The sequence below is a fragment of the Anopheles ziemanni genome, chromosome 2, assembly GCF_943734765.1.
Source record: "Anopheles ziemanni chromosome 2, idAnoZiCoDA_A2_x.2, whole genome shotgun sequence".
Lineage (NCBI taxonomy): Eukaryota > Metazoa > Arthropoda > Insecta > Diptera > Culicidae > Anopheles > Anopheles ziemanni.
Window position 1 is genome coordinate 46,376,948 of NC_080705.1, and position 72,089 is coordinate 46,449,036.

Genomic DNA, 72,089 nt, shown 5'->3' on the forward strand with positions numbered 1-72,089 from the left:
ACATACATACCGGTGCATCTTAACCCTCCTGAGCATCTTAACCCACCGGAGCATCTTGCCCTACTTTCCTCTACAACGCATATGCGATCGCGTGAGCACTTTTTTCTACGATGTGTGTAACAACTTCTTACAAAAAGGGTGATCATATTTCACAAACACAAACGTACGCAGGCAAATATGATAAAGAACACATATATCGCGGGTGTCATAGCAACGACGCAATTTACCACCAACAAATTACTGTGATCGTTCAGTCGTGTGAGGTTCTTCATCCGGTGTGTAACTTTCGGTTTCGTATGGTAATAATTCTGCTTCAAGTCGAATAAGCATAGAAATATGCTACAAGAATTTGGCATTTCATCGGACTACGAAAATACGAAATTCACGTTAATCATATGTAGTAATCTTGTGAATCATAACGATGCCGTTGTTTACTTCTGTCTCTTTTGCTTTAAATTCTACTGAGCAGACTTAGCTTAGTTACCAACGTCCGCAAAGTAATTACGTCATTTTATATTGGCCGATTTCATAGGTACTTCCTATGCGCGGGGTCTGGTTGCGTTTCTTGAAATGGATGGAGTGAAGTACATTATGGACCCAAGCATTGCCATGTTTAAAGAGAATGGTGCGACGCTGAAGGTCCTACTTGCGACCGTGTTTAGCATAGAACTGTAATGTTTAATGAAATTTCTTTTTCTTCACTTTATGCATTTGTCAATACTGTTTGGCTTGGATAGAAAGAACATTAAAAATTGGTTTTTAAGATAAACTGGTGTTTGTGAGTGTGCTAATGTGTACTTGTGTTTGAAGACAAAATTGTGATTTAACCTTCCTCGTTACGTGTGGTTAACGATTTTTGTAACATCGCAAGGGATCGTGTTCCGGTCTAATACAACATCATGAATGGAGTGACAATGATGGATGAAAATGATGAAGAGATCAAAAGCCCAATTCGAAGACTTGGATCGACGAGAAAATTGAATCTATTCAACAGTGAGTATAACGTTTAGATGAAAATTAATATCTCATATCATTCTTGGATAAAATAAAACATCTTTATTATTATTTATTTTGGGGTTACTTATTATCAACCTTCAAGTGCTAAGATTTACTTTATTGGTTTTCTTCCTAATTTGTTAGTGTTCGTTTTAGTGTCCAACTAATATAAGTGCAACTCGTCTCAACCAAATTTGTCGTTTGCCTGCTGGGAATCTATTCTTGTCATTCTCGTATTATTTAAGTAACTATGAATGGATGCAACTATTTGGTATCAATAATTAGGGGAGAGAATGACAAACTCTACTAGCATATTTTTGTTAATTATCAAATTACGAATGTATTCATGAAAGATTTAATTTATAAGTTTACAATTGCGGGGTTTGGCGACAGCCGAGCGGTAGCGCCGGTTAGAAAATCGGCCCACGAGCGCCGTGGCTCACCACCTCGACGGCGTGGGTTCGAATCCCAACCGAGACCGGACCCTTCCCTGTACGAGAGAACTGACTATCCACGTACACAAAGGGAAGTCTTGTAAGCCCTTAACGGGCAGGCATGACCAACAAGGTCGTTTACGCCAAGAAGAAGAAGACAATTGCATGAAATAGTTTGTTTTGAAGAGATGCAAAATGTGTAAGGTGTGGGTATTTATCGTGCCATAATATGCATAATTACTAATAATGTGGATGAAAGTGGTATGGAAATTTATTTATTTAATTGAAATTGTATTGGTATTTTTCGTTGAACGAAAATCTACTAATAACTACATCTCTGGTAATTATATTATATACAGGACAATCCAAATTGAGACCAAACGCAAAGGGTTAAAATCAAATGGAAACAACAATGATTCCGATTTTTTACAAAATGTATGGTTTACCGAAGCAAGTTAATCATATTGTAACGTTCCATAATCTTCTTACGAAATTAAAATGCTCGTTCCAAAATGCCGTCTCGATTATATGCGAGGTAAAGTAACACAGCCATGCTGAACCAATACTGAAGTCTTATACTGGGTGCAGCATCCAAGGGGTAACGAACACTACATTGAGCCATTTTTAGCAAACGTTTATATGTAGTGAAGCTTGCCGGCTGCTCATGTATAAACAATCTTATATTTACACATTGTCATCAACACAGTAAAAAATATTACAGTTCCAGTTTTATAAAAAAATGTATATCTTTGCAAGGCATATTTCTAAAAACTGTTGTTAACTGACTTTGTATGTTATTCAAGTATAATGAAAACGATTTTCCCTTATGGTTGAGAGAGAAAGACAGGAAGAGAGAAAATGAGCTTTTGCATGTGTTTGTGTATTGGCTATGTGCGATAGAAAAATCTTTCGAAACACAATACACACAAATGAAAATTTCTGCTTCGGGTGTCGAATGCAATCGAATGTGTGCGTATTCCTATGTTGGTCCTTTGGTTGATGGTCCAGTGATGAAGATGTTTCGCTTCGTCTGACCCTTAGTAACTACTTGATGTTTGAAGTGACTAGCTGGTTTAGTTTAAAGTGAGCTTGATTAATGCTTGTGTCTATATAGTCGTATGCAGTTAGTGTATCCAATCAAGGGAAGAAACGAAAAACGTCGTTCGTTTAACTGTGCAAACCAGTGAGATTTACAATAAACTACTCTATATTCTATTTCCATCGCGGAGCACTCGACCGTTTAAACAAACCTAGGAGGGAGTAGAAATCTGAACGCGTTGGTGTTGAATTCCATTCGGTTAACCATAATATAATCAAAATAAACATTCACATCTGTAAACCATCAGGGAACACAAGCAGAATTCACATGATCAAGCCCCATTTCTGAAAATATTTTCGTGAATGTTTCCAGCAGCTTTAACTTTCCCCATTGGCCTGTTATGGCTATGTATTAGTGTGGCTTGGTAAGAAGGTACCCTGCAGACATCATGAGATTTTTCAGAAGAACCTCTTTGTTTTGCGTCTCAAATCTTCCTTGGCGTTTATGAGCACTGGTGTTTTCTCAATTCTCGTGGTTGGTCTTATTTTCATGCCTTCTTGTTACATATGTTTCAGTTTCAATGAAAAGTAACAGCTGTATAGAGTACAATCAATTCATGGTATAATAATGCCGTTTATGCTGCAGCATCAGAAAACTGAACAATTTTTCTACGGTTTTGTACAGTTTGAGAGAGAGGATTCCATACATGGAGTGTTACATTAGGAGGGTATATTTATATTACACGATATATCGTCTCAGGTATAGTCTATTTTAAATGAGCAAATTAGTTTGCATACAATCTGGAACATGAGAAATAAATTTAAGGACAAAGTTTCTACGTCATGAAAATAACACGTCCTGTTTACAATCTGTTTCATGAATATGGAATTTGATTTTGTTCTGCATTGTTCCGAACGTGGAATACAATATAGCATAGCCATTTCACAATGAAATATTCAGGCAAAAGGATCAACGTCGAAAAAGCAAGCAAAAGCAAACTCAAATGCTGTCCTGCTTCATAAAAAAGTGTTCAGTGGGAACAATTTTACGTTCATACTAGGTAACTAAAAGATTTCAAGGAAACTTGATTCGAATTTCGTGGACGTGCTCTGATATATCAACCTTTTTTCTGTTACTTGAAGTTTTTTTCGCTCAGTAAATTGCAGTGATATGAAAAAATAAAAAAATAACTTCATCTTGCATCAGACACAGTTTTTGTTCATCAATCGACAATCTCATAGCCACCATACATAATAATGTCTTTGTTAGCAGTGGTAAAGGACCGACTATTATTTGGTCCCTCCACCCCGTTGTAATGTTTAGTAAGAGCATAGTTTCGCTTTGTTGACAAGTTCACAGATAACAGGCTTATAAGACACTCGCAATTTAAAAATTTATTTTATTTTATATCCATAAAACTTTAACCGTTCTTATAACATTTTTTTTTCTAATAACTAGTAACAGAAGTTGCAGAGAAGGCAAGCTTCAAGTGTGAAGTAGCTAAAGCATTTGTTTTGTCAGGTATGGGAGAGGAAGTGAGCAAAATGTATTTTGTTGTTTTCTGAAAAAAAAAACGGAATAACAGTGATCATATTGAATTTGTATACAAATGTGTAAGCATATTAGTTTTATTTTCTTCGTATAAAAGCATAATTTGCTGCGACGTTAAGTGGTGGGAAATAGGAAGCTATTAAGTGAAAAAGAGTCCAACAAAATTTGTTATTGAACAAAATGTTCCAATGTATAATACAGCAACGAAATGGATGGATTCATCAGCCTAGTCCAGAGTTTCGTGACATATATCCAGGTAATTAATATATTCAGCTGTATCTAAAAAAAAACAAAAAGTTGCTGGTTGAACTATACAATTCGTTTGTTTTATGTTAAGCTTTTATTTTACCATATTTCGCCTCTATAAAAACTCATCCCCTTAATCATCCGTCCGTGTTCCCTGAAATTTAAATGAAAAATGTTCAAAACACTACTGGGTCTATAGAATACTAGTGCGTGTTATCCATTTTCTAGCTCAATTGAAAATACTTTATCTGCTACCTTAACTTTCTCTACTACCCAATGATAGTTTAAAAAATACATTTTCTTACTTTAGTTAGAGTGGCTCTTATAGAAACTAAAAATCTTTTTCTTGGCGTAACGACCGGCTTTGGTAAGCCCATGAGGGTTTTTTTTTCTCTTTATGTACTTGGATAATCAGTTATCTTGTTCCGGGGAGGTTCCGGTCTCGGTTGGGTTTCCAACCCACGGCGCCGAGGTGGTGAAGCCCCGGCGCTCATGGGCCGATTTTCTAACCGACGCTACCGCTCGGTTGTCGCGGACCCCCTGGAGAAACTTGTATAGTGTATTTATTTTGTTCGTATAGTGACATTTCTTAACCTGTTTGTTTTGTTAAATATTGTTGCATTCTTCCTTTTTGCGGGATTGGCCTAGACCAGGGGTCGGCAAAGTGCGGCCCGCGGGCCGAATCCGGCCCGCCAAAGGATTTTATCCGGCCCGTAAATATATTTTAGTGCTTCATACTAAAAACCCAATTTTTATCGGATTTGTTCAGGATGTCAGGTTTATTTTCTTCCCAAAGATGTTAATTGTTTAACGAGGTGTTATTGTTGTTCATCGATAACATTTCAAATATTTTATCTTTTACCACTTTTTATGCAACTTTGCTATTCACAAACCTCCACTCTCCATTACAAAGGGTATTACTTTGAAAACATTGAAGCATCGTTTAAAGTATCCGGCCTGCGCCTTCGGTTTCTCTTTAATCATCTGGCCCTTTTTGGAAAACGTGTACCGATCCCTGGCCTAGACTTTTCTCTCTTTGTACATGGATTCGTCAGTCAGTAGGGATTTGAACCCACGCCGTCGTTGTTATAATGACCGTCTTCACGGCGGAATCATGGACGCAAAATAAAGGAATACGAAGAATAAAGGAATATGCAAAATAAAAAAATAAATTTTGCATGGTAGTGCCCAATACATTACATTGTCCACACTGAAACTCACATATATTTTGCTATCGAGTTAATTAAAACGCGATGTATAAAAAATGGCCGGTGATAAGAATATTTTTTAAAATATCATGCACAAAATGGAGTTAATTAAAGAATGGGATGCCACGTAATATACAATTTATGGAGTTTTTTGAGTATACGATTGAAAAGTAGTTTCAAATGGCAAGTCGAATTTTATTTGTCCTGTAGAAGTCTCACGACACACCGATATTTCAGATAGATTTACATCGATAACTAATTATATTATGGAAAAGTTTCTCAATTCACTAAATTTCGTATTCCTCGTGGGTAAATATCGGTTTTTGCACTTAATATTCCTTAGCGGAATGGTAAGGCTGGTGTCATTGCTTTACCGCACGATGTTTTGTCGGACGACAGGTCCGCCAATTTTTCTGTTATTTTTTAAATTACAAGACGATTAAATGAATTTTATTATTTTTCTTAGATGAAAGGCACAACTCCGAGTTTATAAAGTCCAACTTTGTTGACAGATAAAATCGGATGCGTCCATCCGATAAAATCAAATGATTTTGATTTTGTCGTGCGGAGAAATCGTGCGAACCTTGCAGCTGTCAAATCCCATACATTTTCGCCTGTCAAAAGATCGTGCGGTAAAGCAATGACACCAGCCTAAGTCACATTATAACAAAAACTGTCTAAGCTGAGAATCATTTTGTTTTGCGTTTATTTCGCGTTTCTGTTGATGTAGAGCTATCAAACTCACACGGTGACCATAATTCAGGTTGATCTTGCAGGATGACTACTTTTTACGCGTTGAAAACTCGTTTCTCAATGGAAATGGGAAAGGGTGCGTATTGCCTCAGGGGTGCGTATTACCCCAGCCACCCCTAATTATATCCTGGGTTAACTCGGTCTAGCGGTGGGGCTGGTATGGTGGTCTTATTTGTTGGTGTTCTTTTTTAATGTTCCACGACATTCCGTCCCTCCGAAAATAGGTTTTTTATATCCTGTAGGATGTGGCGCGTGTCTAGTGGCAGCGTTGACAATACATCAAAATGATGTGATCGGTTGAAAACCGATACGACTTTTGGATCCCGTAAGGGGTCTCCGGACGGTGTCGCAACGCTTTACGACCGGCGCGTTTGCACTAGTTCCTCCGTATCTTACCGCCCTGTTTGATCTTTCTTTATCAATCTTTATTCGAATTTACGTACGAATAGCAACGCGCCCTGTGAAATTTGTTTACTGTCCATTTGATATTCGTTTACATCCAGTAGTCTGTGGTGCGTGTCAGGAGACACCATTGACAGCACACCAAAATGATGTGATCGGATGCAAATTGATACGGAGCCATTACATCTATGAGTGTACCCGGACGTCACAATGTACGATACGATGCAATGTCTGAAACTGTTAATTTCCTTACATAACTCCAATTGCATATGTTTTGAATATTTTTTCCATCTCTATGTTGAAAAGCGATGATGTTTCGTTCCAGAAAAGTTGTATGACTTATATTTCAACGAAAACTACAATAATATTAGGTCCGCAAATAAATAACGGCCGTTTTGAAATCTATGGGGCTACTCCCTGGTGGCAAAATCATCATGCTTTCTCGTTCTGGTGGTATCAATTGTCAATTGGACAGAATGAGAAAGCATGCTGATTTTGTCACCGGGGCTGTGGACTGTGGCGCGATTTTGACGCTTTTGAATCGTCATAATTTTAGCTTAGACATTTAGTATGGCCAAACAGCAGGCCTAAACACAGTATTAACTTAATTAGGGTCTAACAGTATTGAACATGAGACGCAGTTTCTTTTTAAATTCAGAAGTGGACGAGTTGAAGTCAAAGAGATGGTACACTTCATTAAACTTGCGCATTAAGACTAGGATCGGGTCGTTATAACTATATTGTTGCCGACGTAGCTGCGGTGCGAAAAACTCACGTTGTCTAAGAACCCTTGATGGTGTATAAATATTAAGTCTTGCCAGTAAATCTGGGGCGTCGATTTCGCCAACTAGAAGCTTTGAAACAAACACACACTGAGCTACTATGCGCCTGTGGTCGAGAGGCTCAAGTCCAAGCAGTAAACATCGAGTGTTGTAGTCAAGATTGAACGAAACATTACGTGAAAAAGAGTACAGTGCAAATCGTGTAAATCGCCGTTGTTAGACATATAGTAAACAAACTGTATCATCAGATTGGTGATTTCTTTGTTGCATAATATAGTTATATTATCTGGGAAATGTCGAATTCTGAGCCGAAATATCACCATTTGCGGGAAGTTCTTTTTTTCTTCTTCAATTCGAAGAAAACAGCTGTTGCAGCATTTCGGGAGCTGCAACAAGTTTACGGAGACGATCTTCTTCTTTTTGGCGTAACGACCTCTTAGTCATGCCGGCCCGTTAAGGGATTACGTCAGTCCTCTCGTACAGGGGAGGGTCCGGTCTCGGTTGGGATTCGAACCAAGATGGTGAGCCCCGGCGCTCATGGGCCGATTTTCTAACCGGCGCTCCCGCTCGACTGTCGCGGGCCCCCGAACGGAGACTATAGTCTCAGTAAAACTACGTGCCGTGGTTGGTTTGGGTGCTTTAAAAACGGCGATTTCGATGTCAACGACCGTGCGCGTCAAGGAAGATCTCCAAGCTTCAGCGACAATCAATTGGTGGCATTGATCGACGAGGACGCAAGCCAAACACAAGAAGAGCTTAGTTCAGAATTAACAGCTACCCGCCAAGCTATTTCTAAGCGTCTGCATGCGTTTAGATGACCACAATACGCGAAGAGGCATGACAAGGCCATTCTACTGCACGACAACGCTGAAATGGGATGTTTTACAAGGGAAAAAAATAACAACGAAAAATGTATACCGTAGATGTACCATATTTGGCGCAGTTAAGGAAATTCTGCATAAACAGTTTAATAACAAAACCAATGTTCGGTCAAATCATACCATTTTTTGCACAGTGCCACAGCCTAACTACCATAGAATATAAAAATAATGAGCGAGAAACTCTTAAATTAATATTTCTTCAAGTTTCAGCAACGCTTTGTGTGGCACATTATGTTCCTAAGTTGGCGCATGGTTTTTGCAGTGTTTCTTACTTGGCGCACTTAAAAAAAATTGGATGTAGTTCATGAAATTCAACAGTTTTATTCAAAAGTCAACCTAAAACAATAGAACACTTTTCAACAGCAATTAAAAAAACAATTTAGCTTTTTTTGCAGCGGGATTTTGGCTTCTCTCGTGGAAATAAAACTATCTCATCGCAAACTTTTATAATCTCATTCATCAAAACCTTCTATGATTCAAAAATATCTAGCAGCTCAAACATTCATTGTCTCCACGGTGAATAATTAGGAACACTGTGAGCCAAACTTGGCGCAAAATATTTTCGCTTCAAATTAGCATAAATATCTCAAAAAGCGCCGAATCTAACCACGATTCATTGGAAATACTTACATTCTAACAGTTTCGGTTAAAAAACATTAATAATATTTGTTTGCCTTTAAATTATTGGAAAAAGCTGAACCCACTCCTTAGCAGCGTTGCTAATGCGGGTAAAAAATGGCGCACTTGTGGGATCGATTTTTTCATTTAATTATATGTACCGTAGATGTACCATATTTGGCGCAGTTAAGGAAATTCTGCATAAAAAGTTGAATAACAAAATCAATGTTCAGTCAAATCATACCAGTTTTTGCACAGTGCTGGCCTAACTACCATAGAATATAAGAAAAATAAGTGAGAAATTCTTAAATTGATATTTCTTCAAGTTTCCTAAACTCTTTGTGTGGGACATTATGCTCCTAACTTGACGCATGGTTTTTGCAATGTTCCTTACTTGGCGCGATGTGTTTCTAACTTGGCGCACTTAAAACAAAGTTGGTGTAGTTCATTGAATTCAACAGCTTTATTCAAAAGTTAACTCAAAACAATAGAAACACTTTTCAACAGAAATTCAAAAAACAATTTTGCTTTTTTTGCAGCGGACTTTGGCTTCTCTCGTGGAAATAAAACTATCTCATCGCTAACTTTTATAATCTCATTCATCAAAGCCTTCTATGATTCAAAAATATCTAGCAGCGCAAACAGTCATATTTTCCACGGTGAATAATTAGGAACACTGTGAGCCAAATTTGGCGCGAAATATTTTAGCTTAAAAAGTAGCATAAAAAATTCAAAAAACGTCGAATCTAACCACGATTCATTTAAAATACTTACGTTTTAACAGTTTCTGATAAAAAAATCCCTAATAATTTTTACTTTGCGTTTAAATTATTGGAAACAGTTGAACCCACTCCTTAGCAGCGTTGCTAACGCGGGTAAAAAATGGCGCACTTGTGGGATGGAATTTTTCATTTAATTATATATACATTCAATAACTAAAAACCAATAACATGTTTTGATGTGGATGTATTGTACAAACATAAACCAATATTTGATTGCATAGTTTAGGCTGAAATGTTTTGGAAATAGTCTAATATCGAAGAAAATATTAGAAAGTGCGCCAAGTTTGGACCCGCGCCAACTATGGTGCTTCTACGGTATGTGATTAATTTCGAATTTTTTTACACATTACATATAAAACAAACAATTAAAAATTGTGAGTGTCTCACTGTGCAATTTCAACTCTAAGTGTTTTATTCTGCTGTTATTGAACATGTTTTGTGGCTGTTATTAGTCATAATAAAATGTAAACTCAAACCTATGTATTTTTGATTGATTGTAAAGAGAGTATTATTTTCTTCATCGCTGGAGTACAAGAGAACATCCTTCTTTTTCTAGGTCCCATATGACACCATAAGTAACACCAGCATAACAGTATATTCACAGTACATTTTTATAGGAGTCATGGTTACTCGCTCACCTTAGCGTTTTCAATAAAAAAAATAGACAAACTTTATCATTTAAATTGAATCTCCAATCACGCTTTAATCAAAACATTTAATGTTGGAACTTCTAACTTTATCGCGGAACGAACTTGTTTGATGTTGTGAGACATTTCCTGTCAAACAAACTCAACAGATTTGGATTTTCGACTATTTAGTCATTTGTGGAGAAAGGTTAAAGGATCTTTTTTAAGCCTTGGTCCGGCCATGGACCGTGGTCTGAGCTCCTGGCAAATATGTTTTCAGAAAATCGCGACAACTTGACATCCTTATTTACAAATAGACGGCGACGAGTAGTAAAAACAACTTGGTACTTGAAATTTCTAGGTATGTCCCTTTTAAGCATGTTACAGTATATTTTAAATGTTTTGGAATCCCTAAACTCCCATAAAACATCTCGTGGCTGAAAATCAGTGAGAAGGCTTCACCCACAGTCGCTGTTCTTTCTGTCAAGAGTTCCGGCGTGTGGGGACGTGTGAAGTGTGCAATGCCTTCCGGAATTAAGCAACTTTATCAAATAACTTCATAAAGCGTACGATCCAGTTGTTTGGACATACCTGGCCACAATAAATCGTGCCCAAAAATCATTGTAGTTGTTGAACGCGAAAATCGGTACCTTAGACAATTTTTTTTTTCATACTAAATGATTTGACAAAATTGTAATTTTAGTAGCCTAAAATTCCATATTATTCTTCAGCCATGGTTGAGTACCTCAAACATCCTGATTGGAAAATGACGTGTTTTGTGCTCCAAAATTGGCTTTCGTCCATCGTAGAACGTGGTCCTGCAAAATGTTCATATTAACCATGGTATCACATTTTAATCCAGCTTTAAGAAATGCTGGAGGCATTTTCAAGTAATTGGGCGAAAATGTTTCAAAATCTATAACCCCTGCTGAATGTTTGACTGTAAACTTGATTTTCAGGTTCTCTAAAACATTCTCAATCTTCTTCGGTGATACACTGTAGCTCACACAGTGTAGCACAAACACCGGGGGTGACACGACCGTCCTATTCCGCTACATTCCAGTGACACTACACGGGCCCAAAGGGAGTCTAAAGACTTTCGCCTTCTTCGACGAGGGGTCTACGTCGACCTTTGTAGAACACGGACTGATTCAGGAGCTAGGGCTGCAAGGAACGCCGCATCCGCTTCGCCTAAAATGGACGGGAGCGACAACTCGCGAAGAGAAAGGATCAGTACAAGTGGCGCTGCGTATCTCTAGTGGACATGAGTCGGGGACGGTGTACGAGCTGCCTAAAGTCCACTCGATGAAAGAGCTGGCCTTACCGGAACAAACAGTGTCAACGGAGCGACTATTTGCCACGTACGCGCATCTCAGAGGGTTACCAATAGAGCCATACAAAGGCGTAACTCCTCGAGTTTTAATTGGGATCGACAATTGTCGGTTGGGTCAACCATTAAAATCCTACGAAGGAAAGAAGGATGAGCCCACCGCTGCCAAAACGCGCTTAGCCATGGTTTACGGGCCATGCATCAAAACTATTGCCACGCGTCGCGGAGGTATGGCCAGCTTCTATATCCGCACGTGCAATGTAGCTAGCAATGACGCCCTAGATTCTACCCTCAGACAGTCCCACAGGTTCGAGCCGATGGGATTCCCACCGTCCGTGAGAACGCTGTGGTCAAAGGACGAAGTTAGGGCGCCAAACATACTCGCCGAAAAAATGAAGCTGAAGCTGAACGACGGCCCACCGCGGTCGGTTGCGCTTGTCGCGGACAACGAGGCGGCAATGAAGGACTGGTTGCAGCGGAAGCGTCCGTGTTCGAACAGAGCCAGCTGCAGGAGACCAAGCGACTGGCTTTGCTGGAGTGCACGAGTGCACCTCCACACCCAACCAGCCCCAGCACGAGAAAGCATGGCACGCTGAAGGGTCTGGAACAGAGTATGAATTCGCAGTTGAACCCGTGTGATCCGGAGACGGATCCATCGATTGCGCAGGCGTGACGTGATACCCGGGAGCGACCCTTCAGCGGGCAGCAGATGCTCTTTTTACAGTCGGCCGGCGAATGTAGCACAGCGCCGGGAGCGACGGAAGCAATGGTGGCGCAGATAGGCGAATCTGCCGAGGCGGCGATCGAACTTTACCGGGCACGGCTTGGCCAGCGGATGCTGATCAAGTGCGATTCCTCGCGCCTCCGGCTGCTGGGTTCGATCGATGGTGTCAATGGGGCGGCCCCGACAGATTCAGAAGCACCACACGGTCAGATCGAACCGTATCTTGGCAGCGTGACACTGTACGACGCGCGGGCTAGCCGGAAATTGACCGAAAACATCTACTTCGATCTAAACAGGGACCATGGGTCCGCCCTCTTATCCAGCCCGTGCAGATCGGAGCGGTCCCTCTGCATCTCCCAAAATACATCGAACAGGTCTGACCAGATGGGCAACGATACGTTGAGGCCCGGCCGCACAAAGTGCGACACAAAGGATAAGCTGTCGCACACCGATGCAGTCCCCAGGGAGTGGCTGACGCGATCCCGGAAGGCTATCTTTAGCGTAGACGTGCCACAGGCGTGCACTTTCATGGTTCTCCGTATCGACAGGATCCTCCAAGGCGCCATAAGTCCATCGGATGCACCGTGCCTTAAAGCGATCAAGGACCCGAAGGCGTTGAGCAAGTGTCGGACAATGATCGAACAGTGCGCACTGAGGTGTGGCTACTATCGGATGCCGATCACAGGGGCTCCGCGTCCTCTGTTTCAGCTGTACAGCAACGATCTCGATACGTCGTACGAGTTTCCAGCAATTTACCGTCAGAAGGAAGCGAAACTGAGGGACGACGATTTGCTGAAGCTGCTGGCAGAGGATCGCAGACCGGACAGGTTTGGCGAGCTGACTGTAATGCCTGGCACACTGAAGGTTTACACCGCGTCCTTGAACGTATTTTTCAAGAGCTGCCTCTGGAATAGTTTGGTGCTGCTTAACCCATCTCTGATACCACCAGCAACTGAACCGATGCTAGGAGCGACAGAGTTTCCCAGCAACACTGAGCGACGCTTCCACCCGAATGTCCAGTTATTTAGTAACCATGTGTTTGCGTATCCACTTCACTTGAATTGCCTTAGCAAAAAGGTCTTCTCACGAACACGCAACATAGCCGTTACTGTGGAGCTACGTGATTGTGCTACGGCTGAGAAAAAGTCCAGTGACTGTATGTATGGTCGTCTTAGTCAAGAGATGCTAGTCTCGCGAGTGTCCTGTCCGATTCTACATCACGGTGCCAACCCCGCGTGGTGCGAGGAGGTAAAATTCCTTTTGCCACTCAACATTGCACCCCAGCGCTATTCATCCTTTCACGTTTCATGTAGCAGCGCGGGAAGGTGGACCTTCAACTCAACAACTGCACCCCACTTCGGCGGTTGTTGAGAGCGCCTGGTCCGCGTAGTATAGGAACCGCTGGTACCCTTCGATGACTCGCCGGCCGCAATACGATCGTCCCGGAAAGCAACACAAAGGAACGCAAGCATGTTCTGGGAAAAGTGGGTGGCAGAATATTTAGCTACCTTGACAAGACGCACGAAGAGGTTTCAAACAGTGGAGCCCCTGCAAGGCGTAGTGCTAGTCGTAAATAGGGCTTTGCCCCGAAACCACTGTCCGGAGGGACGTTTCATTGAGATGGTCAAAGCGAAAGGTTATTATGAAGACGGAGCAAGACAGGAGCGGGACTCTACAACAACCAGTATGAAAGTTAACAAGGTTGGATGTCTTATCGGGAAGTTACGTAGAGAAGCTGAGGGATGACGGAGGCAAGAGTATTGTGAACGACCCGACACTGAATCTGGATAGCGAAGTAGATTGAAGCTCGCACGAAGTTAGATAGACGGCAGCAACACATAGTTAGTGGAGCATCGTGATGATCCACTGGGGGGAGAATGTTGCAAAACAAAGCAACGGCATGACAGCTGCCGTCAAAACGTAAGTGTCGCCGAAACTAACTCGGGATCCACACTACAGCGCGACGTCCCGTCACGAACCGCGACGTCGCCTGACAGGCGGCCGAACTCCATACAAAAAAAATGTCGCACCATTCGCGCTAGTGTAGAAACAGCGAAAAACGCGACGTCGCGCTAGCTCTTGTCAAATGTCAATTCGAAACGAAAACAAACCGACAGCTGGACAAAACGTAAACAAACCGAAACACAAACGCGAACAAAACGAGCAATATTCTTCACGAAACTTCGGATTTTTCATTGAACTACTTATTATTAGGGGGGTGCCCATGGCGCAGCGGTAGCGCGAGGAAACACCACACCACAGGTGTGGGATCGAATCTCGAGTCTGGCACCCTCCGGTATTACGAACGGCTGACCACCGATCTATAATATACCGTCTTTCGGTCACACAAACTCTCTTCGGAGAGAGGCCTTGTCCCACTAGGGGATGTCGTGCCATTAAAAAAAAAAAAAAAACTTATTATTAGGCTTCACAAATGTAATTCAGTTTTCAAACTCCGTTTTGATTGATATTTTTACCAAAGTTTTTTCGGGTGCCGAAACGTAAACAAACTGCTCTTCAACAAGAAGGAGATGATGTGGAAATATATACTTCCTACGGCGGGCCAAAATATCGTCGTTGTTTGTTTCAGTTTGTTTTCTCAGTGAATTTCAAATGTAGAAGCGCCAAACTCACTCAGGGTGCACAAAATACGTAGCTAAACAAATATCATGCATTACTACCTCAAAATTCAATAAAAAATTCAATGTGATACATATTTCCACATACTCTCCTACCTCTGTCGCGCTTGGCTTGCTCGATTGTTCTGCCGAAACTGGGCTACTTTTGAAACGGGACGTCGCGCTGCAATGTGGACCCCGAGTAACAGCACAACCTGAAAAAACTATCTAGACCGGTATGGTAGATAAACGGCGCGACGATTGTTATTGTTTTGATAGAGAATAAAGAAGCGCGAAAGTTTTAGCCCACTCGTGCAAGTGCTCTTAAAATCAAGTGTCTACTTTTTTCTGTTGAAATAGTCTTTCAACAGTTGGAATGATTGAGTTGCCGAAGTCATTGGTCGTAAAATTAGACTACATAATTGAATTAGTGAATTAGTGATTCATTAAATAATTGACTTAAGATTTTTATGTTGTATCAAAGACCTTCTGTCTGCCAGGTGCTCTTGATAGTAGAAGAGCAAATATTTTTTTAATGCTATTTTCTAACAAATTGATCTCGTTTTGTTGCAGATATTCGACAGCAGCTCAATGATCAGCTTAAATTCCTGGATGTTCGAATGGAGGCACAGATTGCACTGGTGCAGGAGTTACAAGATTTCTTCCGGCGACGTGGTGAAGTAGAATTAGACTACAGTAAAAGCTTAGACAAACTGGCCAAAAGTTTGCAGCTTCGCCACAAAGAGCATCGTCAAAAGTAAGGATCAAATCCAAAAGTGGATATGTAGGTGAAAATGTTGAATATCATACTAGTTTTCTCTTTTTTTAGACGAGAACAATGGCCAATGTTTTCTTCATATTCCTGCTGGCAGCAGCTTGTCAACCAAACCAAGTCACTCTCCAGGGATCATGCTGCAATGTCGGAGATATATTCCACTCATTTGGTGGCTCGTTTACAAACAGTTTGGGACGATGTGCAGCGTATCTACAGAAAGGTATAATATTGATGCAACTGCTTTTGTCTTTGTTTAGTTTAATTTAATAGTTTGTTATATTTTAGTGTCGTGAAATAGGATTTGAAACACACGTTGAGATTTTGAGAATTCTGCAGGAACTGCATACGAACATGAAAACATACCATACGCTGCAGACCGAGGCGAAAGAAGCTGATAAGAAACTGCGTGCAGCGGAAAATCAAAGGAATAAACTACAGCAAAGTGTACCGAAAGAGAAGCTAGAGCGCAGTAAAAAATATCGTTTGATTGAGAAAGAGGTACTAAAACGAAAAAATAAATACACCGACGCAAGATTGAGAGCGCTAAAGGCAAAAAACGAGTACCAACTGTGTCTCGAGGCTTCCAACACGACGATCCATAAATATTTCGTCGAGGATTTGAGCGATTTGATCGATGTAAGCTATAGGTAGTCTAGCCGATCCCTATATGGCTTAATTTATAATCTATTACCGTTTTTAGTGCATGGATCTTGGTTTTCACTCGGTTGTTTCTCGCGCACTCCTTATGCATGTATCCGCCGACCAAGGAAGATGCCGTGCGGTGTTGCACAATGCCGAAGCTTTGTCGCACATTGTCAATATGATGGACAGCCGGGCAGATAAACAGAAATTTCTCGAGCAGCACAGTGCAGCATTTCGTATTCCCAAACGGCTTGAGTTTCAAGGCCAGGAAGAAGAAGTTGAACCAGAACTGCAGAAAGCTCTGCACCAGGAAATGGAGTCTAGATTGCTACAACTAGAGCAACGGGTTAATAACCTCCGCATGGAATCCGAAGAAATCTGGAAAACACTGGAAACGGCAGAGATAAATCTTTTGGATATACTCAATACAAAAGATTATGATTGCACGAGTGCATTCGGTGATGGTGCTATCGCTGTCCAGAAGTCAGAAAGCATATCCTTAAAATTGCGATCGGATAAAAATGAAATCGAAGAGTTTTACATAACGGTAAGAATGCTAGAATTAAAGTATAAAGTTCTAAAATGAAGCTCGTCATTCTTTTTCTATATAGAAAATTCGCGAATATATTCTCGCAACGTCAAGGATAGCCCGTTTGGACTCCAAAGCAGAATACCTGCGCAATGCTCTGACAAAAGACTCCGCCTGCAAAACCGACACGCTCACAAAACCCAATGTCCCGAAAAGAAAACGGATAGGCCGGATAAACAAATCAGGCCGACCTAAGCTTTTTGGTGGATCACTGGAAGAGTATCTTGAGGTATCCGGTGAAGAAATTCCTCTTATTCTTCGAAGCTGCATACGAGTCATAAATTTATATGGTATATACAAAACGCCATTACAGTTCATTCGAAAGATTTGATTTGTTATTGCTCATCTATTTCATTGCAGGATTACATCACCAAGGCATATTCCGTGTGTCAGGATCTCAAGTAGAAATAAGTAATTTTAAAGAAGCCTTTGAACGTGGCGATGATCCTTTAGCCGAGATGACCGATGCATCCGATATTAACTCCGTTGCAGGAGTATTAAAACTCTACTTGCGAGAACTACGGGAGCCTCTGTTCCCACTAATTTACTTTGATCATTTTATACAACTGGCACGTGAGTGTTGAGGTGATGAGTCTGTCTACGCTGCTAAAATAAATGAGATATTTTATTTTCTATTTTAGAACTAGAATCCAAACAAGAGATTGTTTCTGGTATACGTAAATTCTTCCATAGTTTACCAAAGACAGTGGTGGTAGTTATCCGGTATTTGTTTGCCTTTTTGAATCAGTAAGTATTGCATATTTGTCATTTTAATATTCAACGGAATGCTTTTTTATTTCCATATATATTTTCATCATTTGAATTCAAACCAAGCTCAAGTTCAAGTAACCAGAAATTAGAAGGAAAGATTGTATAATCAATCAATAAAAAAAGGATTGTATGAACTTGTATGTGTTAATTCATTAAATTAGAAGAAATGAATAAGTGTTTATAGATTGCAGTAATTTATAGATTGCACCGACGTCCGTGCCATGATCTTCGGCTATTGTGCCCAAGATTTGATGTTTGAGCCAACTCAGTCAGTTTTTGTTCCTTTTGTTTCGTTTTTTCGTTTTTGGGACACGTTGCGAATAAGACGAGGCAATCGGAGCAACAACTGAGCGAGTTTGCTCAACGGATAACCAGCACACGACGAATGACCGAAGATCATGCTCGGATGCGGATATGGAGCCGTAATGCGTGTACTAGTAAAAACGACTTCAGTAAGCCAATGAAAGATTTGACGATTTTTCATCTCGTGTTCGTCAGAAAAAAGGATCAGGTTTTAATCCTATTATATTATTGTTTAGCCTATCAGAATATTCGGAGGAAAATATGATGGACGCATACAACCTCGCTATTTGCTTCGGTCCAACGTTGATGCCTGCGCCGGAAGATAAAGATCAGGTTCAATATCAAAACCAAGTGAATGAGTTGATAAAAAATATCATCGTTCATCATGCGGATCTCTTCCAAAAGGATTTGGGTGGGATGCAGTATGAGAAGTTCATCACATCAGAAACGTTCGAGGATATGTAAGTAGACTGAGTAATTTTTGTTTGCATTCAAAAGTACAGCATCAGTGTTTATGTTTATGCTAAATCGATGACTATTTTTACTAAGTGACATTGGTGATTCGCCCACGGAGCAAGTTTCTGAGGATCCAGACTCAGAAGTGTATCCATCGGAAGATGAATCTGACACGTTTGAAGCAATTGTTCAGTTTGACTTCAATGCGCGATCTGATCGCGAACTTTCACTGCGCAAAGGAGAAACTGTGATACTATACAATCAGGTAAGATGAACCTAACGTTATGAGCCATTATGTGCACTCGTATTTATATTCTTCATATTTCAGGTGTCCAATGATTGGTGGAAAGGAGCAGTGAATAACAAAACCGGTCTCATTCCTGATAAGTATATATCGTTGAAAATTAAGTAGGTATTTTTATATTTTTGATGCTCTTCGCATAAATTCCGTTATTATTGAATTGAATCGTCTGTTTCGATTGTGTTTCTTTCTTCAGGGATGAAGAACGCGATAAAAGTGAACATTTGAAGTCATCCAGCTCGGAAGAATCTGTTCGAAAACGTCGCCCCAGTGGTAATATTTCACTTAACAGTCAACTTTCTATATGTACCCAGAACTCGAATATAACATGTGGAAGCGAATACACAACATCCACAATCAGTGCCACAGCGGGAGTCAGTAAATTAACCGGGACAAGTAATGGAGAAGGAGGTTGCAGTAATGGATCCTCTGGTGGCAGTGTTGCAGCTGGTTCTGTTGGAACAATGTTGACATCTCCGGAATATTCTCAATCCGGGCAGATCCCGTCACAGTCACAGGCTTCCGGACAGTATGCTTTTGTGCAGCATGGGCATCTTCCCCCGATAGCGTCAGTTCAGCATTCGACAATAGTGACGGGACAGAAGCTAGAAAGCGATCCAAAAGATCCAGATTACATGCATTACGATAGCGTCGATCACCTTAAAGCGTCGCCGTACAGCTATCATGACGAACCACATTCGTTTGAAAATTCGTTCGAGTTTGTCGAGGACATGGCACACTTCACATACGAGGTATTGGAGACAACTGTGTAATTTTTACATATTTCTGTTGGCTTTTTTCGTATCCATTTAATTTTGTGTTTTGTGTATTTTGCTTATGTGCTTGTATCATCATTGTTTTAAGAGTTTGAGTCATATCCGTACATTGTCAGTCATGCTTACAACAAACAATAATTAAAGCATTTGGCAGAAGATCAAGTCGTCATTTTAAATGCTAGTGAACTATTATTATTATATATATTTATATATATATATATATATATATATATATATATATATATATATATATATATATATATATATATATATATATATATATATGTACGTAAAATATTCTTATGTATATGTATGTACTATATATATATATATATATATATATATATATATATATATATATATATATATATATATATATGTACGTAAAATATTCTTATGTATATGTATGTACTATATATATATATATATATATTTATTATATATATATATATAGTACATACATATACATAAGAATATCTTACGTGCATTAGTTTAGCCATAGCTTACTACAACCTTTAAAAATTGATTTCTACCAATGATCATTCATGCTTCTCACTGAGTGAATAAACATTTGTTGATGTCAGCCAAAATTTGTTATCGTTGGGAGCAATATTTTTTTTTCAATAATTTGAAATGAAAGTTAGGGAAATAAATTAAAGGAAAGTGACAATTTTATTGAAATGACAATATTTTGTTTTTAAGTGAAAATGTCATGAAATGAAATGTCCAACTTCAATCAAAGCAATTGTTATCTTTGTGTTATTTGTTCGATAGATCCTGAAACCAACTGCACTGGCTTTTTTGCAAAACTTTATTTTATGGTGCTTATCACAAAACAACAGGTTTGAAATCCATTGATAAACTGATAAAGTGATGCTATGAGGAATGTTAAACCCTTCACAGTCCTGGAAAGTTGGGAAAATGGCTCAAAAAATTGTCACATTGTATTTTTACCTATTTGTATAGTTTTTGGTCTAGAACCGAAGAAAAAAATATGTTTTCCTACCAATTTTAGGATTTTGCAGTGCACTGATTAAATGATGGTCAGTTTGTATATGTATTATTTGTAGTTGCGATCAGCAATAATTTGCTGATTATGAGAAAAACTTGGATTCGATTGCATCAATTAGTGTCAAATATATGAATAAAAGTTTACAAATGTGCTTTCGCAGCAGGTGCACTCGAAATAAACGACGAGCAACGAAAGTAGAAATAAAACGTGTGACAAAAACTGCCCGAGCCAGGCCGGGCAAAGCAGTACAAATTCCATCCGCTTGTCCTAGTCAGGCTCGGGCAAAACTGTGAAAGGATTAAAATAAATGGTTTGCCAATTTTCCTTAAAAAACAACATAAATAAAAAATTAATCCTAATTGTTCAGAATTTAAAAAAGTTTCAATACCTTCTAACATTAAAATTGCTAACTTTGTTTTGCTATCCATCAGTTTTTTAAGTACCTGATGCAGAATGGCCCAGCTTCCTTTATTGGCTTATTTTGATAAACTAAAAATGATATATCATGGTTAATTAAGTAGAATACTAAATATTCAATTTCTTTTTATCATTGCTATCTCAAGAGTTTTTATTTTATTGTATTAGCAATTTTTAGCAATTATGAGTCCACACAAGTTAAAAAGCTTTTCTCAAAAATTATCATATTATAAAAGTATGTACACGTAAATTATGAACCTTCTGTATACCGTGAACTATTCGCGCTATTAGAGCAGATCGTTATAGTATCTGTAAGCCTTATCTGCCAATTAATGTTTTCGGTGTGATCTTAATTTATCTTTTAGAATTATCTCGATACTGCAATTTAAGGAATAGTTTGATTTGCGACCCTTATTCTGTTTACCCGCTTGTTACATGTACAATGTGTATAAAATCTGGGTTTAAATTGTGCAAACTGGCTAGGCAAGTGATAATTATATAAGGTATTTCATGTATGTAGGAGCTGCAAAATGTATTACGTCAATTCACTCTAGTTAATAAGCATTATAGAGGTGAACGAGCAAGCATTCTAGAGGGAATAGTTACGGGAGTGCGATGCGTACGCCATAACTTAGCCAGTAAGTGGTTCTGAATATCTTCATTACCTTCATTATTGTTTTCTTTAAAATATTACAAGTTCAACAACGAATAACACAAACGAACGAATATCACTAAATTTGTCAAACCATTAACAAACTGTATTTCATGAGGTTTTCGCAAAGTAAATTAGTTTTAATGCATGTATTATATACGATTAACAATTATGTCCTTTTATGCATGGTGCATGCATTAAGTGCATAAATGTCGTTTGGCTCGTTCGTTACAATCCAATTATTTAAGTTACACCGTCGTTCGCGCCATTATTGGCTATAGAACCCCTGATTTGTTGTTTGAGCCAACTCACTCAACTTTTATGCCGATCTTGTTTGTTACTGGGAAAAGTTGTGAATAAGACGAGGCGATCGGAGCAACAGCTGAGCAAGTTTGCTCAAACAACGAATCACCATCAGAATGGCCGAAGGAACTGGCACGGAACGGGTGTGTTATGTTCGCAAAGAAACTTGAACAATCGCCACTAATCGGACAATTGGCAAATGCTATCCGCCTCACAAAAATGTCGAGTATCTAAAAAAATATGGAGTATAGCGAATATTGCTTATGATCAAGGTGATTATTGATAGAAGGAACTGCATTTCCTAAGTTACATTACTAAAAATTGTAGCGGTTTCACATGCCAATCACACATTTGTTTGCCTATGTGCTATTAATAGTCGTATCTTACGTACTATTAATAGCTAATAATGTTACGTCATTTGGTTGGGAAAGCTATGTGTGTGGCGTACGTTCCGATAATTTTCGTTTGTTATGTGCTGTTTATGAAATGTTATGACGTTGTTGGTGTATGCCTATCCTGTTCTACCCTCGATTGTGAAGCAAACGACTATGCGAGAGGTGAGCGCCTGCTGATTATTTTCCCACAGAAGCTAAATCTAAAAATTCCTTTAAACTTTTTTGAATTCACTAATTCAAAATTCAGAAACTGATTCATTTATATAAAACTAACGTAGAAACGTAGGGCGTAGTGTTGGGTTAAAATTCAACGTGTTGGATCTAATAATAAAATTTGCTTTATTTTAGGGCTCTGTGTTTATAAATTAACTAAGGCATATTCAAGTCTTGCATCCATTTTATCTACTTTTGGTTTTTTATATTAATTGTTGTTATATCCGTTTTTATTGTTTTAAATATGTTTTGGAATCACATGTTGCTCTATCTGTGCATTCATATGCCATTAGCAAAATTCATCTCTATTAAATCTCTAGCTCGTCACATGATCATCTACTGATTTCTGTTTGAACGGGTCGATCTAATACCTGTTTTACCATTGTATCTCTTAGGCCCAAAACACCGAACCAATCTATGCTGAACCTACGAAAGTTTCAGTGAACCGCGAAAAATCACACGCTACGGATAGTGGAACAAGCAGCACTAGCAATGAGGAAGAATCGGATAATGTAGAGCTTCGCGCGTCCCTTCTTGGTGGAATCGGTGAACCACCCGAGCACAGCAAGTCAACGTTAGTATTGAATCGGCGCAGTGAATCGATGATTTCGTCTACAACTTCAGCAGACGACGAGCTTCCGAAAGCGATGTCGGGCGATGACCAATCGGACCGATCCAAATCGGTCAGAAAGTATCACTCTAAAAGCTTTAGTCTGTCTGAAAACAAGCTAGCGCTAATGGGAAGTGTTGGTAGCGCTACAGCTGCTGGTACATTCAACGTATTCCAGCAGAACCGAGACCTCTGGCAAAAGCGTGCTACACAGAGCTCGTATCAAAACCTGGCAACATCGCGCATTCTCACCCGCAACAGAATAGCTCCGGATCTGGTTATGGACCTTCCTCCGTCCGCCATTAGCAAGGAGGGTACTGTGCATGCATCGCGCGAATCACTTGACAACGAGCTGGAGGATATGACCTCAGCTGAACGATTCGCTGCACAAAACCAATGCACACTGAAAAAGAATGAGAGATTTTCGAACGAATCCCCCGTGTACGAAAATAATACCGTGAAAAAGGAGGTGAAGCTGGACGCGAGTAGTGCTGTGGCTGTCGATAAACCTAAGGCAGAAGTGAAACCACAGGAATTTAATATTAAATCCACTAGTAATTCCACCAGCAGTGCAGCGGTGTTGCATAGTACCGAGGTTCCGAAAACTGACGAAGCACACGAAATTAAAGAAGTATCAATGATAGAATGCGGAAATACGTCTTTAGCAGCAGTGCCAATAACTGTAGAAGTTGAAGAAGACAGTCCTGTAGCAGAGGCACCCAACCCCGTCACGCATACGCATAAGGATGTTTGTAAGAGTCCTATTCCGACGCATAATACGCAGAAATTTGTGTCCCAATTTGCCGACCTGCACTTGACCGGAGGCTGTCTAGTGAAATCTTTAGAAGGCACCACAGGCGCAAGCGCCCTTACGCAAGAACAACAGGCAAAGAGCCTCAGCTCATTTAAACCGCAAGTAAAGGTTAAACCTCAGATTCTTAAAAAGCCGCAAGTTCTGCCACCGCAAACACCAGAAATGCAGCGCCGCAATCCAAACATGTAATATGTGACTGCAAAGCCGGTGGGGTCACATGTACGTATGTGCTCGACACGAACGATACACTGGCGCCCGTGCTCATGGAGTAAACGATGCACATTGAAGCATACTTTACGAATTTAATAATACTGAAAATTACGATCGATTCTCGGCTTGATCGAGGGGAGCAAATATGACCATATTATGAAAAGAAAGCGTATACTTATATATGACTTTAACAATAACAATAAAAAAATTAATGAGGTGGTGCTCTGTGAAACGCATGCTAAACAAACAAGTTTAAAACACCAATATTTGCAGTGCATATGTACTTACAATTGCAAAAAAAAATTAAATGCTAAGACTGAGTCGGAACAATATTAACACTAACGGCCATACATTTTTTAAACTCCTTTGAGTGCCACTCACTCCCTGGTATGATTTTGATTAAACTTGGCACAAATGTTCATGTAATATTCTATTAAACTTACCATTACCACTGGAATTTACACTACTTTCGTTCAGAATTCAACCGTGGGGGCATGATGGTAAGAAGTTTCCACCCCAAATTTCTTTTGATAAACAAAAGTTACAGTTTAAATAATGAAGAATAAATTAGGCAATGGCAGCCATTACATGACCCGATTTAGTTCGTTCAATATAAAATATTGTGAAACAAGTGTTGCAATTTGTACAATTCTTTTGAAGGACTCTAGAAATAGATTAAACTAATAGAAACAATCTACTAATAGGATTATTTCTATTGGCATTAGTCTTACCTTTTTCCTACTTTCGAATCTTTCCCACGCGGCAGAAGTAGATGCTTTCTTCCTGGATATATGTGGGTAGAAAAAATCAAGAAACGGTGGGAGGATTCTCATTAATTTAAGTTTTTTTTAAACTATTTCTTACCGTTTTGCAGCAATCGAAGTTCAACAATGCAAAACGATCAAAATGCTCCCTACCAAACAAGTTAGTGTTAATATTTGCAAAGAGACTCCAAGGATGTAACCAAAATAGTCACGTAATAAACAGCCATGGTAATCGGCAGCAACAATGTTTCTCAAACGATGATTGATAAGCCTAATATGACCATAATCTACCGAAATGAGATCTGTCAAGTAAGGTAAAGTGGGGCAGGACGCCCCCCTTGAGCAAAAAACATTATTTTCTTCTATTCCTTTCATTAAAAAGTCTCTTACTTTCATAGTTAGATAAATGAACATCTTGTTTATATATGAAAAATATTAAACACTATATCAAACTAATCAATTTCATATTAGATAAGATTTTCGGAGGGCCTTTCAGTTTTTGCTCCGTTGACAATAGTGGGCCAAGATGGCCCAAACGGTGGGGTAGGACGCACCACTACGTAAACATGGGGCAAGACGACCCAAAACAAGCAGAAGATGGACCAAGGTTGCTTGTTGAAAGGTTAGTCTATGCAGAGGCACGAGTAAACAGTCCGATATTGAGCCCATGTAACCCACATTGGATTGAATTTTGTGGTTTAGCATTCGAAACACAGTTTGGGTATAAATTCGTTGCTGAATACTGAACAATTATTGAATATTTTCACGGATCTGTTTTTGATCTTTTATAGAAACCGCCTTAGTACCAAGGTGTATAAATATAGAAGGTGACTTTATGTCGCTTTGGAAGGGGTGCCATATTTGAGAAGACTTATGTCAAAAACCCAATCCTTTTCGATACCCCCCCTCAAAACCAATATGAATACCACAGAAGTGTTATGTCAAGTCATGAAATGTCATTTTACACTGGACGACTTCACCTTCTAATTTATACACCTTGCCTTAGTACAACCTTTACAATTACATCAACCTTGCAGGTAGCACTTCTGACAGAGTCAAAATTTGACGTTTTGTAATCCTGAAGCAGCCCGTAGACGTCACATATTAATCTGTACAGATGTTTGACGTCTACAGCTTTTCCTTAGCTCTTTCCAACATCCCTCGAGATATTCGGGATATCTCGAGGTATGTTTGACAGACGATGGGTACGACACTACAAGCACCGAGGCTAGATTTGTGAGCCATTTCAAGGTTACTTTTGCGAAGCTATGCCTGTGGCTGAAGGAAATCTGCCGCGTTTGGGTAACCTTGTGGGAAGCCATATTGAATTTGCAAGCTTACAACGTTCACTCGCAGGGCGGCGCTACTGTGCAAGCAGTCAATTGGTTTTCTGTCTCTTTCTACCTGATGGAATAGATGTACTCAACCAAAAAAGCCGCCGAAATGGTTTGTTTTGATCAGCGTCAGTTCAGTATCTGTTTGGCTATTTATCTTGTTTCGTGTGTTTTGGCTATTATTTTTGTGATTCAGTGTTAACCATGAGTAATCGAGGACCGTATCCTTCAGTTGTTGCGCATTGTGCAGAAAAAATCGCATTTTGCAAGCACAACGCAGGTCCGGTGCCTTTTACAAGCGCGTTGCAAGATTGATGCCGAAATTCGAGACAACGGATAGTTTTGTGAATGTTGTAGCACCAACCGAATTGTCGGGTAAATAATCTTATGTAGGTAATGTAGATTATTATGTGTAATGTAATAATTTAGTTTCATTTGTATCGGGAATCGAGCAAAACTGATGTATACCATCGCTTTGATTTCATTTTAGTTTCGGCTTCGTCGGACCAATTATTGCTGCCTTCTATCGATTTGCCGGATGAGGAACCAACTGAACAGTTGAATCCGCTTTTCTCTGACACTCAGGTATACGAAACGGACTTTGTTACGGACGATGAAGAGAGTAGTGATGAAGAGAATGCGATGGACGACGAGGAAAATTCCGCAGATGATGAAGAAGATGGTCCCGATTATGCCAAGATGTCAGATGCAGAGTGTGTGCGATACAGGGCGTTAACTGGGAACGAGTCGCTTGCAACCGTTGGACGAATGCTGGATATGCTTCGTGCAAAAACGGATATGAACATCCTAAAAGATCCGAGGACTGTTCTACGAACAAAGCGGATCATAGATCTTCCAGAGGAATCCATCGAATTAGAATTTAAAGATATAAAATGTAAACTAGTGAAAATCATCGGAGAAGAGGAAGGAGAAAAGATATTCTTTCCTTTACTACGTACTCTTGTCAAATAAATGCACACATAAATGCACAATTGTAGTTTTACGGTATTGTATTTTCATTGCGTTCATGCAATCCTTTAAAGTTATAACATGCGTATCTTAACTTATGAATTAAAAAAGCCGACTCCTGCAGTCAGTGGTGTGTTGTCTGATATTAGTTGACTAGACTCCATCTGTTTGCACGAATATATAAATACAAAACTACGAAAGATTTTCTAAACTCACCAGGCGTAACGGAATTAGAAATATGCTTTAGAAAAAGCTGTTTTGGTGCTGGTGGACCTGTTAATGAAGCTATTTTTGTATGAAAACGCAACTAAAGCATTGTTATATTTATGTTTAACTTCAACTATATCTTCCTCTGTGAGGACCAACTCTTCCAAAATCCGACGCTTCTTGGCCGGTCCTAACATGTCATTTGATGCAATATCCATCGCTGGAAACTAAAAACAAATTGAAGACATGTTATGAAATTGCACTGGGTGAATTTGTTAAAACATTTTTGCTCTATATATATAGGCATAGTATCATCTCCAGTTACAACGGCACCAACGGTTCAACGCAATTATCGTGCATCGCGAACTTCAACGATCACAACACACCCGGGTTCAAAACAGCTCATCGGCCGTACCAAAAGGTAATTGAATGGAAAAGTACTGACCTAACCAAACTGTCTCTCTCTCTCCCACAGAAATACGAAGCAAGAAAATCGGCCGCTCGCGAACACACGGAAGTATCAGGTGTAGAAATGGCAAAATCACAAAAAGCATATGAATATGCAGAAAACCACACAAATAAATCTGACATTTACGAATTTAAATTTTAAATTATTTTTTTCCATTTCATAGTTATGATGGTTCAAGGTAGATGCCGCAACTGCCATCGTTTTGACAGCCCGATGCTCGTAAAATGCTTCCTTACCACACTCACAAAACGCTCATTACCCGCTAGGCAATTTCGAGCAAATCGTCCTCAAAAACGTCCTCCATGACACAAACATCGAGCAGTTTTGTATGGAGAGTAGGACGAGGAGGGCGATTGCTCGAAAAACGTCCTCCTTTTGTTTCATTCCCATACAAAAAAGGAGGACGTTTGTTCGCGCGGAGGACGTTTTGAGAACGATATTTCGAGCTGCCTAGCGGGTACCACAAACTTTATGTACCGAAAATCCCATCATTGTGATATCACGGTGTCATGAAATACCACTCGTTTTGCTACCGGTGCGGTGCTGGTAGTGGATGATCTGTGGTTTGAAAGCACGGTTGAACATAATAAAAAATTAACACAAATTTCATATGAAGAACTATAAACTATTCGTTTCTATGAAACTCACATGACATGTTTAATATAAGACTTATTTAAATCAACAATGCGTGGATAATGGAGGCACCGTGCCACTTGCTCTTGTTTTAATGGTGCGTCCTGCCCCATTGTTTACATTTGGAATGCTAGGGCGTCTTACCCCACCTCGGCCGGTGCATCTTGCCCCACCCTGAGGATCGTCCGTTTTATGTGGTACGACATCCCCAAGTGGGACACAAGACCTCTCTCCGAAGAGAGTTTTTGATGACCCAAAGACGGTATATTATAGATCGGTGGTCAGCCGTTCGTAATACCGGGGGGTGCCAGACTCGAGATTCGATCCCACACCTGTGGCGTGGTGTTTCCTCGCGCTACCGCTGCGCCATGGGCACCCCCACCCGTTTTATGTAATTTATGTAAAATTTTGAGAATTTTAAAACAGTTTCTCTTCGGTATTCGTTAAATACCATTATCAGGTAGTAAAAAAAGGCCTGGGTGTTTAAAAACTATAATATCAAAGCATGCCATACCTTACATAAAAGTGACAAAATATTAGATCATTTAGAGTCAATTTGCTTTTTTCTCGTTTTTTTTAAATGGTTATTTCGTGCAGTGAAATTTACATAGGCTGTATTAGATACGTTGATGAACATATTCTATTACTTAAATTATTTTTAAATGGCTTAATTCAGCTTAAAACAGGCCGGGGCATCTTACCCTACCAGGGCGTCTTGCCCCACCTTCCCCTACTACACGAGGAAAATAAATCGAGGAAAATAAATGTTTGAGCCCTTGAATATACAGTAGATATCCGACATACGCGGTACTCGACATACGCGGATTCGGAGATACGCGGTTTTCAAAATTTGACAGTAGATTTGATTTATTACATCGATTTAAATTCCTGAAATGTACCACGCGAATAAACATGTAAATCATGCATGCATTGCATAACTTATGTTGTTTGAATACGCTTGCATGGCATTCATATTAATGAACAAAGTAAAATTTTGAATATTCTATGACTTGTACACAAGAACTCGATCTCTTAACTCCTAGTATAGGCTATGTGTCAAGCAATATTCTAGATACGCGGATTTCTCTGGTCCCCATTATCCGCGTAAGTCGGATATCGACTGTACATTTAAATACATAAATGCAGAGTTTGGGGATTTTTAGTATAGAACATAGTATCTCAATAGCAAAACAGATAAAGTAAACTAAATGTCATGTTAACCCTTTTTTTCCGGTAATCATACCAGCGATCAAGATTTGAACTAACATTCAATAGTTTGCAAAACATCGCATTTTGTTTAAGCAACCCTTTTCGATTTTTCTCTATCCCATGACATCGCCCAACAGACAGGTTGAATGAACTCAGGCCTGCCCCCGTGTATCGGAGTGGGACGCAGCGACTGACTGATGCTCTGTCGCATTCGCGCTGCAGGGCCGACAATTTTCGACTCGCCCGCGAGCATTAATTGTATTCCGGGGTGCAGACGACGTGCGCGTGTTAGCAAAACTCCTCCCCGAAAGAAACTCCTGCAGCGAGAGTGAGCGGCACTATACTACTTTCCTTTGCAACCGTACAGGAAGCAACGTAAAATCTGAGCTGCACTCCGGATTTCAGGATATTTACGCACACAATCTTAAAAACGCCTTACATCCCTAGATGCGCAGCTTTGGTTTTCCTCTAGTGGGTTGGCCATGGAGGAATTTTATTTATTTTGGTAACTGTTGTCTCTTGTAGAGTCAATATATTAATGAAAAACATTTTATGAAAAGGGCATTTGAAAGCGTTATCGAAAAACATAAGCGCTGTCATGAGTTCATTGCAATAAAATAAAAATCATTAGGCTCATGACATTATTTTTGGAGGACAATACATCACGTGGTAACCGAGAGGTTGAGGCCTTCAGACAATCGTGCAACCAATCTTCTCAAATGCCCTGTTTTCATATCACTTTCAGAGGACTTTTTGTATGAGCCCGGAACGGCTGACCTACATAACTGGAACTGCAGGTTGGATCGCCACAGCTTTCCCTACCAGCAAGAACCGTTTCGATCGCGAACCGGTCACGCCTCCACCGTGGATCAGAGAGTGACGCATACACCAGTCGAATTTGCCGTCGCACTCGCACCGCCGGCGTTCAAAATTTCCGGTTGGGAAAAGATGTAACCGATTCGATTTTGTACCAAGCGCTCGCAAAAATTGCATACCTGCAGGGACTCTGTATGGAAATCGTATGGGAAACGGTATCACCGATTCGAATTGTATGTGAGAGCGAAGAATGAAGAACGTAAAATGTATGCATGTTCGTTGTGTTCGCGCGTACGCCGCACGTTTTTTTCATACATTTGTTTTGTTTATGTTCCGTTCTACCATTCGATGCGGCGAAGAGTCGGAAAGAAAACTAGATTTCTGTCTTTCTTTCGTGTATACACGAAGTTTCAAAAATGCATGATATAAATTCCAAAATATCTCTTTTGGGGTTTTTCGTAGCTAAACACAATCCGAAGACATAATGTTAACCTGAAAAGGATCTTTTCAACTCAGGTCATAACTACTAAATCGCTTTACAACTGATGGAGTTTTGAACGATCAAAGATCAATGATTTTGAATGCATTTTCAACATTTCCATATGTTTCCTACCAAACAACAACTGGTAGAAAGATGTCTTCTTGGACAAATATGGTAGCTGCGGGGAGATACCACGCGTTTGACAAGTTGTTTGAAAAAATCGATCACAGTTCAACATCAATGAAAATAACAAGCGCTTACGCCGTGGTGTAAAACATAAGCATTTGTAACAAGAGCAAGGTTCAACAAATACACAATCGAGTCATTTATAATATTTACAAGTTAGCATGAAAGTAATGTTGATGCATTTAAAATTCCGACGACCGCGTTGCATTTTCAATCCAACCACGCATCCAACCTCGTTTTCAATCAACAAACAAACAAATCACAACTTTTCCATTGCACTAGGCTCAAGTAGTGCCAGGCTCAAAGCACCTTTTATGAATGCGCAATCAAACTATGTGCATTTCCTGTGCTTAAAGGAAAGGTACGGTATAACGGTATTATTTTTCCGGCCTCGATCACTCCTCTCGCGTAGATGCTACATCAGATATTGCAGTATGTTTTGCAACAGTGTCACCAACACTGAATAATTGAATGCATGCCAACGTTTTGTCCAAAGACTTTATGTTTTCAATAATCCACTCGATCGATTTTCATAATACAATCGCATCACTAGACGAACTCCAATATTACAATAAGGCCATGTAATTTCGAAACCCAAGCATTTGTGTTCCTAGGAAACTTACAAAGTAATGATAATTTGTCCGGTAGTGATCTTTTTTCTATCGGCGCGTGCAGTTGCTACAGCAATACAAGCGTATGTTTTGCAACAGCATTACCCACGCCGAGTAAACAAATGCAATTGAACAATAATATTTTGAAATATATTTTTATAAATAAAACTAGCTGACCCGTTTGATGTTGTTAAAAATTGGTTTAACGGTCACATTATATTTCTTAAGTACATTAATTTCGTTGTATTTACACTTTTTACGTCGTAAAAAGCTTATAGTGAGGCTGGTAATGATTATCATCCTTATTTTGTTATTAATCAAGCAGACCAATTGAATGAACGATGTTTTATGTACGCCTGGTAAGCCATGTATGACGTACATATTAGTTTTCTAAATTGGGTTTCTATTAGAGCTTTTTAAGAATCTGCTAAGGTGTATTGCCGATGTCTAATAACTGTTTGGAGAAAGTAAAAGCTGATGGATCCTGTAGCATTTGGACGTGCCTGTTTATGCTTAGTTAAAGTTTTTCAATATTGCTCCACAACACCGATGAGTAAGGCAAGTTCAGGTGATCTTATCAGCATAGGTGGATCGTGGCACTACGGGAAGAGTTTGCCTGAAATCACCTGAGAGGGGAAACACAGTACAGTTGGTCTCCGCAGTACGCGAATTTTCGCGTATTGCGGATTTCCTCTGCCATATCGTTTATACATACTTCTTATTGAAGAGTTGACACTGAGAGGGAACCGCTTATTTAACATATCTTCAATCCAAATCACTAATAAGTGTTCCATTTTTTCTATTGTATCATTATATCTCTGTTAAAAAGAGCATATTAAAAACTTCATTCTACCAAAACAAAGTAAAATTGAGTAATCAGAAGTCGAGCAACCCTATGAGCTGTCAGTTGTAAAAAATCGCGTATTGCGAATTCGCGTATATCGAGAATAGCGTACTGCAAGGACCTACTGTATTACTGGAACAATCTTTATTACACTTCACGTTAGAGTGTTCTGTACAGCGCCTCAAGAGAATGCTTCTTTGCCATGGTGCATTCTTCCCAGATAATTATTTTTCACTGTTCCATGACCTAGGCCATGAGTGATTGATTTTTGATGTTTCATACGGCTTTTGGGTTCCTATTGATGTTTAGAAGTAGCCTAAATGATGAATGCGTCGTTCTACCTCCATTTCCAGCTACAATTCCAGATGAAGCAACTGGTATTGCAATGTCATTGTTTGCTCGTATTTTGGAAAGCAAGAGCGATATGAGAAATGTTTTGCCAGTTCGGACTGGGGCATCCAAAAAAAGATACCACTTTGTCCCGTTGATACTGCCATGATAATGCGTTCGTAGACATATGCTTGTTCATCAGTCAACATTGATACGTTGTGAGAAACGATATCCAACATGACTGCAATATTATGCTGCAGTTCACGACTTATTTCAGTGTCCATCAAATTAGATGCACTTCGATTCGGCGAACTTAAAACATAATAATAACTTAACGGCAAATGTTCAATTACCATGCAAAGATCCTCGATACTAATCATAGCGTGTTGGACTAAATACATGTAGTTTTGTAATAGAGTTTATTAGCGACATTAATGTTTGAACACACGTTTTGTTATATCATGACTATGCGCCGCATTTTGTCCTGGTAACAGTAAAACTTACGCCACGTTGGATTGCATGTAAACGTGACGAATAAGCATGCTCGTCCCTATTCGCGAGGTCATAGCCTCGCTGTAGTAGCTATACTGGAATTCGTTTTCACAACACTGGTAAATGAGAAGGTTTTCTCACTGCTCTAAGCATCAATAATTTGCACACATATTCTATTACCACCAATTAACAACATTAGTTATTATTACCAAAAATTAACAAAGATTTTACTATCGTCACTTATATGAAACGACTTGTTTGAATTAAACTCACCACCTACGTATTAAACTCACCACCACAGTTTGTCAAAAGGCATGTTGGTGTGTCCGTTTATACTTGTTGTAGTTCACTTTATGTGTCATTGTTGAATGTAAACAAAACATACAAACCAATGTATGACGATAGAAAATTGTAATTAATTAAAAAAGTATAAATTTTTCAGATATGAGATATAGTTAAAAACCTATTCTCATACCTAAGGAACGTGTGTGCAAAGTTTGAGTTTAAATGGTTCAGTCGTTTAGGAGGAGTTTGAACACTAACACCGTGACACAAGAATTTTATAGATATAGATTACATTAGCTTGACGAAATCTTTTCTCTTTAATGGCCTTATCACACTGGTCACCAATGGTGGCTTTGCAAAGCCACCGAACTGTCAAAATTTGGTTTTGGCATCCAGTTTGACATACTGGTGCGTCTTGGTAGTGTGATAAGGCAGGCCACCTGGGAGTGGGAGTTTATATAATTCACTTTCGGTTCATGCGGTTTTCGGCAGTTTAAGATTAAAATACCGAAATTTTATAATCTTATTATGCTTATAATTGATTTTTAATAAAAGTAAAAAACATGAATCACTTTCAAATCAAGCTTAACATGCCAGATACACCAAACTCCACACAGTGACAGCTCGGTGATACGGGCAAGCTCATTCACCAACGGACCCCCAGCCACTCCAATGTCATTCGTTTTCGATGGTCGTTTGACAATCCAGTGCTTTTTCCATGCCACCATTGGTGACCAGTGTGATAAGGCCATAAGATTGGCATCACCAGCTTGAAGCCATCACAATACAGTAAAAAATAACAATATAGATATGTTGCAAATTGCTAACGTTTGGAGAGGAAACCGTGTGAGTGAAAAGTCATGTTGGGATCAAAACTAGCGTAAACGCTCTGATTTCCTCAAACTCAGAAAACTCCGATCCGAAGCCGATTTCTGCATTGAACACATGGCAACATGGGGGTGCTGGGTGGCAGGAGAAAAGGAAATGCTGTGAAATATCTTGTAAATATCGTTATCATTACCCGATCTATCCGGTCTGTTCAATTTTGGAAGCTAAGTATGAATAAAAGTTTCTTCTGGAAAAATCATAGCTTTGAAAATCGTTATCTTGCATTGCATCATATCCGCTGGTACATGGTATTCTCGTTTTCCTTTTTTTTCATAATAAACAGAACTTGTTACATTATAACCACCTTTGCATCGTTTTGCATCAATTTTACTCCAACAACACTAGAAGATTCCGAGTGGATGATTTAAATTTTTATAGTGTGTGTTTGCCTTCACATCACAGTGGTGTGACCGACCGAGTGGTAAAACGAGTGAGGAATTTGGTTTTGAATGGTTTGTGACAAGTTTTGCAAGGGCACCTATTTATACATTTGGGTTGTATTTACGGGCAGAAGGAAGGGTCTGAGGGAATCTTCGTGGAACTTTAAAAGTTGTGTTTTAAAAAGGACTTGAAGTTTGTCTAAGACCGCAAGCCGCTATCTACCACCGTTTGGGCGCAAGTGCCAAAAAACATGTTCCCATTGAATCCTACAAAAGTCATTGACATCAGTACACAATGAGATGACGCGCATTCGATTTCTTGAACAAAAATTTTTGGTCAAAAAATATGGTAAAATCCCAAATGAAGCCCCCCCAGCTGAAATCGCTGTTGTGGCTACACCATTTGTGAGCGGATGTACCTTAAAGGTATGCAATTGGTGAAACAAATGCCGTTGTGTGAACCGTTTGAATTGAATTCTCGTTAAATTAAAGATGATGATTATACTGGAAAGGATGTACAACATAAACTCCCTCATGCATTACTTACATGAGTGTATGAAAATTCGGCTACGCCATCAACCTAAGGGTGCGGTATGAGGGGGGCCCACGGGCCCCCCTTATTTCACAAATTTATAACAAACTCCCTTTTTCGGTAGACCTAGCGCAGTCCGCTCGCTGCGCTCGCTGCGGGCGCGCCGCCGTTTCAAACTCATTTCTTCAGTCCAACTCATTGGTTTATGATCTACATTTTGCTCAGTTTAACCGATTAGTTCAAGTCATTACAGCTTCTAACGGAAATTCAATTGTTCAAATATTCAAACTGAATTGATGTGCCACCTATTGCATACTATCAGGCGCACACGTGGAAAAAATGACGACGATGCGGTGACGGGGGGGCTTCATTTGGGATTATACCAAAAATATTTATATTTTTCGAATAAAAAATGACGACCATCAATTCAATACGTCCCTGATTGCCTCTTGACTACATCACCGACCGGGCGTCTCCATACCCAAGATAGTTTATCTTGCTTGTTTTTTTTTTATTTCGTCCGTTTGGTGTGTGAACCTCATGTCTCAAACTCGTTGATATATATTGGGTACACAACGTGTTGGATTTCAGGTTGGCAATAGCCTACCTTGTTTCCAGTATTTCTTTCAGATTCAATCATGTAAATTTCAAGGGTTCGAGACGTCAATAGCGCTACATACACGACGACGATACAAGAGCGAACGAGACGGAAACACATGTGCGGCAAGAGCCAACACCCCGAGTACACGTCCATTCAGCAGGAGCATCAACTGCCGACTGACCGACCCGACTCCGACCGCTGAGTGTGGGCGTACGCGCACACACCAGCGGAACGAAAGAGAAGAGTTAGCAAGGCAAGAGTTAGTTATTAATAACCGATATGGGGAAAGCGTGGGATCTTTTTTTTGCCGTTTTGTGCGTGCCTTTTGCATACCGACCCAATTACCCGGGACAAAACCCGGGTTTCTCAGCTCCTATAAGTATGCAACACGGTGTAATCGGTAACGCGGATCGAATGAATTTAGTCGTTTTTACTGGAAGACCGTGCAGAGAACCGGACAGACAACCGGCTTCCATTTTGTATCGAGAAAAGTTCATTTTGTGTTACCAGGGTATTTTCATGTACAGTCGACTCTCGATAATTCAAACGTTCGATAATTCGAAACTCTCGATAATTCGAAGTATATCAGTAGTCCCTTGGAAAACTCTCACTATTTCGAATAAAAACAATACGATTTGGTACACTCGATAATTCGAAGTAAAATTCAAAGCTAGGTTGCTCTCTTCACGCGGTAGTAATTAAATATTTGAATCCACGCGCACGGGCGCTTAGATCCGAAATGCATGCTTTCATGGTTTAAACAATTGCCGAAAGCTACGCCAAACGCTATGAGAGAAAAAATGGAGCAATATAGAAATGTGAGAGAAATGTAAACAAGCTGAGGAAAAAAGTGTGATTGCACGATCCAGTGTTTTTATGAACAACTTAGAGCGCGCCACATGCAACTGTTCCGTAGCCTTACTGGTAGAACGGCTACCACTAGAAACTTTTCACAAACCTGAAGTACCATGTCTAAAAATAGAATCACAGAACTCTACATCTAGAACCCGTAGAAAAACAGAACCCTACATAGCTTCCTCCTCTGAGTCTCTCTCCACAGCGTGGTGCGTGCGGTGCGAAAGAGCGTGAGTAAGCGCGACCACGCTTTTTTTTTCGCTCACCAAACCGCTGCTCAAAACGAGCTCAAAACGTTCTCGCGACAGAATGTGCTGCGCCCGAAGACCGTATTTTTCGACTGCAAGAATACCTTCTTTTAGCAGTATTTTCAGCCTGCTGTTTTGACCAAAACAATATTCGCACTATCCGCAAACCGAACCGTTTGAGAACGTTTCCCGAAGTTTTGTATGGGACACGAAGCGTTGTTGTTGGAATTTGCCTGATTTTGCCATAACAGTAGCGTCATCTGGTGGTCCTTTTGTAGAACTATCACTCGATGCATTGAACTTCTTGCACGAGCGTGATTCTACGTTGTTTTGAGAAGAATATTTATCAATGCTCTTTGCAAACCCCAACTTAAAATCAGTTACTTGTTATATGTGCTTTCAATACTTTGATTAATATTGTAGCCCGAAACATCTCCTACCCGAAAATGAAAGGAGAGGAGGCGCGAAGGCGTGAGCGGAAGTAAAAAGCCAACTGTGTATCATCATATTAGATTCTTAAAAACTATTGAAAATAAAATAACTTTCATCAATTGCATATTCCTGGAACAATGAACAGCAAATTGAACAATAATTAACGTGGTGCATTCTGCCCCTGGGCTTAAACCATTTGGAACAAAAACTTAAACTGCATTTGGGGATTTAATCAAACAAAATTAGTTGGATATAATCAAACAAATACCGCATGCGTGATAATGTTTGCACCATTTAGAAAAAACCATTCTCCATGCGCTTGCGGAATACACTGCAGTTCCTTAAAATGCAGGCTATGGTTTACCGGAGGCTAGTCATACTTGGGCGGCGTTTAGAGTAAGCCTTGACCTTCATAAAACGCCATTGTGACTAACCCGGAATCCAGCATGGGGGCCATATATGTTTCGACCAGAACATTAGCTGTACCGGCCTCTAGTTTTGGGTGCGTTTCGAGGGATAGGGCGGAGCCTCGTGGAAAGTTATCTAACCTTATCCCTGTCCAAGACCTTTTCCACGATCCACCGGGATATTCCTATGGCAATATGTTTTTGAGATAGTTGCGCATGAGACAAATCGCGAATACACTGCTACTTGGTCATGATGCAAGTCCTTAACTAAGTAAAACGTGGTTTTTCGTTCACAACCTATTTAGGTACGAGTTAAGGATTAAGTTGATGCTAAGAAAGCCAATGATGTGTATGCCCAGAGAAAACAGGAACTATATAAGTAAGATCGTGCAAACATTTTCACGCATACGGTAAATTATAAAAAAAATTTTAACCGGTAACAAATATTTTTGAAACAGTATTCTAAATTACTGAACATTTTACGATATTATAATTTTGTATGAATTTACATTCCCTGAGTAATTAAATATTTGAATCCACGCGCACGCTTAGAGCCGAAATGCATGCTTTCAAGATTTAAACAATTGCCGAAAGCTACGCCAAACGCTATGAGAGGAAAAATGGAGCAATATAGAAATGTGAGAGAAATGTAAACAAGCTGAGGAAAAAAGTGTGATTGCACGATCCACTGCTTTTATAAACAACTTAGAGCGCGCCGCATGCAACTGTTCCGTAGCCTTACTGGTAGAACGGCTACCGCTAGAAACTTTTCACAAACCTGAAGTACCATGTCTAAATATAGAATCACAGAACTCTACATCTAGAACCCGTAGAAAAACAGAACCCTACATAGCTTCCTCCTCTGAGTCTCTCTCCAAAGCGTGGCGTGGTGCAAAAGAGCGTGAGTAAGAAACGCGACCACACTTTTTTTTTCGCTCATCAAACCGCTGCTCCAAACGAGCTCAAAACGTTCTCGCGACAGAATGTGCCGCGCCCGAAGACGGTATTTTTCGTCTGCAAGAATACCTTCTTCGAGCAGTAGTGCACGACCGCTATTCTGCCCCCAAAAACGCTCGGTTTGCGGATAGTGCGGTTTGCGGATAGTGAAGTAACGATTTCGGCATTTCGTGTACGTACACAAATCAAAGCAGTGGTAGTGAAAAAAATTGCTCGGAACCTTTCGGGCCGGTTTCGGCAACCTTCGTGTTATCCATTGCCTCCCCTGGACCCTACCATCACTAGCTTCGGGTTGAGGCTGGAAAATAATGGGCAAGAGTGAGATGGCGTTATCCTTGTCTCTTTTACACCAACGCAGAAATTCCCCCGTCCCGCCACCGCCAGAAATCTCTCCTTACCGCGCCCATCTGCTGCCGCGGCAGCCGATCCGAACTGAAAAATCGAGGTTTGTGATTGGCTAGCCGAACCCTCATGTGTGAAGTCCCCAGACAGCAAACTGAACCGGTTTTAGAACTATCCCGAAGTTTTGTATGGTGTTGTTGTTGGAGTTGCTGGATTTTGTGCCAACAGTAGCGTCATCTGGCGGTCTTCAGTATGAACTATGCCAATTTCATCAGGATTGAATAAACGATTTAACATTTCCAATCACAAATGAGAAAATATCATGCTTTGGTGGAGAAAATATAGCATTTCTATTACATAATTAAATTTATTACGACAATTTAGCGATAAATTTAATTTATAACTATTTTATTATGCATCAACAGTACGCAACTGGTGAATTATTTTTAAATCCAAGGTGGCGCCATATTTTCCCTCCTTCGATTTCTATAGCTGTCAGCTCTTGGAGCCTTGTTTTGTTTACCCGGTGTTTCGATTCATCAAAACAGAAGCAGAGTTTAACGCGAGTGAAATAATACGTGTGAATATAGTTAAACGTTGGAAAACTATCGGCAATAATCAAGCAACGAATCTGCTTTTCATTCCCAACAGTTTAAAAATGCCCCGAGGAAAAAAACCGCAGTTTTCGCAACGCATCAAACAAACCGGCTCTTTGTACAAAGATCGTGCAAAGATGCCAGAATGTAATAGGCTGAGTGAGGGTATTTTGGCCCACGTATGTAATTTTGGCCCACTTAGAAAGTAGATCAATTATTTCAATGATTTCAAATAAAAATGCCCCCTAACATTTTTTTTAGTGTTGAGGTCAATGTATTCTTGTTTAATACCAAATTTGGAGGCGATTGCATCAATATTTTTCGAGAAAATCGCTTAAAACTACGAAGCTGTCTCTTTTTCAAAAAAACATGCCGTAGGCAGATAGTTCGCCCACCTTGAGATATAAGCAACCACTGCGTAAAAAATTCTGAAGTAATGTTTTTCTAAAGCTTTGAGTGTTTTTAGGAATTATCAAAACATTACTTGAATTTTTAGAGCACAAGAAATAATTTTAATTTCGATGCAAAAGTGGGCCAAAATAGATGCAAGGAAATCTGGTTTCGATTGAAACGAAATTTGTATGCATTCTGACACTGACAGCTGGTTGTCAGAAATTGTCTAAACGAAAATCCGATGATCTTGGAAAAAAGTGGAAATTAAAATATCGAATTAAACATTTTATCTTACTTTTTTAACAAAAGTAAGAGTTAATAGCACAATCTAAATTATTATAAAGATGATTAAAACCATAAAACACATAAAAAAGGCATTTTTCAGGTGGGCCAAAACTGGTACACAGGTGGGCCAAAATAGAAGCATAGCGGGCCAAAATAGCGACAAAAAGTGTGTTCAGAAATTGATAATTTTTCAGTGAAAACATCAAATAAACTAAAAAATATGAATTTTAATGCATGCTTAGATAGCTACTCTACATTATCATACCCAGTTTGTCGTGATATGATCGGTACAATTAATGCAACGATTTATTTTGTGGTGACCCTTCCCTAAGTGGGCCAAAATGGGTACTTTTACCCTAGTGCACAAATGGAAAGTGAAGACCGTGCTGATCAACCAGAAGCTAGTAAAAGTGTGCGGCCTACAAGTAAACATTAAACGTTGTGAGATATCAATGTTAGTAAACAGTGAATAACTTTATTTTGCTTAATGTTGTTTTAGCGCCACCAGAGCTTCCGGAGACGGGGAATATGTTGCCGTCCACCCTTTCAGCTGACGAGGTGGACGAGTTTGATAGTGATGAAGAATTTGTGATGGGATTCATTGAAGAAATACGGTATTTTATGTTAATATCAGGTTTGGCCCTCATTCATGGGAATCGTCTGCTAGGAATTCTTCGTAAATACACTAATGAGAAGTTTCCAAAAGATGCTCGTACGTTTTTGGAGACGTACAAAAGAAAAACAAACCGAACAGTTTCGGTTGTAGCTGGTGGAAAGTTTTGGTACCAAGGTATCCAAGCCTGCTTTCTCAACGAGTTGAGGTTAGTATTCTATGATGATGATAATGATTCTTTTTGTAATGTTTACGCTGTATTTATTTCATTCCTTTTTCCTTGACAGTACTGTTAAGCCCCCTGCTGTGGACACGGTGCATATAAATGTATCCATTGATGGGCTTCCACTACACGACAGCGGTCCCGCCCAGTTCTGGCCAATATTGATCGATGTTTTTGAGCTGCCTGAAGCCCCCGTGATGACAGTTGGACTATTTTGTGGCAATTCGAAACCTGGTAGCTTAGAAGAATTTTTGCGCCCGTTGGTTGAGGAAATTAATATAATCCAGGAGAGTGGAATATTTATAGGAGGGAAACAGTTCCAGCTTCGATTGCGCGCGATAATTGCGGATTCACCGGCCCGTGCCTTCGTAAAAGGTAACATTCTACATCATAAAATCAAGCCATGTCACGACATTATTTCAACCCTACATGACTCGTTGTATATTTTAGGAGTGGCTTCTTTTAATGCCAAAAATGGTTGCCTAAAGTGCTCATGTGTAGGTACATTCCACACCGAATCGAGAAAAGTTGTTTTTCCTCCGATTGCGGCATCACCAAGAACAGACCAGGTATTCAGGGCTGCAGGATATGGTAACCATCATCAGGTTAGAACACCGCTACTAGACATCAAAAACCTGGATATGATAGAGGACATAATCATAGCAGACAGACTACATCTGCTGGATCACGGCATCATGAAAAAACTTCTGATGGGATGGTATAATGGACGACTTGGCTCTGAGCATCGCTGGACTCCACCGCAGAAAGAAGCGATCAACAAAAAATTAGATCAGATAAAGTTACCATCCGAAGTGAATCGAGATTCGCCACGGTCCTTGGAATGTTTAGGGTATTGGAAAGGTACAGAATTCCGAAACTTCATGCACTATTCAAGTGTAGGAATATTGAGGGACAATTTAGATCATAAAGCGTACGACCACTTTATGCTGTACTTTTGTGCTATTACCTTGTTCTCGTCAAACGCTTATAGTCAACATTGGCGGCTTGCGGGAACATTACTTGAACGATTTGTGGTTGAGTTTGATACCGTGTACGGACCTGGCCATATATCAAGCACCCCATCAAGCCATCAACTGTTGCATGTAGTCAATGACGTTTTAAAGTTTGGCAACCTTGAAACCATTTCATCCTATCGGTTTGAAAGCTATATGCAAACGTTGAAACGCAAGCTCCGATCAGGATACAAGAGCTTAGAACAAGTTGTTAATAGGACAGCAGAGATAGCAGCATTTGATTTTAACAAGATACGTTTAAAGGCTAAATTTCCAAGGACAAAGCAGATAGGTAACCAAATAGTATTGTATGTAAGACAAGGATTTATTCTTAGAGAAGGCATTGGTAACGAATGGTTTATGGCTAAGGATAAGAGCATCTTACAATACAAGGGAGTAAGTGATCAGGAACCTACAATAAAAATAGTAGGCACGAGGCTTACTAGAAAGGCGATAATGTTTCAGGGACCCGTTATTAACTCAGAGATAATGCATATGTATGTAGGTAGGCTATCAGATTTAGTCAAGTAGTACGTATACAATTCAACTGTCACACGTTAAATGTAAATTGGTAGCAATTGAACGTAACGAGGGTCTGTTAGATTTTTTACCTCTCTTACACACTTTAATCGAGTAGAAATCAAATGGGGTTGAAAACACTTTTTGTTATTATTGTTGTTGAAAGAAAACATTGAATAATTAATTGAAACGAATTGTTTTATTTCATGATAGAAAATAAAGTAAAATATATACATGAATCCTTTAAAATATTTCACAACTATGTACAGGATAATTTCATTGAAAAAAAAACTTATTAACTATATAAATACACATATCTACACCTAACTTACTCCCTCAAACGGCGAGCAACAGGATTTCTACTGTCGTTATAATGCAGTCTGGCCGGTGCGTTTTTAAATTTAGATTTAAAATAAGTAGCGATAAATGACCTATTTACACTTAAACTATTGTTACTAGCTACTTTTTCTAATAATATTAAGACATTGTTAAAACTTTCCATGGCCGCTTGCTTATTTTTCCCGGCTCCTGTCCAGCTAAGCTGGGCTAGGCAGCTTTTCTCGAACAAAGATTCTACGGCATTATTGAGCCGAACGCGACAGTCACCTTCAATATTTATACTGAGCAGCCAGGTTTCCATCTGCCGCGCATACTCCTCGCGGTCCCCTAGAGCAGCATTAAACTGCTCCAGCTCCTTCACATTTTCCAAGGGCTTAAATTCGAATGACGACCGAACGCGAAGTGATGCTCGCGGAATACTTGCATCCAGCAAGCGGTATAATTTGGCCAATGCAGTGCCGACACGTCGCTCCAGCCTGTCCATCCGTGTACGCATTTCGGCCTCAAACGCGTTAGACACTGATGGCGGTTTGGAAGCAGCAGGGGTTGTTGAGCAGACTGCAGGAGATGGTGACGTTGGACGCAGGCATTGGGAGCATAGTGGAGTTGCAGATCTCACTGTCAGAGGTGGTGATGGTGGATTCGGAGGCTCGGTGGTGGCTATTGCTTCAAATGGATTCAACGGAGGTGGTGATGTTTGTTCGGTGGTAGGTGAGGGTGCTGTTGGGTACGGTACTATTTCGTATTCCTCCGACCACATAGCGGGCGGCAAAGATTCCTCTTCAAAATCAAGCTGCTGTATAGTCGGTTGGGGTTTCGGACGAACTGGTTTTTTCTATGAGGTTGTAGGTTTTGATGCTGGCGGGACATTTTCTTTAAAAGCTGGTGGTGGAGGATTTGGAACCAACCAAATCAACGGTGGTGGTGTTGATTTGGACACTTTAACGGTTTTCTGACTCGAATGACGCATCAATACACTTTTTTTAATCACGGGCTGTGCGGTAGAATCCGACGAAACATTTTTTTCAGAATCCTAAAAAGAGAAACCCGTTAGTTTATATTGCAATGTTGCACGGTGCTTTTTATAACCAGCCGTGGTTCAACGCGATGCATCCTGACGAAGAACGCAGAAAACCACTGATCAACTCCAAAGAAGGTATGTACACTATCACATATATACGAAACTTACCATTTCTCAACTTTTCACAGGCGCTCCAATTGATGTGTGTTTCCTTCAACTGCGCATCCAACACTGATTCTCCAACAGTGCACATTAATACACGCACACCACCCACACTCACACGACTAAGACAGATTGACACCACATGACCAACGTCCAGAAAAATAATAGTTGAAAGAAATATCGACAGAGTGAAATAAAAACAGCAAGACCCAATAGAGGGAATAAACATGACCATAGAGGGAGCTACAAATAACAAGGACAAATTAGGCAGAGGAGTTTAGAACAGAGTTTTTTTTTAATGTTTTGCGAATCGGTACAAGAGTGTCTTTGCTTTTTCAATGTGTCCACGCTTTTTTAGTTCTTGTCCTCGCTGCAGCGAACCGAGGTGTTCTCACGAGAGGCTCGCGAGCACGCGAAAAGCCTTCGGAAAAGTTCTGATAATAACTTCCTAACTCCACAATCCGAGAAGTCTATCAGACTTCTCAGACTAGAGCTGATTTTGTGGTTTTTGTTGATTGGGTCATCAAGTGCGCATGCGCATTGCAATACGATACGAAGTTTAAATGCCCTGCGCGATCGGGTCTTCGAAGACCCAGCGCGACCCAGACAGCAAACTGAACCGGTTTTAGAACTATCCCGAAGTTTTGTATGGTGTTGTTGTTGGAGTTGCTGGATTTTGTCCCAACAGTAGCGTCATCTGGTGGTCTTCAGTATGAACTATGCCAATTTCGTCAGGATTGAAAAAACGATTTAACATTTCCAATGACAAATGAGAAAATATCAAGCTTTGCTGGAGAAAATATCGCATTTCTATTACATGATTAAATTTATTACGATAACTAGCTGACCCGTTTGATGTTGTTAAAAATTGGTTTAACGGTCACATTATATTTCTTAAGTACATTAATTTCGTTGTATTTACACTTTTTACGTCGTAAAAAGCTTATAGTGAGGCTGGTAATGATTATCATCCTTATTTTGTTATTAATCAAGCAGACCAATTGAATGAACGATGTTTTATGTACGCCTGGTAAGCCATGTATGACGTACATATTAGTTTTCTAAATTGGGTTTCTATTAGAGCTTTTTAAGAATCTGCTAAGGTGTATTGCCGATGTCTAATAACTGTTTGGAGAAAGTAAAAGCTGATGGATCCTGTAGCATTTGGACGTGCCTGTTTATGCTTAGTTAAAGTTTTTCAATATTGCTCCACAACACCGATGAGTAAGGCAAGTTCAGGTGATCTTATCAGCATAGGTGGATCGTGGCACTACGGGAAGAGTTTGCCTGAAATCACCTGAGAGGGGAAACACAGTACAGTTGGTCTCCGCAGTACGCGAATTTTCGCGTATTGCGGATTTCCTCTGCCATATCGTTTATACATACTTCTTATTGAAGAGTTGACACTGAGAGGGAACCGCTTATTTAACATATCTTCAATCCAAATCACTAATAAGTGTTCCATTTTTTCTATTGTATCATTATATCTCTGTTAAAAAGAGCATATTAAAAACTTCATTCTACCAAAACAAAGTAAAATTGAGTAATCAGAAGTCGAGCAACCCTATGAGCTGTCAGTTGTAAAAAATCGCGTATTGCGAATTCGCGTATATCGAGAATAGCGTACTGCAAGGACCTACTGTATTACTGGAACAATCTTTATTACACTTCACGTTAGAGTGTTCTGTACAGCGCCTCAAGAGAATGCTTCTTTGCCATGGTGCATTCTTCCCAGATAATTATTTTTCACTGTTCCATGACCTAGGCCATGAGTGATTGATTTTTGATGTTTCATACGGCTTTTGGGTTCCTATTGATGTTTAGAAGTAGCCTAAATGATGAATGCGTCGTTCTACCTCCATTTCCAGCTACAATTCCAGATGAAGCAACTGGTATTGCAATGTCATTGTTTGCTCGTATTTTGGAAAGCAAGAGCGATATGAGAAATGTTTTGCCAGTTCGGACTGGGGCATCCAAAAAAAGATACCACTTTGTCCCGTTGATACTGCCATGATAATGCGTTCGTAAACATATGCTTGTTCATCAGTCAACATTGATACGTTGTGAGAAACGATATCCAACATGACTGCAATATTATGCTGCAGTTCACGACTTATTTCAGTGTCCATCAAATTAGATGCACTTCGATTCGGCGAACTTAAAACATAATAATAACTTAACGGCAAATGTTCAATTACCATGCAAAGATCCTCGATACTAATCATAGCGTGTTGGACTAAATACATGTAGTTTTGTAATAGAGTTTATTAGCGACATTAATGTTTGAACACACGTTTTGTTATATCATGACTATGCGCCGCATTTTGTCCTGGTAACAGTAAAACTTACGCCACGTTGGATTGCATGTAAACGTGACGAATAAGCATGCTCGTCCCTATTCGCGAGGTCATAGCCTCGCTGTAGTAGCTATACTGGAATTCGTTTTCACAACACTGGTAAATGAGAAGGTTTTCTCACTGCTCTAAGCATCAATAATTTGCACACATATTCTATTACCACCAATTAACAACATTAGTTATTATTACCAAAAATTAACAAAGATTTTACTATCGTCACTTATATGAAACGACTTGTTTGAATTAAACTCACCACCTACGTATTAAACTCACCACCACAGTTTGTCAAAAGGCATGTTGGTGTGTCCGTTTATACTTGTTGTAGTTCACTTTATGTGTCATTGTTGAATGTAAACAAAACATACAAACCAATGTATGACGATAGAAAATTGTAATTAATTAAAAAAGTATAAATTTTTCAGATATGAGATATAGTTAAAAACCTATTCTCATACCTAAGGAACGTGTGTGCAAAGTTTGAGTTTAAATGGTTCAGTCGTTTAGGAGGAGTTTGAACACTAACACCGTGACACAAGAATTTTATAGATATAGATGTAGCGATAAATTTAATTTATAACTATAAAATAACGCATTAACAGTACGCAACTGATGCATTATTTTTAAATCCAAGGTGGCGCCATATTTTTCCTCCTTCGATTTCTATAGTTGTCAGCTCGTGGAGTCTTGTTTTGTTTATCCGGTGTTTGGATGCATCAAAACAGAAGCAGAGTTTAACACGAGTGAAATGATACGTGTACATATAATTAAACGTAGGAAAACTGTCGACAATAATCAATCATCGAATCTACGGGGAATACTTTGCCGTCCATCCTTTCAGATGACGAAGTCGACGAGTTTGATAGTATGAAGAATTTGTAATGGAAATCTGTGAAGAAATACGGTGCTAGACATAAAAAACCTGAATATGATAGAGGACATAATCATAGAAGACAGGCTAAATCTGCTGGATCACGGCATCATGAAACAACTTCTGATGGGATGGTATAATGGACGACATGGCTCTGAGCATCGCTGGGCTCCACCGCAGAAAGAAGCGATCAACAAAAAATTCAGATCAGATAAAGTTACCATCGAGATTCGTTATTGATCCTTGGAATGTTTAGGGTATTGGAAAGAAACAGAATTCCAAAACTTCATGCACTATTCAAGGGTAGGAATATTGAGGGACAATTTAGATCATAAAGCGTATGACCACTTTATGCTGTACTTTTGTGCTATTATTCTGTTCTCGTCAAACGTTTATAGTCAACATTGGCGGCTTGCGGGAACATTACTTGAGCGATTTGTGGTTGAGTTTGATACCGTGTACGGACCTGGCCATATATCAAGCAATGTTCATCAACTGTTGCATGTAGTCAATGACGTTTTAAAGTTTGGCAACCTTGAAACCATTTTATCCTATCGGTTTGAAAGCTACATGCAAACGTTGAAACGCAAGCCCCGATCAGGATAGAAGAGCTTAGAACAAGTTGTTAATGGGACAGCAGAGATAGCAGCATTTTTGTTTATTTGTTATATTAGCACACTTTTTGGTTTATTGTTATTGAAAGAAAACATTGAATTATTAAATGAAACGAGTAGTTTTATTTCGTGATAGAAAAATAAAGTTTAATATATACATGAATCCTTTCAAATATTGCAAAACTATGTACAGAATAATTACATTGAATAAACAATTTTATTAACTATATAAATATACATATCTACACCGAACTTACTCCCTCAAACGGCGAGCAATAGGAATTCTTATGTCGTTATGATGCAGTCTAGCTACTTTTTCTAATAATATTAAAACATTTTTAAAGCTTTCCATGGCCGCTTGCTTGTTTTTGGTGCTAGCTGGGCTAGGCAGTTTTTCTCAAACAGTGATTCTACGGCACTATTGAGCCGAACGCGACAGTCAACTTCACTATTTACACTGAGCAGCCAGGTTTCCATCTGACGCGCATACTCCTCGCGGTTCCCTAGAGCAGCATAAAACTGTTCCAACTCCTGCACATTTTCCAGGGGCTTAAATTCAAAAGACGATCGAACGCGAAGTGATGCTCGCGAAATACTTGTATCCAGCAAGTGGTCTAATTTTGCCAATGTAGTGCCGACACGTCATTTTCTTTAAATGCTTGTGGTGGAGGATTTGGAGCCAGCCAAATTAACGGTGATGGCGTTGATTTGGACACTTTAACGGTTTTATGATGTGTAATCAAACAACGCTTCGATACACTTGTTTGAACCACGGGCTTTGCGGTAGAATCCGAGGAAACATTTTTTCAGAATCCTAAAAAGAGAAACCCGCTAGTTTATATTGCACTGTTGCACGGTGCTATTTATAACCCGCCGCGGTTCAACGCGATGCATCCTGACAAAGAACGCAGAAAACCACTGATCAACTCCAAAGAAGGTATGTACACTATCACATATATACGGAACTTACAATTTCTCAACTTTTCACAGGCTGCTCCAATTGGTGTGTGTTTCCTTCAACTGCGCATCCAACATTGATTCTCCAACAGTGCACATTAATACACACACACGACTAAGACAGATTGACACCACAAGACCAACATCCAGAAAAATAATAGTTGAAAGAAATATCGACAGAGTGAAATAAAAACAGCAAGACCCAATAGAGGGAATGAACATGACGATAGAGGGAACTACAAATAGCATGGACAAATTAGGAAGAGGAGTTTAAAACAGAATTGTTTTGAATGTTTTGCGAATCGGTTTAATGCGTCTTTGCTTTTTCAATGTGTCCCCGCTTTTTTAGTTCTTGTTTTCGCTGCAGCGAACCGAGGTGTGCTCACGAGAGGCTCGCGAGCGCGCGAAAAGCGTTCGGAAAAGTTCTGATAATAACTTCCTAACTCCACAATCCGAGAAGTCTATCAGACTTCTCAGACTAGGGCTGATTTTGTGGTTTTTGTTGATTGGGTGGGGCGAAGGTGAATCGACGACGAACAGCCGACGCCAATCTCATTGATAGGCGCGGGATAGGAAGGAAACGTAGAGGGGCAAGAACTTTTCAGAGTTCGGGTCAACTGATGGACGAGGGAGACGAGTCGCGGTAGCGACAGTAGGTAGCGCTGTAGGCTCGACCGTGAGCTGGAGTGAGACGGAAATACATTTGCCACTCAAAATTGCTACTAGGGCCCATTCTTGCTGCAGGCAGTTTTTCTGTTACTGTTGGGGGAGCCGGAAAAGAAAGAGTATTATAATTGTTTCTTCTGATATGTCGCTAAATTATGGGTCTCCTAGATTATCCCTTCCTTAGATCCTTAGAAAGATACTGTAGTCGGCCTTTCGTACACCAAGGGGTCTTAATGCGAAGTGCGACCTTGCAGCTGGTACGTGGTGTGTTGGAACCGCTGTGTAATAGCACCGCGGCTATTTTTTTATATTTTGATGCTATGATTTTATACGAGCGCCTGCTTTCGTTAGCTCTTTAAAATGTCCTATCTACAAAACGTCTGTTCTAAGGTCTGCAACAGTTTTGGACAAACATAATAAAATGACATAAAATTTATATTTCTTGAACCCCTACGCAGTGTCGCTTATAATACTCAGAAGACAGCATTGATCATAAAACGGAACCATATACCTCGGCTGCGCGAGTCATAATGGAACTGCAGTTGTCCGTCACTGAGAACATCGGTCAGAGGTTACCGGATCAAGCAGCGTGCAGCATTGCCAGGCTCGGCTTGAATTTGCTCACTAATGTGTAGCCCATTGGCGAAATGTGCTGTTCAGTGATGAACTCAAGGTTTGACATATGTGAGGAAGCTCCGGAACAAGCTATATGATCCAAGATTCGAGCTACCCATCCGTCGGCACAGTTTGTATATCGTGATCTGGGACTGCCTCACGGGTTAGGGTGTAGGACCTTTACTTTTAGCTAAGCGGCTTTGACGAAATTTGATGAGATATGCACGATGTAGCCGTTCAAAGGGATATTCAGATGCTCAAAAATGAGCAATGGATGTCGTGTACAACTTGTGTCCGACATTGTAGTTTTTCATGAGAAAACAGCAACCAAAATGATTAAATTTCCTTCATGGTAAAACAATTATAGAAAAACCGGTAAAAGAGTAAATGAGGCCCCGGCCGCCATGTTTTTGATCGTGGCTACACCTCTTGTGGACGTTTAAACTGAATGTATGCAATTGGTAATACATTAATTCGTTAAATTCAACCTACGAGTATTTGAACCGTAGTGTGTACCGTTAATTTCTCAAAACTATAACAAACTCTCTTTTTCGGTAGACCTAGCGCAGTCCGCTCGCTTCGCTCGCTGCGGGCGCGCCGCCGTTTCCAAATCATTTCTTCGGCTAAACTCATTGTTTCATGCTATCCATCATGTGAGGTATAGTTTACTTACTAGTAGCTTAACATGTAAAAGTATATTAACCCGCATTCAACCTCCACTGCGTGATTAGTTTAAACCGTTATGGTCTTTTAAGCGAACCGTTAGCGTTCAAAAATTCGAAACGAATGCATGTGTCGCGCTTTGCATAGCTTCAGGCGCTAAATGTGAACCAGCAGGAAGAGGAGAATCTAGCCCGGGGCCTCATTTACTATTTTACCGAAAAACCAAAGATGCGCATCTAGGGATGTGCGTTACTTGTAAGGTAGTATGCGTAAACATCCCAAATTTACCTTGCTTCCTGTACGGTTGCAAAAGAAAGCAGTATATTGCTGCTCACTCTCGCTGCAGGAGTTTTTTCGGATTTTGCCGAAGCTAATCCGCACACTTCGTCTGCGCGTTAGCCGCGCCCGAAGAACGCGCAGACGACGTGTGCACACCCCTTATGAAGAGTGAGCGAAACTTGTATGAAAAGAGAGCCTGCGTGGATACAAACAGCCCAGCCTAAAATTTTCGGCCACTGGCTCCGATCTCTCGCTCTAATCTCGCATTCGCTCTTGCTTCCACTCGTACGTGGGTAGACAACACGCGATGAGAGTGTGTGCGGTGCACGGCGAACTGAGAGCGTGTGCGTTTCAACGCGTAGAACTTGCACCGCGCCACACACACACACACACGCTGCGTCCCCACGCACCGCGTCCATAAGCGTATGTTATTTTCTATTCTTCATGCCCCTCTGGATGTCCATCATTTAGGTTTTGCTCTAATTTGTTATCTTTTTGCTAGTTGTAATTGTATTATCGAAAAAGCACGTGTTCGGGAGACTGGGAGGTGTGAAACTCTCAGAGTGCGCAATACGCTTAATACAATTATTCGCCCGGCTTGCAAAAAAACGAGAGAGAAAGTGCTCTTTCTGTTCCAACTTACGAAAGTACTACTTTTTCGGGCTAGAGTGAGCTTTTACAGCGTGCACTCTGGAAATACTCTCTCGCTTACTTACGCTCTTTCTACCGGTTCGCGCTTCGTGCGGTCGTTTCTTTCGTTATTTTGGGTATGCCAGTAGACAAAAAAAAATAAAAGGATGCTTTTTGTTTTGAATTTTTATCCGTTTATTCAATCGGATAACAAAAACATATTTGAAAATGCACATTTAGCTGTGTTTTTGCTAGTTGCTTCTGGCGTAAAACAACAACACTTCTGTTTTTTCCACCAACACAAAATCACAATTTTTAATGTTTAAAACGCACGACCGAACTGTAAGTTCACAGACTGCACCAGTTAGAAAATTAGACTGCGCGGCAAAGCCTGCTTTGGCATTTGGTTGAGCGCATGTTTTGCTGCGCTAGCGATCGCTAACGATCCATGTTCATGTAGTCCATACAAACGTGTACTGCTAGATATATATTATACCTTTAGCGCGCCTTTCTCAACCAAGAGCGTCGGTCTAGTGGTTAGCGTACACAGACCGGAGTTGGAGAGGTTGGGTTCGAATCCCGCTGTGTGCTTCGAGGCATGATAGTATAGAAGGCAGAAGAGAGAGAGAGAGCCCATCAGTAAGTTGGAGACCTTACTTTATTGTCAGCCCTCGTATATACAGTCTGACAAGAAAGTATCCGTACAGTCATCAATTTCAACTTTAAGCCTAGTTATCTCAGCGACTACGTGACCTAGGACAATTATTTAAACGACATCTCGTAGATAAACTTCTATTCTATCCAATAAGGTCTTAACATTTCAAAAAAGTTACTTGTAGGTCACTTTGCTCTAACGAAACCTCAAAAAGGCTCAAAATCGATGACAAAAAAGTATCCGTACATGATGAGTATTGAAGATGTGCCATCCGTACATGATGACATTAATGATCTGTTGCTTTTGACTACATATTTTATTATACTTAAACTCTAACATTGCACACTTCTTAACTAATAACTCACACTTTGTACATACTAAGTTTATACTTACCTGTTCAGATGCGATCTCTAATAAAGTGAAAATGGAAATTGAATCACATAAGACAATGAGCTTACCACTCATCTAATCATATCTTACCGCTTATCGGACTATTATTGTTCACGTCAATAGGGGCTGGTTCGTCGATTTCAACCGCAGGAATAGCTTAATCGGAAAAGAAGGCTTCATTGAAATATTTGGAATAATAATGAAGGACAATTAGGAATGTCTTACAACATGATAAGGTGTTGTTCCCTGCGTCAATGTTATCATGTCCGGGTGTTCGAATCGTAGGAATCGCTAAAAATAATGTTTGATTAAAGTATTTCCAATAATGAAACTATGTAATGTATGACTTACCATTAGCTTGAAGCTTTTTTAATGAATTCAAAACTTTTCGATTCGCATCATTGATCAAATGCTTCATTTGATAGCAATCTGGGGCAAAATGTTGCGAACAAATGCGACTATTATCAGTTGGTGACCAATTACTTCGGTCACAAAATTTAGCCCATTTAGTTCGATATGCAGGATCCGGAGGAAAGCTATGGAATACGATGCCGTGGTTTTGAACTTTCGCCTTCTTTCGCGAAATCCGGCACCCCGAAGCAGCACACATATTTCTTTCCATGATTCTAAATCAGTTTCAAGAGCACAGGGTTCTAACGTTATGTTACATACAATGCTGTCTAGCACTGATACGAAGCAAGGAATTATATTCACTCACCTCTTTTGCTGTAAAATTACTCAAAACTTAACATACAATCGATGCAATTACCACCCGGAATAGCACTCCACACAACACACGGCCGTTCAAAAAGTAAACAAAAGTACTGGACTGTCAAAAATTTCTTTTATTTTTCTTTCGACGATTTGTCAAAATGCTCTAGACGATCAGACCAGAGTATTACATTAGACCATGGTGAATAGTATCGTGGGCTTGCAACCCGCTATTTGCCAATTCGCTTCAACTAAAAATGATTTATCACATATGTTTATGTGAATGCCCCATAGTATCGAAACTAAGATTGGTTGAGTGCACGTACAATTTTTGCTGCTTAAAAAATCTATGCTAATGACTCCAGCTGGACCATTGCGCTCATATAAATTGATTAATCGTATTGAAAATGAAAAAGAAGCCGTGAATCGGTTATTGTTATGAGTCGATATCTTCAGACACCAAATCAATGGGGCTTCCGTTGAATTGTAATGCTTTTTTTTTAATATTAGTGTATTATTATTATTGGACGAGGCAAAGTTCGATGGGTCAGCTTGTTTGGTATACAAGTAGAATAAATTGATATTAACTCTATAAAAAAGTTGGGGCGCATCATTATTTGAAATCAGTGTAATAATTCATCTCCTTTCTAGGGGGCGAAAATTACATACATGGCCCAAAATACCCTCACTGCACTATGGCAAATAAGAGCAAATTGTCGGGATAAAAATCGTATTCAAATGTTTTGCAGTTTTTTCATTGTAATATCGTGTAATACTATTATAAAACACGAAATTATGGTGTTTCTGGACAATCCCGCCAGGTGGCGCTGCTAAAACAACATATTTTGGATTTTTCTATGGGTGCATTATTTTTTCAATCTTTGTTTTATATTAACTTAAAGATTTTTTTTCAGTTTGATATAAAACAAATTAAATTTACTACAAAATTTCATTCAAAATATTGTCATCAGAAAAATAATTGATATTTAAAGCATCTAACGCGGACATAACGTCTCCTAACGAAGAGCTAATATCTGAATATTCTGAACTTGTACCATTATCTTCTTGGTTTTGAATTGGCAAGGGACTATTACTATTTGAGGAGCTGTAATGTACGAAAAAGGGTTTTACTGCGTCTGGGTATGGGATTTGTTTTTAATTTTTTAACAATTTAGCCAGAGATATTGTTGAAATGTATGGATCGGATGATTGTAATGCTCTCATAAACATGTCTTTAATATTGAATTCTCGTTACATTTCGCGGACGTGTTCTCTTCTATCCCTTCTTTATATTTTATTTCCTTTTATACCTTCTGCTGCTTCCTCTCCTAAGGATCCCAATGGTGCTGGGGCATTTACAATGATTTCACCTACATGCGCAAGACTTTATGGACAGTAGAAGGCATTTTGTGCCAATTGTAATGATGTATGTAAAACATGTTTGTGTCTTTGCAATATAGACTAATACCGTAGATGTACCATATTTGGCGCAGTTAAGGAAATTCTGCATAACAAGTTGAATTACAAAATCAATGTTCGGTCAAATCATACCATTTTTTGCACAGTGCTAGCCTAACTACCATAGAATATAAGAAAAATAAGTGAGAAACTCTTAAATTGTTATTTCTTCAAGTTTCAGAAACTCTTTGTGTGGCATATTATGTTCCTAACTTGGCGCATGGTTTTTGCAATGTTCCTTACTTGGCGCGATGTGTTCCTAGTTCATGTATGTATGTAGTTCATTGAATTCAATAGCTATATTCAAATGTCAACTTAAAACAATAGAATCACTTTTCAACAGAAATTCAAAAAACAATTTAGCTTTTTTTGCTGCGGACTTTGGCTTCTCTCGTGGAAATAAAACTATCTCATCGCTAACTTTTATAATCTCATTCATCAAAGCCTTCTATGATTCAAAAATATCTAGCAGCGAAACAGGCATATTTTCCACGGTGAATAATTAGAAACACTGTGAGCCAAACTTGGCGCAAAATTGTTCGCTTCAAAAATAGCATAAAAATCTCAAAAAACGCCGAATCTAACCATGCTTCATTGAAAATACTTACTTTTTAACAGTTTCTGATAAATAAAATCCCTAATAATTTTTCCTTTGCGTATTAATTATTGGAAACAGTTGAACCCATTCCTTAGTAGCGTTGCTAACGCGGGTAAAAAATGGCGCACTTGTGAGATGGAATTTTTCATTTAATTATATATACATTCAATAACTAAAAGCCAATAACATGTTTTGATGCGGATGTATTGTACAAACATAAACAAATATTTGACTGCATATTTTAGGCTGAAATGATTTGGAAATAGTCTAATATCGAAGAAAATATGAGAAAGTGCGCCAAGTTTGGACCCGCGCCAAGTATGGTGCTTCTACGGTAGTTTTAAATTTAAAGGCTGTGAACAGTTAATGGCTATAAAAATATTTCGAAACCTTTCTATAAGTTCTGTTTCTATTTGCAAAATATCGCTCAATTTTTTATGTTTGAAAAAGACCGACGACAAACATTTCCCGTCGTACTATTTCCACCCATTTACCTTGGTTCATCTACTTTAACACCAAATTCCTTGTACATCTTTCCCAATACAATTTTTTTTTCGATCATTGTACATGTTTTTATAATTTTTAGTAACCTTCCGTTTTTTAAATTCAATTCTGTACGAAATGTGAGGGGTTGGTTTTGCACCATATATACATGATCCAGATGATATCTGAATTGTCACTAATGAACGAAAGACGGAGTTAATGCCGATGATAGTCAATCACTGTCTGATGCAGTATTTTCTCCGGAACCATGAATCAGTTGATTGTAAATGCTGTGTCCATTAGATCCGTCAATGCCCCACGAACGCAATAATACGACGCTTAGTGAATCACACAAAGAAGATGAAAGGTGCCGCAAGATTTCTGCTTTTTGCTTTTCAATTATTCTACATGCAGTGTGATTCACCAACTCATGAAGATTAACTTCAACTTTTATAGGTAAGGGTACAAACAGAACAAAATGTTAGTGTAGGGTACATTGTTCGACCAACTACTATCATTTGGTCGAAAGGGCGAATTAGTGCGTTCTCATTGAATCGCCATCTCCAACTGACACTCACTACGTATGAAATCGCCTTTTTATACCCGGATCAACCGCGCTTTTTATTACCCGCGAATTAACCACCGCCCGCGACTATAAAAGGAGTGGATTTCCGCGAAATCGCTCTCTTGCACCTGAACCACCAACCTAGAAGGAAGGAAGACCACCTGAACCTAGAAGGAAGGAAGACCATAGCAACCAGCAGACCCTAAGCAACAGTTCTTTTCAGAACTAAACATTCGTTTACCCGAATCACGTCGCCACCTGTGATTCGGCTTTTGCGACACGTGCAGCATCCTTGCAAGCAGCAACGGGAGCAGAGCGGGACCCACCGTAAGTAAGCGAGTGAGAGAGAGAAGCGTAACCAGCGAGGGGAAAGTCCTTCACCGCTCCAAGGAAGACGTTGGAGGGAGCTTCTTCCTAGCATCTTGTGGTGCCGCAACCGACCACGGAGGGCGCTGCTGTACCAGCTATATCCTACAACGGGCCGACACGAAGAAGTAGCAGAAGAAGCAGAAGAAGAAAAAGAAGGAGAAGTGAAGAAGAAGTGAAGAAAAAGTGAAGAACAAGAAGAAGAAGAAGAGGAAAAATAAAAACACAACGTAGGGGCGCACCAAGAGTCCGTACCCTGACGGAACATTTGGTGCCGTGACCAGGATACCCGATACCAACCAGAGCCACTCACACGCCGACCCGCTTCCGTTATCGTTCCAACCTGAACCTGTTTCCGAGTTGATCCGGACCGTGATCTTCTCACCACCGGAACGATAGCACCTGTGAAACATCCTGTCCAGTGAGTGACTCATCCCAGCAAACCTTCCAAAAGGTGCAGAGAGCAGTAAAAAGCATGGCACCAACCCAGCGTGCCCGAGAGTTGAAGCGGCAGAATGCCCTCGACTATATAGAGAGAACCCGTGCCTTCGTCACCAACTACAACGAAGAGCAACAGCATCTAGTCGAACCGAGACTAGACCGTTTGGAGAAAACCTGGCTGGTTTTTGAAACAGCACAAGATGCCTTGGAGGAGCTATCAGAAACTCCTGAGCAAGATGCCGAGAACCGCAAGCTTCGAGGATCAGCTGAGGAGCTATACCTACAGCTGATAGCCGAACTACAGCTATTGTTGCCTATAGCCCCCAAAAAAGAAGTCAAGGATGAAACTTCAAATCCACGTATAAAGCTTCCTACCATTTCCTTGCCGGAATTCACCGGAAACTATAGCGACTGGATCACATACCATGACACCTTCTTGTCTATGATCCACCAGTCGGCTGATATTTCCGAAGTGCAAAAATTCCACTACCTGAGGGCATCTTTAAAAGGCGAACCGGCTAGCCTTATTCAACCGATAGCGCTTACCGCAGCCAATTATAAGGTAGCCTGGAATACTTTGTTGGGACGCTACTCCAACAAACCTCTGTTGAAAAAGAAGCACGTAAGAGAGCTGCTTACTTTCCCAAAAATGCCGAACAGCAGTGTAGAGGCGAAACAAACCACCGTGGACGCTTTCCAGCGTCACACCCAACTTCTTGAACAATTGGGAGAAAATGTGCAACAGAACTGCTCCATGTTCCTAGTTGAGCTCCTAGGATCCAAGCTAGATGAAGCTTCGTTAGCCGCATGGGAAGAAGCACAAGGCGACCGCGAACCTACATTTGCAGGCATGCTTGTCTTTCTGCAACGCCGAGCCCGTGTGCTAGAAACGATCGCCATGTCCAAAGGTTCAGATCCAAAGACAAGTAAAAAACCCATACTACCAAAGATGAGTGCACATCCGGCTGTGTCTGCTACAAAGGAACCACCAAAATGCCCTGTATGTACAAACCAGCACCATCAGCTAATTCGTTGTCCGCGCTTTGCCAACCTTAACTCGATCGCCCGGAACGAAGTCATTAAGGAAAACAAACTGTGTTTTAACTGTTTCGGAGCTGCTCACTATACCCGTGATTGCACATCGAAGTACAGCTGCCGGCAGTGCGGAAAAAGGCATCACTCTATGCTACATCCCGACAGTGAAGCAAATCCATCTTCAGAAAGTGTATCAACGACAATGATGGCTACCGCTGCGCAAGGAAGTATTACCAAAAATATTCTTCTATCTACAGTGGTAATTCAAATACGAGATGCGTATGGCCAACCTCACATGGCAAGAGCATTGTTGGACAATGGCTCCCAACCGAATGCCATCAGTGAACGGTTGTGTCAACTACTGCGGCTTCCAAGGCAAAAAACGAATATTGCCATTACCGGCATTGATAAAACCACTACAACTGCCAAACATCTGGTTACTGCTGAAATCCAGTCCCGCACAACTAACTACAAGCGCAGTATAACTTTCCTGGTACTTAGGAAAGTAGCCAGTGAAACACCAACTACCACCATCCCAATTCACCATTGGCACATACCACCAGGCTATGCTCTCGCGGACCCAGAGTTTAGCAAATCCGGCCAGATCGACATCATTATTGGCGCGGAGCATTTCTACTCCCTGTTAATGGAAGGACGCCATCCTCTTCCGGAAGTAGGAAATGTGTTAGTGGAAAGTGTCTTCGGCTGGATTGTAACAGGATCAATGCCGAATATTAATCCACCGGTGACTGTTAGATGTCACACCGCAGCTTTCGCTCCTACCGTCGATGAGCTGCTACCACGATTTTGGGACATCGAAGAACTGCAAGACATCACCATACCGACGGAAATCCAAAACAAATGCGAAAGGTATTACCAGCAGACCATCTCCCGTGACCCATCGGGTCGATACATCCGTATGCCGAAACATTCTGAACAACTCTTAGGTGAATCCAAGCCAACTATTATTCGGCGTTTCCATCCGCTCGAAAAACGTTTACCACAAAATCCTGAGATTCAGAGTGCAACCCACGCTTCCTGCTGGCATCACGTGTCCGGAAAGCAAAACCCTGCCGATTTAATATCCCGTGGAATTCCCGCCGACATATTTGTCCATAGCGAAGTATGGAAATATGGTCCGTCATGGCTTCGAGAAGAAAAATCGTCGTGGCCTATCTCATCTCCTGCTTGTTCCAATCTAACTGACGAAGAGTTAGAAGTGAAAAAGGACGTCGTATTACTTATGCAGACAACGCAGCCAAATGACATCTTCACCAGATACTCCTCATACCAGACTCTGCTGAGAGTAATCGGATTTTGCTTCCGCTTCTTCAACAACGCTTATAGTCGAACCAACCAGAATTGCGCTTACCTACACGTAGATGAACTGCAACGAGCAAAAATTGCGCTAGTGAAGCTAGTCCAAACCGAATGCTTTACCAAGGAGATAACTCAACTTCAGAAAAACAAACTAGTCAGCAGAACTTCGTCACTCCGATTGCTGAATCCATTCCTAGACGATGATGGGGTAATACGAGTTGGTGGTCGACTACGCCGCTCCGATATTCCATATGGAGAAAAACACCAGCTTGTTATTCCGGGATTTCATCCATTCACTCGTCTATTAATCCTGTATCACCACATGTACCTCAAGCCAACACACCGCAAAGCAGCATCCCGCAAATGTAACATTTGTGTTTTCGTTTGCATGAGTACTAAGGCAGTGCACCTAGAGCTAGTCTCCGACCTTAGTACCCAAGCGTTTCTAATGGCCTTGGATCGCTTCATTTGGAGAAAAAAATAAACCTCAGCACATTTACTCTGATAATGGCACAAATTTCATCGGTGCCAAGAATGAGCTCCACAACATCTACAAAATGCTGAAAGAAGACAACGACGAAATCGCAAAGCACCTTACCAAAGAAGACATCCAATGGCACCTCATACCACCGCGTGCACCAAACTTCGGAGGATTGTGGGAGGCAGCAGTCAAAGTTGCGAAGACTCACCTAGTTCGACAACTCGGTTCTTCGTTGCTATCGTACGAAGAACTATCGACTGTTCTTACCAAAGTAGAGGGTTGTATGAACTCTCGTCCGCTGATGCCTTTATCCGACGATCCCAACGACCTTTCGGTGCTCACTCCAGCACATTTCCTGGTGAAAGGATCACTACAACCTCTACCTGAACCTGACCTGCAGCAAGTACCAACCAACCGGCTAAACCAGTATCAAAGGCTGCAAAGATACTCGCAGGATATCTGGCATCGTTGGAGGAACGAGTACCTCAAAACCCTGAACATCCAACATCACGCCAATAGACAAGCTCGCCAAATAGCAGAAGGTGAAATTGTTATAATGAAGGATGACCAGCTTCCTCCTGCTCGATGGCCACTCGCCCGTGTGATCTCGCTACACCCTGGACCGGATGGCGTTGTTCGAGTAGCCACTCTGAAAACACCAACGGGGATCACAAAAAGGGCAGTATGTAAAATCTGCCCACTTGAATGCGTCTAATTTCGAAAAATTGGATTTTTCAAGGGGGGCCGGTATGTTCGACCAACTACTATCATTTGGTCGAAAGGGCGAATTAGTGCGTTCTCATTGAATCGCCATCTCCAACTGACACTCACTACGTATGAAATCGCCTTTTTATACCCGGATCAACCGCGCTTTTTATTACCCGCGAATTAACCACCGCCCGCGACTATAAAAGGAGTGGATTTCCGCGAAATCGCTCTCTTGCACCTGAACCACTCTTGTTTCAACCACCGAGCAGTGCAGACGTGTTTGCAGCAGCCTACCTCCAGCATCCAGTGCAGTGAAAGTGCTTGTGAAAATCAGTCGTGTCTTCAGCTACCTGCCTCGAGCATACAGCTTAAAGTACCTGTGAAAGTGACTTTACCTGTGAGTGTGTACAAGTACCTGTGACTGTGAGAGTGACGGAAGTGAAATCTCTGAAGGTGGAATTTTGGACGGACTTTAACATTGGTGTGGTGAAAAGAAAATTTACTCAAAGTTACTGACACCCGCCCAGGATATGGCGGGTCATACACCGCCTTGGGGAGATCCTTCTCCCCGAGAAAATCAACGTGGACGCCTAGCACCGGAATGGATGGACCCGAAAGGAGTAAATGGCGAACTCCTTTACTTAATCCTACAAGCACCAGAAGGACTCCAGCTGCCGAAAAACCCGTTCCTCATCAGCAAAAGTTTAACCAGCATTGTAGGCGATATGGAACCCTGCGCTCCGATCAACAAAGGAACCAGGTATTTATTAAAAACCAGATCTAAGAACCAATTTGACAAACTACAGACAATCACGCAGCTATCGGACAATACCCCCGTACTGATCACGGAACACCCATTTTTAAACCGCGTGCAATGTGTCATCACATGCCCGGAACTAAAAGGACTAACGGACGAAGAAATCCTGGAAAACCTAGTGGACCAAAAAGTGACAGCAGTTAGACGATTCCTGCGACGCAACAACAACGAAACAACGGAGACAAACTCTTTCCTGTTAACTATAGATTCAGTGCTCGTGCCCACAAACATCCGCATTGGACTACTACAAATAAAGACCCGGACCTACTACCCCCGACCCATGCAATGTTTTAACTGTGCCAAATTCGGTCACAGCAAAGCAAAATGCCCGTCGCCTGTTCCAGTTTGCTCAAACTGTAACCAGGACGCGCACGGCACTTGCAATGCTGCCCCGAAGTGCAAGAACTGTGACGGAGACCACAACTCTTTGAGTCGCTCCTGCCCAAGATATGTTGATGAACAAAACATCATCCATATCAAAGTGGACTGTGGAATCACATTTTTTGAAGCACGGAAACAGTACGAAGAACAAAACCGAAAATCAGTTAACAACCGACTTGACGCTTTGAAGAAAATCGACCCACGAGACCAACAAATCGCTGACCTTACTTCCTTGGTCGCAGCCCTCCAACTGCAAATAAAAACACTTACGGAAAAACTTGAACAAAACAACACAACCACCGAAACTGAAGACACTGAAGAATCCGACGAAGAGATGTCCACCGCGACATCTGACTCCGAAACTTCAAACTCCACCTCGAACAATACACAGGAACACGAAACGAAAACAACCCAAAAACGCAGAAACACCCGACCAAACTCATCCGAAGAAGACCTTCGCTTAACGAACAAAAAATCACAGAAACTTGCACCCAAACAAAGCGACACCCAAAACACTCCCAAAAAAGACACCAAAAAGAACAAAAAGCGGAACGGCTAACAAACACACACGAGTTAGACTCAAAGAAACGACCCTAGCAAGCCCCAAGACACATTCTAACGGACCTACGCTCTTAAACAAACTATCTGAAAAAGAAAACAACCCCCTTTTTAAAAATGACAAACAAATTAGCACTACAATGGAACATACGTAGCATCAACTCGAATATTAACAACCTCCTACTTTTAATTGACAAACATTCACCGATTGTTATATCATTACAAGAAGCATACCCCCGAAGACACATAAACAACAATTACAAATGGTATTTCAAAGAATCCAATCCACCCCATCACAATGTCTGCCTAGGCATACACAAAGACTATCCTCACAAAACACTCAATACCAACACAGACCTCCCTGCCGTAGCAGTACAACTAAAATGCCCAATCAAAGCCACCTTCATCAGCATCTATCTCCAAAACCAAAACATTCCTAATCTCAACTCAAAACTACAAGACCTAATAGACAAAGTTCCCAAACCAGTCGTCTTTCTTGGAGATTTCAACAGTCATCATCCCATTTGGGGTGGTAGCCATATCACGCCACGGGGGAGGGTGATAGTTGATTTTTCCATCAGAAATGACCTCATAATTACCAATCCAAACAAACCCACCAGAATCTCATCACACAACGGACATCAAAGCACACTCGACTTGGCAATACTATCCTCCCAACTAACACAACAACTACAAACAGACGTAGAAACCGACACGTATGGCAGTGATCATTTCCCTGTCATGCTGCAACTTAACGACAATCCTTCCGAATCCCAACTTCGCCCAAAGTACATATATCAACAAGCCGACTGGATTGGTTACCAAAAGGAAATAGACTTTTGCACAACTTATCAACAAAACTGGACAGCAGAACAATTTACAAACCTTATTCAACAAACAGCAAATAGATTCATTCCCCAAAGTTCCAACAAACCAAGAAAACGACGCAACCCCTGGTGGAACGCGGACGTAGCCCAAGCCATAAAATCCCGTAGAAAAGCCCTAAGGATGCTCCGCCGAGCAACCAAAAACAACCCTCCAACAACCCCTCAAATCCTTGCTTTAGCAGAAACATATCGGACAGCCAACAAACATGCAAAAATAATCACAGAAAAGGCAAAAGAAGACTCTAGAGGACGTTTCGTTGAAGAAATAAACCCAGACATGACCTGTCAAGAAATGTCGCAACGGGTTTCTCTCCTCAACGGAACTTACAAAAAACCCAAACCAATCCTTTACCTGAATAACACGTACACCACAGACCCAGCAGTAATAGCAGAAACTTTCAACGAACATTTTTACAATACCTCGTCTACCCAACAATACTCAATCCCATTCCAAAGGACCAAACAGACAGCAGAACTCCACGAAATCAATTTTCCTACCCAAACGAACGCTCCCTACAACAAACCTTTCGACGCTGCAGAACTTACCTGGGCACTCTACAAGTGCAAAGGGAAGTCTGCAGGACCGGATGACATCGGCTACCCACTGCTTCAAAATCTACCCCATTCAGGAAAACTGACCCTCTTATCCATATACAACGACATCTGGCACACTGGCAATATACCCTCGAACTGGAAAAATAGCTTAATAGTCCCCATACCCAAACCAGACAAAAACCCACACGAAGCAACAAACTATCGCCCCATATCACTCTTAAACTGCGTAGGAAAAGTGCTAGAGAGAATGGTAAATCGTCGTTTGGTTTACATTCTCGAAAGCCAAAACCTGCTCAGCGACGCTCAGCACGCTTATCGTGCAGGGCGCGGTACAGAATCCTATTTCGCCTCATTAGAAACAATAATCCAGAAATCTTTTTCTAAAAACGAACAAATCTCCTGTGCAACAATAGACATCTCCAAGGCTTTTGATCGAGCATGGAGATACCCGATCTTAGATCAGTTATCGCGCTGGGGCATCGGAGGAAACCTTGCTTCCTTCATCTCCAGCTTTCTCTCAGACCGAACCTTTCAGACAATAATAGGAAACACCCGATCATCAGTAAGACAGTTAGAAAATGGTGTCCCTCAAGGCGCCATTCTCTCCCCTACACTATTCAACATCACAACACAGACACTTATAAACTCACTCCCAGAAAACATCACGCCACTCATATACGCCGATGATATCCTTCTGATAGCTACCGGCTCAACACCGAAACAAACACAACAATCTCTTCAGAAAGGACTCGACAAATTACAACAGTGGTCCCGCTTCACGGGCTACGACATTTCCCCTGAGAAAAGCAAAATCATCTGTTTTTCCCAATTTTCTGCCCGCCGCTCAAAACCACTATACATCAATAACTCCAGAATTCCTAACGTAACAAAAACCAAAATTCTAGGAGTAGTCATTGACTCAACTCTTAGCTTCATACCACACACTCAATATCTCCAATCTTCCACCAAAAACAAACTACAGCTGTTCAAGTATCTTGGCTGCGGTAAAAAGCGAGCTTCTCGCGAAACCCTGCTGAAGGTCATGAACGGCTGGCTTGTTCCGAAAATACTATTTGGCGCCGAACTCTACTCTAGAGGCGGCCCTAACATCCAAACCAAAGTAGAGAAAATTTACAACCAGGCCCTGAGACAAATCTCAGGAGCTTTCCGCACCAGTCCCATATCTTCATTAATCTGCGAATCCGGACAGCTCCCTTTCAGTCACACCTTACTCAATAGACTAGTATCAGCACAAGCACGACTCAACGAGAAAAATTTCCCAGCTCATCCCCTCACCAACAGAACCAAAACCCTCTTCAAACAAATTACCACCAAAGAACTCTTAGAAATAGAAAAACTAAACAGACTCAAAGACAGACCCTGGAACGCAACAAAACCCAACATAGACTGGACAATGAAAGACATTAAAAAGGACAACTACAACCCCACCATTGCTCAACAACTCTTCCAGCAGCTCATCAATGGCAAGTACAAAACACATCACCACATCTATACAGACGGTTCCGTTCAAGCGAATGAAACCGGATGTGGAATATACTCGGAAACCACATCCAGCAGTCTTAAACTCAATAATAATCTATCAATTTTTTCCGCAGAAGCTTTAGCCCTCCTAATAGCGGCCGATGAGGCCACAATAGACAACAAACCTAACGTTATATTTACAGATTCCGCAAGCGCACTTCAAGCAATAGAAAAAGGAACATCAAGACATCCCTACATACAATCCATTGACGAACACCTAGACACTCGGAACATCACCCTTTGCTGGATACCGAGTCACATGGGAATCGCTGGAAACGAAGCCGCCGACCGATTGGCGAACGAAGGTCGAGCGAAACCGGTCACCATCGAGACACCCTTCCCAAAGAGAGACCTCCTTCGCTGGGCCCAAGACGAAGTACGCTCATCTTGGGAACGCAAATGGAGATCGCTCATCGACGCCAAACTTCACAGCATCAAACCAACCACACTACCATGGAATGACACACCGAAACCACGCGACCAACGGATCCTCACCCGCATCAGAATAGGACACACCCGACTGACTCATAGCTACCTTTTCACGAAGAACAGCCCACCACCAATGTGCATCACCTGTGGATGCCAGCTCACCGTCAATCATATCATAGTTGAATGCAGAGCCCATACTACAGCCAGACAGCAATTCAACATCCCACTAAACCTAGAATCCGCTCTCAGCAACGACCCCACAAGCGAAGACAACATCATAAAATTTTTGAAAGAAATTAAAATATATAAAGAAATTTAACAGAAAGGAAAGAATAAATAAAAATGAAAAACAAACCTAGTCTTAAATTTAAATTAAGGCAATATTGTTCCCCTCCCCACCCATTCCTTTCCTTAAACTATCCCATGATTCCAAACATTTCCCTAATATGTAACTTTAATTTAAGATAGAGATGAATGTCGCCGTTAAGGCGCAAAATCTCTTAAATAAAAAAAAAAAAAAAAAAAAAAAAAAAAAAATTGCACCTGAACCACCAACCTAGAAGGAAGGAAGACCACCTGAACCTAGAAGGAAGGAAGACCATAGCAACCAGCAGACCCTAAGCAACAGTTCTTTTCAGAACTAAACATTCGTTTACCCGAATCACGTCGCCACCTGTGATTCGGCTTTTGCGACACGTGCAGCATCCTTGCAAGCAGCAACGGGAGCAGAGCGGGACCCACCGTAAGTAAGCGAGTGAGAGAGAGAAGCGTAACCAGCGAGGGGAAAGTCCTTCACCGCTCCAAGGAAGACGTTGGAGGGAGCTTCTTCCTAGCATCTTGTGGTGCCGCAACCGACCACGGAGGGCGCTGCTGTACCAGCTATATCCTACAACGGGCCGACACGAAGAAGTAGCAGAAGAAGCAGAAGAAGAAAAAGAAGGAGAAGTGAAGAAGAAGTGAAGAAAAAGTGAAGAACAAGAAGAAGAAGAAGAGGAAAAATAAAAACACAACGTAGGGGCGCACCAAGAGTCCGTACCCTGACGGAACATACATTATTAATAGGAATTTTGGGTATAAAAAGATGGGTTTGTGAGCTGTCGAAAAAAAAAAACAATCATTTATTGTTACAAAACATTCTAGACTATAAGTGGGTATGCATCATATTACAATCTTTCACAATCCTTAGCGATGGCGTAAGGTTAAAAACAGAAAATTGAAAAAAATATTCCGGGCGTTTTGCGAAACAATGCTTAATATTTTGTGACATTCAATTTCAATTTACTAGTGATGAGAATAACAATTCTTTTTAGAGATTTGAATCAGAGTGAATAATCATAACGATGATTCGAATCTTTAAGTCACTCTTTTGTGATTTAAAACGTGTAAAATGATTTATTAACCTTCGAAATGATTTGAAACCTTAACTGGGATTCGAATCCCAAAAGAATGAACGAGTGGGTAAAAGAGTCGCTAGTCGCCATAGAGATTCGAGTCCCAAGTTGTGATTCGAATCCCAAGTTGTGTTTCGAATCCCAAGTTGTGATTCGAATCCCAGTTTGGGAATCACTATATGGGATTCGAAACCCAAAAGAATGAACGAGTTGGTAAAAGAGTCGCTAGTCGCCCATGTAGTGATCCCAAACTGGGATTCGAATCACAACTTGGGATTCGAATCACAAATTGAGATTCGAATCTCTATGGCGACTAGCGACTCTTTTACCAACTCGTTCATTCTTTTGGGATTCGAATCCCAGTTAAGGATTCAAATCAAAGGGAGTCACAAAAACTATCTGTTAGGATTTAAATCGTTCATTCAATATTAAGATTCGAATCACTCACTCATTCTCACTCAGAGCGCACATCACTACAATTTACATAAACTGTCAACAATTTTAAAACATGATAATATACCTTTCTAAAACTGAGCTCGAAATTCGATTCCGGCCATTATTATAGGAGATACAGACCTTCAAAGTTGATGGATTTTTTCAATTTTTCACGCAATATTTTCACAAATCTTGACTTTGACGGGCTGTTTCTCAGAACCTTGAAGAACAGCGGCTCTAGTTTTTGGGTCATTTCTTAGTTTCATCTTGTAGTTTAAGAAAACATATCTCATTTTTCTGAAATCCAAAAATTAATTTTTGATTTTTATCCCGGCTTCGCTCCATCGTGGCACTGGCCCTATTGAAAACAAAAGATTGGTTTGAAATCAACTCACCACCACTCACCTTTGACCGTTTATGCTTGCGAGTTGTCATCATATGTCAGTCCCGAAAGCAAACAAACAAACCAATAAATGACGATATAAAACCTTAATTTATTAAAAAAAAAGTATGTAGTTTCCAGACATGACATATAATTAAAAACCTATTCTCATGCCTTAGAAACATGTGTAATAGTTTGATTAAAAATGGTTCAGCCATTTAGAAGGAGATTAAACACTAACACCATGACACAAGAATTTTGTATGTTAGAAGATACCACTGTTCATACCTCAGAATCCGATGAGGCATAGGTTGTGTTTAGTGATGTTAATATCAGCTTGAGATAAAAAAAAAACAACCGTTTCGGAATTCACCTTGTCACATATTAGTGTGGGGATTTTCATCAAAATTAGAACATGCCCGTTAATGGGTAGTTTAAATATCAGATACAAAAGCCAGTCCGTGGAACGCGAACAAAGCCTGATTCGCAGGCAATGAACTATTTTGGGTCCAGTTGCTTTTCGGCCATCGAAGGTGGAACATCGTTTCAAAGTCTTCTTTGCACTTTCCCTGCTTGCAAAACTTATTATAAGTTGTACTGTGGTGGAAAAGTCAAACACGGAGAAAACAAAAATAACTTTAAAATGAAACTCCAACAGATAAGGTCAACAATGGCCTTGGGTGCTTCTTTCACGATTCTACTTGTTATTTGCGCTGCTGTCGTTCCTGTGGTTGCTGAAACTGAAACAAGCCAAGGCTTTTTTTCGCAACTATGGGACTCCATTTTTGGATCAAATAAACCCGCAAATAACAACGAAACGGTGCCTAGTGAGACTAAATACACTGCAGATGGAGCCAACACAACAGAATTACCGACTACTAACTCGACCAGCGACAAGGAGAAAGAGAGTTCCGTTTCGGAGACTGCAAAATCATCGTCGACCACCGTCTATAGCCTGGAAGCTGATTCTGCTATTGGTGGACACGTGACATCATCTACTACTCCGAAAGCAAATGTAACGGAAAATACCACCAAGAATGACTCCTTCAATAGCGCATCTCCTTCCACTGATGGGATCTTGCCGGTGACAGAGGTGACGATGGCTTCGGGTTACAATAGTTCCGTGACCGAGGTACCTCAGAATACTGATGTTACCAGCAGTTTGTTAACAACTTCAGGCTTGATATCTACGACGGTTTCTGGTACAGAAACCGACTCAAATGCCACGACGACAACCGAAACACCGAAACAACCGCCTAAGAAATCTGTTTAAGAAAGAAACCAAAAATTCGTTGAAAAGTTACTTTTTTTCATCAATCTTTTAGTGTCTCTTTTCAAGGCCGTTGCTGTTTTGACAGCCTCAATTGAATTGCTATTTCATACGGTATTTTTTTTTTGTCACGAAGCATTAAGAAAAAAATACTTTTATTGATACATTCAAATTAATAATGATTATTAACAGTGTGTGCCCAAATAAAACCAAAGCTGCATCCAAAAACCAGCGACTAAAGCCTTTTGTTCAGTTCTTGTTTTGTATGGACCTTAATGAATGTTTGTAAATTTGAGCCAATGCTAACGGAATATTAAGTGTTTGTCACCTTGTTATATTTTCATTATGTCGTTCTCATATAGTGGCCCAATTTTGAAATGGGCAAGTATCAGACTATAACACAAATGACCGGCTCATTAGTCTGGGGAGTGTACTTCGCTGCAAGGCAAAGTCATTGACATCACTCTTAACCCTGTTATTTTTTACAACTATATATTACTATTATGAATCATATTTATACATCACAAAAGTTATAACATGTTGCCTTATACTCTACTTTTACATTTGTTTGTACAGGATGATTTTCTATCGTCTCTGCATCCCTTTCATAGGTCGTAGTAAAGGCAAAATAGATCTGGCAGATGACAAACTGGTTTATTATGAAACAAAACTGGATGCGTCATTTTGGTTATCATTCGTACATGTGTAACAACAATCTTTAACCTTCACCTGTTCAACCGAAGTTACCTACGTTAACTCGGACTACTCGGGTAGTCCATATATTTTGTATGGGGTATTCCGTTTTTCTGAACTTCAGACCACATATCTTTTTATCTAGATGTCGAATCGATTAGAAATTTTCAGAAAATCTAGATGTCGAATCGATTAGAATTATACTTCAAGGTGTTTTTCCAAAATACAATAGCTCTCCGCTTTATGCTAATGTTTGGGACCGAACGCTGTGGCGCAGAGGTCGGCGAACATTTATTAAAAAGGGCCAGATGATTGAAAGGAAACCGAAAGCGCGGGCCGGATACCTTAAACGATGATTTAATGTTTTCATTCATGTTTTTATGTTTCTAAGTAGTAAAGTTACACAGAAAGTGGCAAAAGATAAAATATTTGAAATTTTATCGTTGAATTTCTTTTAAATTTTTGTACTTATTTTTGATGATTTTTTATTTGTTTTTCAACTTATAACAAGAACACCGCGTTCAATTATTCTAATCTTCATTTTTGCGAAGAATAGGTAAACAAATCTGATAAAAATTGAGATGGGTTTTCGTATGAATGATGATGATGGCCCACCTCATACCCCTGAACAGAATTGAGATGAGACGGATTATCTTTAAGATAGATAGTATTAACCAAAAAATTATCATACATTTATTATAAAATCAAAATATCATTTTACGAATGGATGATTTGAGAATCACGCTACAAAGTCCTCGTAAGGATGACAGGTTGCCCGCCTGTAGAGATCAACTCAAAACAAATCCTCACAAGGTGAGTGACTAACAAGTCCATTTGACGAGCGCGTGTCTCAATTCTGTACAGCCTATTACAAAAGAAAAACAATCAAAAGTAAAAATTTCGTTAAGTTTAATTCTAAATCATCATCATCATCTATGATTGACGAATACTGTGTACACATATCATACTTTCTATCACATCACATATCATAAGTAACTAACGTACTCTATCCTAAACCAAACTACTTCTAACATAAGCCCCACACAATCTTTTGAACTCAGGTAGTGTACCTGCACTGACACTTGTTCTGTAACTTTGTTCTGTGAAGGGTTGGATCCGTCGCCTTCTGAAGGCTACTATAGGCTCTCCTCCCAAATTCCTACTCAATCCCCACCCCCTTGGGCGGATGGGCTGCAAGGCTGAATTGAGAGGGGGAATGGACTA

At 40.4% G+C, this 72,089-nt stretch overlaps 2 protein-coding genes across 2 annotated transcripts; both read left to right on the forward strand.

The window, feature by feature from the left end:
• The first annotated feature begins 850 nt into the window (after nucleotides 1–850).
• LOC131282687 (SLIT-ROBO Rho GTPase-activating protein 1-like) lies at nucleotides 851–24,218 on the forward strand. The gene is made up of 13 exons (XM_058312214.1): nucleotides 851–993; nucleotides 15,564–15,747; nucleotides 15,820–15,985; nucleotides 16,051–16,401; nucleotides 16,466–16,954; nucleotides 17,019–17,286; nucleotides 17,357–17,569; nucleotides 17,638–17,743; nucleotides 18,307–18,531; nucleotides 18,620–18,791; nucleotides 18,855–18,934; nucleotides 19,024–19,579; nucleotides 22,991–24,218. The coding sequence occupies exons 1-13, from the start codon at nucleotides 900–902 to the stop codon at nucleotides 24,206–24,208; spliced, it is 4,122 nt and encodes a 1,373-aa protein (XP_058168197.1). The 5' UTR covers nucleotides 851–899; the 3' UTR covers nucleotides 24,209–24,218.
• A 33,797-nt stretch (nucleotides 24,219–58,015) lies between these two features.
• Nucleotides 58,016–61,946, forward strand: LOC131293664 (uncharacterized). Its single transcript, XM_058321740.1, has 2 exons — nucleotides 58,016–59,933; nucleotides 61,795–61,946. Exons 1-2 carry the CDS (start codon nucleotides 58,016–58,018, stop codon nucleotides 61,944–61,946), a joined length of 2,070 nt encoding a protein of 689 aa, XP_058177723.1.
• Nucleotides 61,947–72,089: the final 10,143 nt, after the last annotated feature.

What these genes read in the sequence shown, in the direction of transcription:
- LOC131293664 (XM_058321740.1), top strand. Translation starts at nt 58,016, where the DNA reads ATGGCACCAACCCAGCGTGCCCGAGAGTTGAAGCGGCAGAATGCCCTC. An exon ending in CCCATCGGGTCGATACATCC is followed by an intron (nt 59,934 to 61,794) that starts GTATGCCGAAAC and finishes ACCACCGAGCAG; the next exon opens with TGCAGACGTGTTTGCAGCAG.
- LOC131282687 (XM_058312214.1), top strand. Translation starts at nt 900, where the DNA reads ATGAATGGAGTGACAATGATGGATGAAAATGATGAAGAGATCAAAAGC. An exon ending in TCAGAAACGTTCGAGGATAT is followed by an intron (nt 18,532 to 18,619) that starts GTAAGTAGACTG and finishes ATTTTTACTAAG; the next exon opens with TGACATTGGTGATTCGCCCA. An exon ending in TGGCACACTTCACATACGAG is followed by an intron (nt 19,580 to 22,990) that starts GTATTGGAGACA and finishes TGTATCTCTTAG; the next exon opens with GCCCAAAACACCGAACCAAT.